Source organism: Ursus arctos, chromosome X, assembly GCF_023065955.2.
Source record: "Ursus arctos isolate Adak ecotype North America chromosome X, UrsArc2.0, whole genome shotgun sequence".
Classification (NCBI taxonomy): domain Eukaryota; kingdom Metazoa; phylum Chordata; class Mammalia; order Carnivora; family Ursidae; genus Ursus; species Ursus arctos.
This window is the reverse complement of record NC_079873.1, coordinates 58,828,539-58,900,627: the sequence shown is the minus strand read 5'-3', so window position 1 is coordinate 58,900,627 and position 72,089 is coordinate 58,828,539. Positions and strand designations below refer to the sequence as shown.

The window sequence follows — 72,089 nt, the reverse complement described above, 5'->3', positions numbered from 1 at the left end:
CCTTCAACCCCTGGCACCTTCCATTCTACTCTCTGCTTCTATGAGTTTGACTATTTTAGATTCCTCATATAAATCGTATTATGTAATGTTTGTCCTTCTGTGTCTGGCTTCTTTCACTTAGCATAATGTCTTCTAGGTTCATGAGAAAGGAGAGCTCTTAATAAACAAATCACTCCTTGTCTCCTCCATTCCCTTTTCTGTCAGCCTCTCTCCACACACACAATTTGTATCCAGATGAAAAAAATTTTTAGGGGCGCCTGGGTGGCGCAGTCGTTAAGCGTCTGCCCTTGGCTCAGGGCGTGATCCCGGCATTCCAGGAACAAGTCCCACATTGGGCTCCTCCGCTGGGAGCCTGCTTCTTCCTCTCCCACTCCCCTGCTGTGTTCCCTCTCTCGCTGGCAGTCTCTTTGTCAAATAAATAAATAAATAAATAAATAAATAAATAAAATCTTTTTAAAAAAATTTTTTTAAATGAAGGTGAAGGGTAGTCTTTAAGAGTTGTGACAGGTAGTCACAAAAAGATATACCTTGAGGTATCTGGATGGGAATTCCTAATGCCTTCTCCCTACCATTTCCTATTTGGTGATAAAGAGATATTGAATTTGACCTAGTCCCTGCCCTCAAATAACTCTAGTTGGCCAATCAAATACTTTCCAGGGGCCAGGGAAGTAACATAAATAAGTTAAGTTAGCAGAGAGAAGACAGTAGGGAGTTGTAGAGACTATGGACAACTAGAGAATGTATGCTCCATATGATGACATTTTTATTTAAAAATCGGGGCAACAGTAAACCTGAACACTAAACCTCAGAAGTCAAAAGACTTACCCAAAAGTTCACCCTAGAAAGTTACTTTGTTGCTCTTCTGTTTCTTTCTTGACCAATTGGCACCCACACAGCCTAATCCCTTTCCAACTCTGCAAATTTTTCACTTAAAGAAAGTGGAGTCCAGCAGTGGCAATGAGGACCATACTGGATAAGAAAACTGGAAACCTGAATTTTAGCCCCAGCTCTGACCCTGACTTTCCACATGCCTATTCCCCAGTACCTCATGTCTATTTCCAAATACCCCATCCTGATTATTCTGCCCAGCAAGTGAGAGTATGTCTTTGAGTCTCAGTTTCCTTAACTATAGAAATAAAGGATTTAGATTTGGATCCCTAATTGCCCTTCAACTGAGACATTCTATATTTAAACTTAGGGTGAGGAAGGTAGAGTACTGACAGTTTATTTTTTTGTTACTCATGCCAGTATTCCCTCCTTTCCCTGGTCTTGGGAACAACCTAACTTAACTTTGGATTGGCTCAGACTTAGAAGAGACAGCTTTCACTGGATAAAAATACTTTTTCCTTGCAACTTTGCCATCAGTCAGAGAAGAGGACGACTGTTGCAGAAGACCAATTGATACCTCCTTGATCCCCTGCTGCTGCAAACAGGGGAGAGGGATTTGATATAGAAGATGAAAGTGAAGAAGTGACACTTGAGGAAGGAAATGGCAGTGGCAGTACGGAGGATCTCTAAGAGATCTTCGCCCCTTGACCCCTTTGCTCTGCAGTCATGGGGCCCTCAGCCATTTCTTAGTTTTCTACCAACTTTCACCTAGTGCCTATTGCAGAGTATCCCATCCTGGTTACCCCACCCAAAAAAAGCATGAAGATTGTGGTGCCAGGGGGAAGCTAGGTAGGGATTGCCCTATGAATATGTGTATTTGGGGTAGGGGGACAAAGGGCAATGGAATCCAAGGGTCACATCTCCTCACCACACAATGAACAACTAAAAGGCCTGGCTGCTGGGGGGGGAAGGGCTCTGGGGAGAAGGCAAAAGAATTTTACTGAGAAGGATGGCACCAATCAGGTTGAAGTTGGTGGTGAGGTCCCAGAGCCTGTGGGTAGGTTATTTGTGCAGGAAACTCACAGGTGGGGGAGTTGGGGCTGAAAGGGGGAGTGTAAGTAGTTGAGCCTGGTCCAGGGGGCAGTAGATCTGAAAGATTAAATAGCAGCGCCTCCCTTCCAAACTCTACAGGTAGTTCAGCTGCCTGGGGCAAACAAGGCTCCAACTCAGTAATGCTCTCCAACTCCAAGCATCGGTTCTCCATGGAGGAGAGATGTATAGCTTTCCCTACTGATTCTGTTCTATCCTGGAGCTTGGCTAAGAACTTATTAGGATAATCACCATTCTCCAAAATTTGCCTGTCTTTAGATTGAACAAAGATCTATTCAGCATCAGACAAGGCAATCCATCAATGCCAGAAACTGACTTCCCTGCAAGGGCTCCTAAAGAGGGAAGTCAAGAGGAGGGCAGGGTAGCATAAAGAGTTGTCTTTACCTTGTTGTACAGCTCTGGTGCTGTTTTCTCACTGATCATTTTATTGGAGAATATGAGGCCAATACTGATGAGTGTAGCTCCTGAGGCTTTTTTCACTGCTACCCTCCTCAAAAAACAGGGAACAGATGCCTTGTGGAGAAGTTTTTATAAACTTCCTTTAGTTCCTCTTCTACCCTCTTCCCCTTCCCATCCTGAAATTCCTCTACTTTATTCCTCTTCTTTCTCTCTAGCCTTTGTGTCTATACTTCACATGAAGCCAAACCATCAAAAGAGGTGAGGCATTCAAGTCTATATCTTCTAATGGAGGGGCAATCTCCCCAGATCTCCATGGGTCTCCCTCCCTAGAAAATCCATCCAATGATGTGAAGTTAGAGGAGAAAATCGCCTGAAAGAGTAAGAATGAGGTAAGGCAAAAGTATACTTTTTTTTATTTTTAGTCAGAAAGGGCTGTCTAAGCATGGTACTGGCACAAAAACAGACACATAGACCAATGGAACAGAATAGAGAACCCAGAAATGGGCCCTCGGCTCTTTGGGCAACTAATCTTTGATAAAGCAGGAAAAAACATCTGGTGGAAAAAAGACAGTCTCTTCAATAAATGGTGCTGGGAAAATGGGACAGCTATATGCAAAAGAATGAAACTTGACCACTCTCTCACACCATACACAAAGATAAACTCCAAATGGATGAAAGACCTCAATGTGAGACAGGAATCCATCAAAATCCTAGAGGAGAATATAGGCTGCAACCTCTTTGACATCAGCCACAGCAAATTTTTTCATGACACATCTCCAAAGGCAAGAGAAACAAAAGAAAATATGAACTTGTGGGACATCATCAAGATAAAAAGCTTCTGCACAGCCAAGGAAACAGTCAAACAAACTAAGAGGCAGCCCACGGAATGGGAGAAGATATTAGCAAATGACACTACAGATAAAAGACTGGTATCCAAGATCTACAAAGAACTTCTCAAACTCAATACACAGGAAACAAATAAACAAATCATAAAATGGGCAGAAGATATGAGCGGACACTTTTCCAATGAAGACATACAAATGGCTAACAGACACATGAAAAAATGTTCAAAATCATTAGCCATCAGGGAAATTCAAATCAAAACCACTTTAAGATACCATCTTACACCAGTTAAAATGGCAAAAATTGACAAGGCAGGAAACAACAAATGTTGGAGAGGATGTGGAGAAAGGGGATCCCTCCTACATTGTTGGTGAGAATGCAAGTTGGTATAGCCACTTTGGAAAGCAGTGTGGAGGTTGCTTAAAAAGTTAAAAAATGAGCTACCCTATGATCCAGCAATTGCACTACTGGGTATTTACCCCAAAGATACAGACGTAGTGAAGAGAAGGGCCATAAGCACCCCAATGTTCATAGCAGCATTGTCCACAATAGCTAAATCGTGGAAGGAGCTGAGATGCCCTTCAACAGATGACTGGATTAAGAAGATGTGGTCCATATATACAATGGAATATTACTCAGCCATCAGAAAGAACGATTACACAACATTTGCAGCAACATGGACCGGACTGGAGGAGATTATGCTAAATGAAATAAGTCAAGCAGAGAAAGACAATTATCATATGGTTTCACTCATTTATGGAACATAAGAAATAGCAGGAAGATTGGTAGGAGAAGGAAGGGAAGAATGAGGGGGGGGGTAAACAGAAGGGAGAATGAACCATGAGAGACTGTGGACTCTGGGAAACAAACTGAGGGCTTCAGAGGGGAGGGGGTGGGGGAATGGGATAGGTTGGTGATGGGTATTAAGGAGGGCACATATTGCATGGTGCACTGGGTGTTATACGCAAATAATGAATCATGGAACATTGCATCAAAAACTGGGGATGTATTGTGTGGTGACTAATATAACAAAATAAAAATTATTTTAAAAAAAGAAAGGGCTATCTAGGAAAGACAGAACACACACACACACACACACACACACACACTTCCCTCCTCTATTTGTGTCTTTATCTGCTGTATGTAAATATGTGTCTAATATGTATATACATGTGTATTAAAAGTATAGTGTATGTGGTTATGGGGAAAAGAATCTTAAATTAAGTTATACATAGCATTGCTTTCTTGGAACTCTATGGGTTATGTCAGTCATTTTTCTAGGAAGTGATTACATTGGCTCCAAGAGTTATTTTTCTCAGGTTTTCTAGGTTGGTACCATAGCAAGCTGCCAGAAGCTGGTAGAAGAAGTGTTGCCAAGAGACAAGAGAGGTGCTGTACTTGAATTCCCAAGGGCAGTGAGCAGTAGACTCACTGCAGCCAGGCTCAGCCAGCCCTCTCGCTTATGAAATTTTCCTCCCTTGGACCTTGACTCTGGGCTGATTACAGCACCAAGATCCACTGAATTTTCTGTGACAGGTCCATGGGGATCCCAATTATCTGGATACATTTTGAAAAGTATCAGCCTGACCTTACATCTTAAGGGATAGCCAGGTGTCCACCCCTAAGACTAGACCAAAAGCAGGGTGCTGGTGGCACTGGGTAGGAAAGGAGAAGTGAGTCTTCAAAAAAATTAGAAAGCAGGTGAAGCTGAATCCTTGCATCTCTCCTTTCCTGAGACATGCATCTCTCTCAGGCACCTGGTCTACCCCAACCCTGATTTATTTACTTGACATCTAAAACCTGACCCATTTCCTGGCTATTAATGAATGGACTATGAGCCATTTTTCCACTTAGCTATTTCATATCTAAAACTCTTAGAGATTATGTGTCCAGTTCCCCCAATTCTGATCTAAGAAACTGAGTTCCAGATTATGGACATGATTTGTCCAAAGTTACACAGCAAGTTTTAGAACTGCAAATGTCTCTTGATTCCTTGATCTATGTTTTCTACTACAATGACAGTGAATCTTGACCTCTGCTCTGTTGATTAGGTGCCTTATATTTCCATTGGCTTTCCATGGGGGAGAACAGATCTATCTCGAGGTTCAGGATACCCCATTTATGCCTTTCAATGTAAGAGCTGTTTTCACCAGTCCCCTTATTCTTTTTTTTTTTTTAACCTGTGTGTATGTCACACTGGTGCCAGCAAGACTCATTTGCCTGTCAAGGCCCCAAGTGCCCAGTATGAAGAAGGAGAGAGGCTTTCTTGTCACAACCTGGGAGGGTGACTCTGCCCTATATAACTCTTCCTATGGCTTGATTCCCAAGGGATTTAGTGGACATGCCCTTGGAAGAACAAGTTCTGAAACTACAGTAAGTATAACAGTGAGTTGAAAGCCACCTATGGAGGCCAAGATACCTCAATATTAAGGTTGAGAACTGCACAGGAAGACCAGAGATTCCAGATGGAGAGCAGGAGATATTTCCTGTTTGAAACCTTCTTGGCATTGCTTATCCCTTATGCCTGCCCCGCAAAATATAAAAATGGTGCACTTCACTTTACAAAAGACAAAATAAGCTCCAAGACTTTCAGTATATTGTTCACAGACATATAAAGAAATTACAATTCCTATTGAATCCCAATTCACTTCATACTTTTCTCCAGGCTTACCTCCTAATTTACCCATTAAAGGCTTTACCCATTACTCATTAATCAAAAAAGTTGAGATGCATGTCTGAGTGTTCAACTGTCCTTGATTTCTGTTTCTTCAGCTATTTCTTCATTTAGCTTGAGTGGGTAGGTCACATTTTTCACCAAAAGACTTGATTGATCCTCAGTGTTTGATGCCACAATGCTGATTTTAGCAAATAATGCCACTTCTTTTTCTTTTTAAGATTTTATGTATTTATTTGAGAGAGAGAGTGAGAGTAAGAGTAAGCATGAGAGGGGGAAGGGCAGAGGGTGAGGGAGAGGCAGGGTCCCCACTGAGCAGTGAGGGGCTCAATCCCAGGACTCTAGGATCACAACCTGAGCTGAAGGCAGATGCTTAACCAACTGAGCCACCCAGGTGCCCTGCAAATAATGCCATTTCTAAATGAAACCTGAAGAAGGAATGGGGAGGAGAGAAAATAGAAGAAGAGGAGAATGAGTTTGGAATATGTTTGTTTTTCTTCTCAGATTAATCTTTTCCTGATGAAGAGAAAAGTTGTTATTCAAGTCAGCTCCCACATAGGGCTAGAGATTTGGGATTTTGAAATGGGGGAAAGTAAGGGATAGAAAAGATAAGGAAGAGAAGAGGAGTGAGTGAAAGTAAGGAGTAAGTGGGTGTGGGTGCAGGTGTGGGAAGTTAGTAGGGTAGAATGATAGGAGAAGTGCTGAAGTAAATGTCCAAGAGTAGGAGGGGAGGTGCAGAGCAAGGAGGGAGAAGTGTTGAGGAAGGAGCTCTAAAGTTTTGGTCCCAGAGCAAGTGCTGTACATTTGAGCCACTGTAGCTCAGAAGTATGTGTGTTCGTGTGTGTGTGTGTGAGAGAGAGAGAGACAGAGACAGAGACAGAGAGACAGAGAGAGAAGACAGACCAGACAGACAGAGACAGAGACAGAAAGAGTTTAAAGGCTGGCATCCCAGAATTCAGAGGTGCCCACTGGCACACTCAGGAATGAATCTCTATTCAGACATTTTCTCAAGAAGTGAAACAAGAGAAAATGAGTTAGATGAGTCTGCAGGATTTTTTTTAAAGATTTGTTTATTTTAGAGAGAGAGAGTGTGTGTGCGAGTGGGGGTAGGAGCAAAGGGAGAGAGAGAATCTCATGCAGACTCCTCGCTGAGCGCAGAGTCTGACGCAGGGCCCAAACCCATGACCCTGAGATCATGACCCTAGCTGAAACCAAGAGCCAGACACCCAACCAAGTGAGCCACCCAGCTGCCCGGAGTCTGCAGTTTTTTGTAGAGATTTCTACTTCGGATTTGTCTCAAAAGCTTCCAAAATGTTATAAACCTTATCAGAGAATTAGTGGTGGAAAATATTCCATTTGTAAATGTAGCCATAACTTTCCAGAGAAGAATTTGTTTAGTGTTTGTTCAGACCAGCAACAACCTCTAAACCCCCTCAGCCAAGGAATTTAGAGGTGGAGAGTAGGTAAGAACATGTAATATGGACCTGTCAGGTATTTCTCTTCTTTAAAGCAGTAAGGATAAACTTGGCTTTGTCTTAGATTTTCTTCCTCCTACTATTCCTATCCAGGATGCCCCTACCTTCAGTTCTAATATTCCAACTCAGGTATCTGGACAACTTTGCCTATAAGAACTCCAGGCCAGAATCATGCTCCTCCAGGGGCATCTCTCTGGAGCCCAACCATATTTCATTTTACTTCTCTCCCTCACGTTCTTTTTATATGCAAGAGAACAGTAATGTTGTCATCTTCCCTGAACAAATCAATTGTTCCTTCTCCTGGGCTGATGGCTTTGTCTGTGTTTACTCTGTCACTGACTATGACAGCTATGACCTCATGTACCCTTGTTCCAGAATAGCCACTCGATCAACTGAGCCCCAACATCCCTGTGGTGCTGGTAGCCAACAGGGGTGACATGCTGTGGAATCCCAGAAGGGATTATGTAGCTTCCCAGTGACCTGGATGGTATTTACTCCAAGCTCTCTGGCAGGGAGTATGTTTGATACTTCCCAGGAGCTATGTCAGGAGGTGCACCACAGGCATATTTAGCCTGGCTGACAGGGCTAACAACAACGCTTGGGTCAGTGGGAGGTGGCAGCACTAACAGTGTGAAACACAACAATGGAGGCGATGGGGGAAAAACACAGGAGGAGGCTCATTTCTCACACCAAGTTCACCAACATACACAAAGGCCCTGACCTCTAAGAGCAGGGCATTTATTATCCATATCTGAAAAGTCAGAAATGGTGAGCTGAGAATTTGAGCATTTTTCTTTCTCTTCCTCTATTACTAAACTTTCCAAGATTGTGGTTTTCTGCTCTTATTGGTTGTTTCTTATGGAAGCAGAAACCCTCTGAGAGGATCCATCCCTTCATACATTCTGATGCCTTTCCATCAGACTACATCTTCCCTTAGCTTGGAAAGGGTAGAATTAGGTCCCCTGAAATTGTCACTATTGCTCAGTACTTTAGGGAACACCCCACTTGTGGTTGCTTTTTAGGTCTTCTTTTCTCTTTTCCAAATTATTCATTTATTTCTAAAGCCAAAGGTATGACCTTACTTCTGAGATTTCATTTGAGTTCATCTCTTCTTTTCCTCAAGACGATCCCAAGGGACTCCTTTCCAAAACTGGTAAACAACTCAGCATCATGGGCTAGTGGTTCTGAAGTCATCTTTTCCCCATTCCCCCAAACCCCTGTTGCATTGTCTTGCTTCTGTTTCTTAGCTGTTTTTCCCCTGCCTACCACTCCTCCCAGTTTAAATTCTCTGGGATATGCATGATAAAATGAAGAGGAAAGCTAGATGCAAGGCAGAATATTGCTATCATTCTTTAGCCTGGTAACAGCTAAGTTTCTGTAAATGTGTGTATATGTGTGCATTTATGAAGGGTAGTATTTGGCTCTTAAATTTTGATATTTTCCCAAATAAGTGGATGGAAAAAGAGGAGCCATTAAATGGCAATTGTATCTTGTTTTTCCATAAAATACATTATAGCTTTACCACTATCTTAGTAAGGCTGTCAGTTTGACTGAAATGCTATTTTTATGGAAAAGTAATTTTCATTACTGGTAAGAAATAACAAGGGAAAGATGTTGAATAAGGTCCATTTGTTTATTTTTTTCCAAGGTTTAATAGACTTTATTGTTACAAGGAGGACCTTACCAGGAGGGCCTTATAAACCGATATATGTAGTCCCAGGATGTCACCATGGAGAAATCAAGAGGTCATGATTGCAGAAGAGGTCACTGTAATTGAAGGACATGATCCAGAGAGGACTGGTCAAGAATGCAGCAGACATGATCAGGACAGGCCAGGGGTGGTCAGGTCGCAGGGTGGGGGACAGGACAGCTCCCTTCACTCCCACTTCTTGTAGCTCTCCAGATGTGACAGGACCCAGCCCAATGGCAGGAGGAAACACAGGAAGCAGGAAGTGAGCCCAATGGCAACATCCATGGTCTTGAGCACCTCCCGTGGTGGCTTGGAATGGATCTAGGCACACAGTACCAGGAGCCTCTAGGCTGGCCTATCAGGCCCCTCAGCAGCAGCGGTGTCAATACAGACAAGACCACGCAGAATGACTGCAGACAGTGGCCACAGGAGCCCAAGATTGGGAACCATTTCTTCACTAAAGAGTTCCTGCTTTGTGCCAGCCACCGGGACTGGAGCCAAGGATACATTCAAATATGAATAAACCATGGCTCCTGCTTTCAAAGATACAGCACTGTAAGCATCCTAGAAATAATGCTATTTAAAAATTTTTAAAGATTTATTTATTTATTTGAGAGGGGACAGAGGCAGAGGGAGAGAGAGAATCCTGAAGCAGACTCCCTGCTGAGCACAGAGCCCAAGGCAGGGCTTGATACCAGGACCCTGAGATCATGACCTGAACCTAAATCAAGAGTTGGCTGCTCAAGTGACTGAGCCACCCAGGTGCCCCAACTAGGAATAATTTTTAAAATGCTAGAAGAGTCAAGAGAAGGAAACAATTACTCATGATGTGATCATCAGAGAATGCTCAAGGAGAAGTAAGACTTGAATTGGACTTTATATTGAAATGAGCACATTTCATGTAAAAGCATAGAACTAGGAAAATGCAAGGTTTGGCTGAAGTAGAAAGCACATATATGTGAAAAGTCGGTGATAAGTGAAAAAGACAGAAAGAGCATAAGCTGGAAACTCAGACCCCCAAGGCCTGTCTTATTCATGGTTTTGGTCCTTGATTGGACAGGCTCTAAAGCTCCTAGGGTCATTACCATAAAACTTTGTCCAGCTCAGGTAGGTGACAAAAAACTGTGGTCTTTGGCACGAGCTGAGTAAGTGGAATATATAAGAGTAAGCAGAGAGTAAGGAAGAAGAGTATTTGCATAGAAGACGGCATCTGATCTGGGGCTAGTTAATAAATGCATTGGAGCCTAGGGTCTTGAAAACTAGAATGAAGGCAGGGGGTTAGAGACAAAAGAAACATGAACTTTCTCAGTACCACACAGAAATGCAAGCAGCAAAGAAGATAGTATAAGGGGAAATAGGAAAACCACTGTTCCAGCTTTGATAGAATTTGCTGCATGACCCTGGGAAGGCCATTGCTCTTGTCTTGGCTTCAGTTTCCCCGTCTGTGAAAGGAAAAAGTGTATTCAGTAACCATTAAAATACTTTCCAGTTTTGACATTGTATGTTGGGTAGTTGGCTACCAGAGTTGTGATGGAGGCTGAGCCTGTCTGTGATGGGAGTATAGGAGTGACACAGAGCAGCCCAGAAAGCCCTGGTGCCTACCTGAAATCCATTTTGTAGAAGACAAAGCCTTCCATTCCATTATCGTATAAAGATAATGTCAGAAAAATCTTTCCTGAAACTCTGCAGACAGGGATAAGTCCAGAACATTGCTGCCTGTGTGGCTCAATGGGCAGGGAGCACCACAGAGAAGCCCAGAAATGAAAGTGTCTGTGCACTTAAGTCAAACATCAAGTTAACAGTCTAGCTTTGGTCCTTTCTGTGATCCAATCAATCCCTCTACTGGTTATAGCAAGCTGATGGAGAGTTACCTGACTTCAACATGATTCCCAGAGCCAGGTGGTTGTGGCATACCATCCTGTATTACACGGTTAGCCCTATATATGGGAAGAATAGGCAGCCACATATACAGTGCCTATACTTGGAATTCCACCTCAATCAGGTTTTGCCAAAATGCAAATATTTTGGGGGCACCTGCCTGGCTCAGTCAGTAGAGTATGCGACTCTTGATCTCGGGGTCATGAGTTCAAGCCCCACATTAGGTGTAGAGCTTAATTTTAAAAAAGTTACAAAATGCAAATATTTTATCTGAGAGTGGTAGACAAACTTATTAACTCATGATTAGTCATCAAAATCTTAGCTCTATTCAAATTCTCTGATTTGGCTGGAGGAAATCGTGGAGAAAGGGTGGATACAATTTAATAGAGGAGTTGGGGCTGAAGAAATGTCTGAAAGGTTCTGGAACATGAGACATTGGCTGGGTTGGATAGTGTGCCAGAGCGCAAAATGGCATGAGGGAAGGGAGGGTTTCCCCCCTAAAAAAAGGGAAGCATTTATTTCTTTTTTGCATAATATTATAGTTAATTTTGTAGACTGTCTTACCAGCTGAGCTGTGAGTAACTTGAGGTTCTAGTATTCTCATGGCTATTTCCACCAAGTGTCTAATCTGTTATCTCAATTTGCTGCTACTGAAATAGGAGATGAGCTTCTAAGATCCAGTCATGAATGCCTTTCATGGGCAAAGAAGCTTGTACTTTACCTTGTAGGCGGCTTAAAAATGGCTACTTCCCTTTCTAAGGGTGCTTATTACCTTCTCCACTCTGTCAGATTTTAACTTCCTGAGCCCTCCTCATTAATCTATGGTCTTAATAAAGACATTAAGAGTAGTACTAGAAAGGAGAGGATGACCACAAGAAAAGTTAGCAGCTTCCTACCTTGTTTACTTCCAATCAGTCCATATTTTAAAAATATATACATATATATTTACTTATTTTTAGAATTCCAGTATAGGGTGTTACATGCAACTATCGAATTATTGAACACTACATCTGAAACTAACGGTGTACTATATGTTAGCTAATTGAATTTAAATAAAAAATTCTGGATAATTAATAGTGTTATATTCAAGTGTACAATATAATGATTTAAAAATTCCACACATTATTCAGTGCTCATCATGATAGTACTGTTAATCCCTTTCACCTATTTCACTCACTGTCCCCCACCCACTTTTCCTCTGGCAACCACTAGTTTGTTCTCTATATTTAAGTCTGTTTTTATGTTTTTATGTTTGTCTCTTTTTTCTTTGTCCATTTGTTTTGTTTCTTAAATTCCACATATGGGTGAAATCCTGTGGCATTTGTCTTTCTCCGACTGACTTATTTCACTTAGCATTATACCCTCTAGGTACAACCATGTTTCTGTAAATTCATTTATTTTTCATGGCTAAGTAATAATCCTCTGTGTGTGTGCACGTGCGTGTGTGCATGCGTGTGTGCTTACCACATCTTCTTTTCCCATTCGTTTATCAATAGACACTTGAGTTGCTTCCATAAATTGACTATTGTAAATAATTCTGCAATAAACATAGGGGTGCATATATCTTTTCAAATTAGTGTTTTTGTTTTCTTTGGGTAAATACACAGTAGTGGAATTGCTGGATCATATGATAATTCTATTTTTAATTTTTTTGAGAAACCTCCACACTGTTTTTCACAGTGGCTGCACCAGTTTGCATTCCCACCAACAGTGTGTGAGGGTTCCTTTTTCTCCACATCCTTCCAACAGTTGTTGTTTCTTGTATTTTTGATTTTAGCTGTTCTGACAGGTGTGAGGTCATATTGCATTGTGGTTTTGATTTGCATGTCCCTGATGGTGAGTGATGTGAGCATCCTTTCATGTGTCTGTTGGTCATCTGTATGTCTTCTTTGCAGGAATGTCTATTCATGTGTTCTTCCCATTCTTAATTGGATTATTTGGGTTTTTTTGGTTTTGAGTTGTATAAGTTCTTTACATATTTTGGATATTGACCCATTATTGGATATAATCAGTCCATCTTGGCAGAAATGCCAGATTATTCACCCCAAGCACTGAAATCTGTTGATAAAAAAAAACCTCTTGGGGCGCCTGGGTGGCACAGCGGTTAAGCGTCTGCCTTTGGCTCAGGGCGTGATCCCGGCGTTCTGGGATCGAGCCCCACATCAGGCTCCTCTGCTATGAGCCTGCTTCTTCCTCTCCCACTCCCCCTGCTTGTGTTCCCTCTCTCGCTGGCTGTCTCTATCTCAGTCAAATAAATAAATAAATAAAATCTTTAAAAAAAAAAACCTGTTCTATACTTTTCTGACGCCTTCAGAATAAAGTCCATCACCAAGTTCCAATAAAAGTTTTCAGAAAATGAAGAATAGAGGGGAACTTTCTCAATGTGATAAAAAAAAAAGCATCTACAAAAGCACCTATAGATGACATACTTAATAGTGAAAGATTTTCCCCTAAGAATGGGAGAAAGGAAATGATGTTTGCTCTTATCACTCCTATTTTATATATTACTGGAAGTTCAAGCCATTGCAGTAGGGCCAGAAAAAGAAATAAAAGGCTTTCTAATTGGAAAGAAAGAAGTAAAATGTCTCTTTTTCCAGAGGACATGATAGTCTATGTGAAAATCCCGAGGAATCTACAAAAAAAACTCATAGAATTAATGAGTTCAACAATGCATCAGACCACAGAGTCAACATACAAGTATCAACTGAATTTCTATATACTGACAATAAATATGTAGAAACTAAATTTAAAACACTCTAGCATTTATAAGCACCCCAAAGAAAATAAATAATATTTAGGTATAAACTTAATTAAACACGTACTGAATCTGTATGCTGAATATTACAAAGTATTGATGAAAAAAAGCAGAGAAGACCTAAATAATTGGAAAGACTTACCATGCCCATGAACTAGAAAATTCAACATAGTAAATATGTCAAGTTTCTCTAACTGATCTATGGGTTTAATAACATTCCTATTAACATCACAGCACATTTTGTAGACATAGAAAGATGATTCTAAAATTCATATGGAAGGACAGAAGCAAACCACATGTTTCACAGAAGACTAGAATATCTAAAATAGACTACGAGTAATTTTTCTACCTGATACATGCCTACTATCTATCTAGAGTAATCAGAACAACATGGTATGGGCAGAGAGATAGCCAGTGGAAGAGAATAGAGAACTCAGAAATAGACACCCACAAATATGTACAACTGGTTTTTGTTGAAGTTGCAAAAGCAATTCAATGGAGTGAGGATAACTTTATAAAAAATTTTTTTTTAAAGATTTCTTTATTTATTTGAGAGAGAGAGAGAGAGCACAAGTGGGAGGGCAGAGGGAGAGCAAGAGAGAATCTCAAGCCAACTCCACGCTGAGCGTGGTGGAGCCCGATGTGGGCCTTGATGTCACGACCCTGAGATCATGACCTGAGCTGAAACCAAGAGTCATCCAACTGTGACACCCAGGCGCCCCAAGGTGGAACAATTGGACATAAATAAGCAAAATGAACCCTTGCCTGAGTCTCATATCTTTTATAAAACTTAACTCAAAATGGATCACAAAATTAATTGTAAAATGCAAAACTATATGACTTTTAGAAAAACATAGGGGAAAACCTTTGGACTTCTAGGATGAAGCAAAGAGTTCATGTATTTGACACCAATAGTATGAACCATAAAAGGAAATACTGATAAGTTACACAGCATCAAATTTTAAAACTTTTGCTCAGCAAAAGGCCCTATAAAGAAGACAAGCTACAGATCAGGAGAAAATATTTGCAAACTACATATCTCACAAAGAACTAGTATCTAGATGCTTGTGAAGGCTCAGGGAAATTGGATCACTTATATATTGCAGTTGGAATGTAAAATAGTAAATCTCTCTGGAAAACACTTCGGCAGCTTATAGACTAAGCATGCACTACCATATGACCTAGCAAATTAATTCTTGGTCATTTATCCCAGAGAAATGAAAACTCTGGTTACATAAAACCCTATAAATGAACGTTCATAACATCCTTATTCTTAATAGCCAAAAATTTTAAACAATTCAGGTCTATTTCCGCAGGTGAATGGCTAAACAAACTGTGACACATCCATAACATGGAATGCTATTAAGCAGTAATAAGAATGAACTATTGAGGGGCGCCTGGGTGGCACAGCGGTTAAGTGTCTGCCTTCGGCTCAGGGCGTGATCCCAGCGTTATGGGATCGAGCCCCACATCGGGCTCTTGCGCTATGAGCCTGCTTCTTCCTCTCCTACTCCCCCTGCTTGTGTTCCCTCTCTCTCTGGCTGTCTCTATCTCTGTCAAATAAATAAATAAAATCTTAAAAAGAAAAAGAATGACTTAAAACAAAAAAGAATGAACTATTAATAGATATGACAACTTAGATGACTTTCCACTGAATTATGCTGAGCAAAAGACCCAATCCCCAAAAGTTACATACTGTATGGTTCCATTTATATAACATTATTGAAATGACAAAATTATAGAAATGGAAAACAGATTAGTGGTTGCCAGAGCTCAGGATGTGTGTGGAGGGGGTAGGGCAAGAAGGTGGCTATGGATAGAAATGGACAACAGGAGCCATTCTTCAGGGGATGGAAATATTTTGTATTTTGACTATGTCAGCATCTTTTTCTGGTTGTAATATTTTACCAAGTTTTGCAAGATATTACCATTGGGTGAAACTTAGTAAATGGCACATGGTCTCTCTGTATTATGTCTCACAACCTCATGCCAATTAATCTATAATAATCTCAAAAAATTTGACATGAGAAACTCATTTAACTCTTTTTAAAAACATATTTATTTATTTGAGAGAGAGGGAGAGAGAAAACGGGAGCAGGGGGAGCGGTCAAGGAGAGGGAGAGAGAGAATCCCAAGCAGACTCCACCCTGTGCAGAGCCTGAACTGGCGCTTGACCTCATGACCCTGAGACCACAACCCTGAGATCACAACCTGAGCCAAAACTAAGAGTCGGACATTCAACTGACTGAGCCACCCAGCCACCTGAAACTCATTTAACTCTTATTTCCACTCAATTCTAAGCAGAAGGGCTACTCTTGCAACTAATGATATGTTTAATGAATGATGCTAAAGAGCAGCAAAAAAGGTGGAGCAGGAAGTAAGTTGTCAAGGAAAGGTGTTTTTAAGGCTTGCAAATGGTTTTGGTTTTGCTTATTTTGAAAATGGAGGGTCGCCTGGGTGGCTCAGTTGGTTAAGCCTCCGACTCTTGCTTTCGGCTCAAGTCATGATCTCATGAGTCGTGAGATGGAGTCCCGCATCAGGCTCTGTGTTCAGCTGGGAGTCTGCTTGAAGATTCTCTCCCTTTGCCCCTCACCTCCTCTCTCAAATAAATAAATAAATAAATAAATAAATAAATAAATAAATCTTTAAAAAAAGAAAATGGAAAAGGATTTCTGCGTGTGAGAGCATAAGTTTATCAAGTTTCCAGGGAATTTATGCTTAAAGCCACTTGACTAATTAGAAAAAACCCTTTTGCAGTACAAGAAGACTTAAGTGAAACTTCATTAAAGTGTTCTTTGGGTTTGCCTACTAGGTCTAGACCTGAGCTAGCGTTCAGGGACTTGGAGTATACTGTGACTAGGAGGCCAATGCTAGAAATATGTTTGTCTAAAGACAGAATTTGAAATGGATAGGAAACTCCGAAATCTGGAGTCCTAGGAGGCAGGAGAGAGGAGCTCCAGTCCACTATAGTGACATAATCACCATGCTGTACATTAGATCCTTGGAACATACCCATCTTATAACTGAAAGTTTGTATCCTTAGACCAGCATCTCCCCATTTCTCCTACCCCAGCCCCTGGCAACTGCCATTCTACTCTCCATTTCAAAGAATCTGACTTTTTTTGGATTCTACGTGTAAGTGATACCATACAGTATTAGTCTTTCTCTGTCTGACTTATTCCAAATAGTGTAATGCTCTATAGGTTCATCCATGTTGTTGCATATGGTAGGATTTCCTTCTTTTTTATGGCTGAATAATGTATGTGTTGTGTGTGTTCACAGATATATACAATCACATTTTCTTTATCTATTGTGTAATAATGCTACAGTGAACATGGGAGTGCAGATATCTCTTTAAGAAGCATATTTTATTTCCTTTGTATATATATATCCAGAAGTGTGATTGCAGGATTGTATAGTAATTCTATTTTTAATTTTAAAAAATATTTTATTTCTTTATTTGAGAGAGAGAGAGAGAGGGAGAGCATGAGCAGGGGGGAGTGGTGGAGGGAGAGGGAGAAGCAGACTCTCCACTGAGCAGGGAGCCCGGCTCAGGGTTTGATCCCAGGACCCCGGGATCATAACCCGAGTTGAAGGAAGATGCTTAACTGAATGCGCCATCCAGGCGCCCCTCTATTTTTAATCTTTATTTTTTTTTATTTTATTTTTATTTTTTAAAGATTTTATTTATTTATTTGACAGAGAGACAGCCAGCGAGAGAGGGAACACAAGCAGGGGGAGCGGGAGAGGAAGAAGCAGGCTCACAGCAAAAGAGCCTGATGTGGGGCTCGATCCCACCACGCCAGGATCATGCCCTGAGCCGAAGGCAGACGCCCAACCGCTGTGCCACCCAGGCGCCCCTCTATTTTTAATCTTTAAAGGACTGTCCATACTGTTTTTCATATGGCTGTACCAATTTACGTTACCACCAACAGTGTGCAAGAGTTCCATTTTTTAGGGAGGTGTTGAGTTTTATCAGTTTTTGACATATTTTGGATACTAACCCCTTATCAGATATGTTATTTGCAAATATTTTCTCCCACTCAATAGGCTTCCCTTCAGTTTTGTTGATTGATTCCTTCACTGTGCAGAAACTTTTTATTTTGATGTAGTCCCAGAAGTTTATTTTTGCTTTTATTTCCCTTGCCCCAGGAGACATATATAGAAAAATGTTGCTATGGCCAATGTCAAAGAGGTGCTGTCCTCTAGGATTTTTAAAAAAATTGTTTATTTTATTTTTTAAATTAAAAAATATTTTTATTTTTTTTAAAGATTTTATTTATTTATTTGACAGAGATAGAGACAGCCAGCGAGAGAGGGAACACAAGCAGGGGGAGTGGGAGAGGAAGAAGCAGGCTCATAGCGGAGGAGCCCGATGTGGGGCTCGATCCCAGAACGCCGGGATCACGCCCTGAGCCGAAGGCAGACGCCCAACTGCTGTGCCACCCAGGCGCCCCAAAAATATTTTTATTTTTTAAATTAAAAAATATTTTTATTTTTATTTTATTTTTTTAGAGAAAGAGCATGAGCACGTGCATGAGTGGGGGGTGGGGAGGGGCAGAGGGAGAGAGAGAGAGAATCTTAAGCAGGCTCCACGTCCAACACAGAGCCTGATGCAGGGCTCAATCTCACTACCCAGAGATCATGACCTGAGCCAAACGCTTAACTGACTGAGCCACCCAGGCACCCTTGGTCCAGGATTTTTATGCTTTCAGGTCTCACATTTAGGTCTTAATCCTTCATGAGTTTATTTTTGTGTATGGTGTAAGAAAGTGGTCCAGTTTTATTCCTTTGCATGCAATTGTCCAGTTTTCCCAATACCATTTGTTGAAGATGAAAGTCATTTTTTAAAGATTTATTTATTTATTTATTTATTTATTGGGGGGGGGGAATGAGCCGGGGGAGGGGCAGAAGGAGAGGGAGAGAGAATCCTCAAGCGGACTCCCCACTGAACCTGGAGCTTGACACCGGGCTCAATTCCAGGACCCTGAGATCATGACCTGAGCTGAAATCAAATCAGCCTATCAACCAACTGAGCCTCCCAGGCACTCCAGTGAAAGCCATTTTTGAAAAAACTTTATGTAACACTTGTTTTCTGTTACACCGAGCTGGCATACAGAGCATACAGCATTAAATCGCAAAAGGCTAGGGGGTTAAGCTAGGATGATTGTGTCACATGTTACAAACTTTGTAAAAGTATGGGAAAATCAAAAATTAATTTTGGTTTGGATCTCCAAGGAAGCATTCTTAGACAAGGCAAGATAGAATTATGTTTTAAAAAGATGGAGTTGGGAGCTCTGATTTTAAGATCTTACTTTGTCTTTTTTTTACTTCCTGACTTTAAGAATCCACAGTAGGGCCTTATGTGGCAGTTTGGTGTGGTTGGCACCCATGGGATAGGATAAGTCTTTAGAGACGATAAGAAGTAGTGCTTATATCATGGACTCTGACATTAAGACAGATCAGGCTCAAATGTCAGTACTTTCCGTTTCCAGTTTGTGTGGTCCTGGGCAGATCACTTCACATCTCTGAGATTGATTTCTGCATCTGTATGATGAAGACTACTTGTAATGCCTTTTGTAAGCATCAAGTGGAATAATATATTTAAAGCTTTTGCATGGGATATGTGTTCAACATATGATGGCAGTTATTATCATTGCAGAGAAAGTAACCCAATGCAAACAACTTGAAATAATTCTGATGCTGCTGGTTTGCTGGACCTACCCACTCTTTGAGAACCACTGACCTAGTCTATTAGCATACTAGATTGGTAGGTATCAACAACAACAACAAAACAATGTGAAACAGTCAAATATCCCAATTTGAATAGAATTAATCTGAGAGGTGATAAGAAAATGTATATGGCTCTGAGTGGCAAGTATGACCATTCTTCTTTCACTACTGATTGCCTATGCTACTCAGAATTGGGACCAGGTCAACTTCTGGTGGATTATTTTATTCAAGTTTATGCTTATTTGTTGAGTTCCTTTTTAAGAGGTGAGCTACAGTCTCTTCCTATCTCGTCCTTTCTGGAGGAGTAAACTTTGATGTGCTGTCAAATCACTTGGGACTACATTATGTTTCTTTTTTTTTTTTTGGCTTAAATATCTACAATTCATTATTTCTCATGATTCTGTGGATTGGCTAGGCTCAACTGGACAGTTCTGATTAATGTGGCATTGTCTGGAGTCACTTATGCAGCTTCTTTCAACCAGGAGCTTGACTAGGGCTGGAAAGTCCAAGATAGTTTTGGTCACTAGTTTGTTACCTTAGCTGGGGTAGCTGGAATGGCTGGAAGCTGCTGGACTTCTCTCTATCAGGGTAATCAAAATATTCAAATGTTAGGTCAGGGCCCCAATATGTCTATGACCTCCCCCATTTTTGTCAACATTTTATTTTTTAAATTGTTATAAAATACATAAACCATAAAATTTACCATTTGAACCATTTTAAAGTGTACAATTCAGTGACATTTAGTACATTTGAATGTTGTGCAATCATGTCCAATATCTAGTTCCAGAACGTTTTCATGACTTTAAAAGGAAACCTCTTCCATTAAGCGGCTCCCCATTCCTCTCACTCCCTTCAGCCCCTGGAAACCATGAATCTCCTTTCGGACTCCATGGACTTGCATTGTCTGGATATTTCATAGAAATAGAATCTTGCAATATGTGGCCTTTTTGTGTGTGGCTTCTTTGAATTAGCATGTTTTTGAGGTTCATCTACCTTGTAGCATATCTCAGTACTTTGTTCTTTTTATTGTTCAATAATATTCCATTTAATGGCTATACCACATTTTGTTTACCCATTCATCGGTTGGTGGACATTTACATTTAGGTTGTTTCCATCTTTTGACTACCATGCATAATATTCTTAATTTCCTTTTCAAATTGCTCATTGCTAATATATAGAAATACAACTGATTTGGTATCCTGTACCATTGCTGAATTCATTTATTAACACTAATAGTATTTTTTATTGCTTTAAGATTATACATATGTATACCATCATGTCATCTAGGAATAGAAATAGATTTACTTCTTTCCCAATTTGGATGTCTTTTATATCTTTTTCTTGGCTAATTGCTTGGGTTAGATCTTCTAGGACAATGTAGAAAGCAGTGGTCAAAGTGGGCATTCTTGCTTGTTCTTGGTTTTAGGAGGAAAACTTTCAGAATTTTACCACCGAGTGTGATATTAGCTGTGTTTTTTTTTAATTAAAAAAAAAAAGCCCTATACCATGTTTAGGAAGTTTCCTTCTATTTATAGCTTGTGACTGTTTTTATGATACAAAATGTTGGATTTTATCAAATGCTTTTTCTATATCAATTAAAATGATCATGATATTCAGGGACACCTGGGTGGCTCAGTTGGTTAAGCATCTGCCTTTGGCTCAGGTCATGATCCCAGGGTCCTGGGATCGAGTCCTGCATCCAAGGAGACTGCTTCTCGAACCTCTGCCTGCCACTCCCCTGCTTGTGCAGGCTCTCTCTGACAAATAAATAAATAAAATCTAAAAAAATAATTTAAAAAAGATGACCATGATATTCAGATGTTGAAATACTCTTGCATTCCTGGGATAAATTTCAGTTGGTTATGGTGTATAAACATTTTATGGTGCTGCATTTGATTTGCCAATATTTTGCTGAGAATTTCTACATCTGTGTACATAAAGAATATTGGTCTGTAGCTTTCCTTTTTTGTGGTATCTTCATCTGGCTCTGCTGTCATAGAATGTGTTGGGAGGTGTTTTCTACTCTTGTTTTTTGAAAAGTTTGAGAATGATTGGTGTTAACTTTTCCTCAAACTTTTAGTAGATTTCCCAGTGAAGCCCTCCGGTCCTGGATTTTTCTTTGTTGGGAGGTTTTTCGTTACTGATTCAACCTCCTTACTTGGTATAGGTTTGTTTAGATTTATTATTTCTTCTTGAGGCAAATTTGGTAATTTGTGTGCTTCTTGGAATTTGCCCATTTCATCTGGGTTATCTAAATTTTTGGCCTTCGATTGATCATAAGAATCGCTTACTACTATGTAATCATAGTGATCACTTATTATGTGATAATAGCAATCACTTATTACAACCTTACAAAAATAAAAAAGGTAAGATCCCATATATAGGATCTTGAGCTAGTTAGAAGATCCTTACAGGGCACGGGGCCCAACTTTTCTACCTGATGATTCTCCTCGCATACCCACAAAATCCATCATTGGCTTTCCTACCTTCAGAGATTGGCATCTCACCAGTTTTGGAGGTAGTTTGTTCCATCTTTGGACAGCTCAGAGTATTCAGACATCCTTATTTATATAAAGCTACACACAACAAAACTCATCATTTTTCTCCCACTGTAGACGGTCCTTATGAATTGTAAAGAGCCCTTCCCCAAGTATTCCCTTGTCTTAGTTTCTTTAACTGTTTTTCACTAATTATGGCTTTCAGGGCCCCCACCAGTCTGCTAATTTGACTCTGAATGTTTTATGAAAGTCCTCTTTAAGTGGCACTGCATTGAGGCCAAGGACAAACTCCCACTCAGGAGGACAGTTCGAATTAGAGGGATGTGAGTATTTTTCTTTCACTCTTTCTTCTGCTACTGAACTTGTATGAATAAGAAGTTTCCCCCTTCAACTCAGACTCAGTTGGGGTTTGTGTAAGATCTTGGCTCCTTTTCTGCAGGCTGGCTCAGTGTTTCTTTGATAATTTCATGCTGCCATCTGCTGGCTAAATCAGGTAGTTTTTGCCTTTTTTTGAACTAGTTGAGCAGGGGAGAGAAAGCACAGGTTAACAAAATGACAAGCCTGGTAGTAGAATAATTGGAGTCTTTTAGAAAGCGGTCTTGATTCTCCCCCCCCCCCATACAACTCCTGTTGTATTCCATGCATTTGGGATCCCAAAGTAGAGGATGTGGACACAGCTAGGGTATAGCCACAGAAAAAAGCCAAGTAGTAGTAAAGGCAAAGGGAAGAATGTGAAGTAAAGGACTGAAGTCTGAGGGTGGGGGGTGGGGGGGGAATAATTAAAGCCCAAAGGTGATAAATGACAGGAGAGAGCAGGGCTTCTCCAAGGCATTCACGATCTTAGGCAAAAATTTGAGGAGACCTTTCTATGTGATTCAATTAAAATATATTATAAAATTCACGGGCCCATGTGAAGTGTAGTAATTAAGCAATGAAGATTTAGAATAATAGGTAGAAAGAGGTAGTTACAGATTTTTTTATTCATCAGTTCGTATGAAAATTCTTCATAATGGCCATGTGTCACCTCTTCCTTTTCAGGTCCAGAAACCATTTCTTCAAGTTCTTTATTGTCAAATGCACCATACCTGGCTGATTTTATACTTCCTATTATGAGAAAAGGTAGCAACACTGTTATAACTTCTAATACAATGACTCTTTGGAACCTTTTGTATCAGAAGATTATAGATTTCTTGCCTCTGCAGTTCTTTTAGCCTGTGTTGGCTGTGGATCTTAGCAGCCTAGAGACTGAAAATGTCCCGTGTGTGATGTGAGTGAGAGTCATCCAGAATCAGCACATCGTCACCATTTTGGTGGCCTAATCTCACCCAATCCCATAAAAGAAATTACTATGAGAGCCAATAGGAGTAATCTGCTAGCTTGGCTGCTCTCCAGGAACCAGAGCCTGGCTGCAGAACTCCAGGACAACCAGTTTATAGCTTGTCTTTTACTTTTTAAGGTGTTTTTGTAAGACAAAACATTTTAATTTCAAAAAGTCAAATTTATCAATCTTTTGAAGTTGATGATCTGAGTCTTGTTTAAGAAAAATTTCTTTAACCCAAGGTCTAAGAAGTATAGAACATTACCACAATTGTAGAAATTCTATTGGACAGAGGCTTATTAGGCAGGCCTAGTTACCCTAACGATTGGTAACCTATGCTAAAGACACAATAAGCCAAAACACATTAAATTCTATGGGGGGGGGGTCAGATTCTTGGTGATACTATTAGTTCATGGCCTATAGAGAAGTAAGATTGGTCAGGTGACCTGATAGTGTTGCTGCTGATGGTAGTTGGCTTGCTTTTTAAGTCCTACTGGTGAGTCCAGGCTGAAAGCCCAGGTGTTAAGGGAATAGTACTCATATAATCATTGTTTTTCAATGATAACTGAGTGATATCAAAGTAGTTGTAGAGACTGACTTTTACAGGTATGGTTGTTATTTTTGAAATACACCATGATCACTACAGTGATTTAGAACTCCACATAAATTCCACAATTCTCATTAGAGAGATCTAACACACAAGGCAATCTTCTCAACAGAATTATTTCACTAAAGTGCAACCAAAACTATGAGTCCAAGGACCTCTACTCAGATCCTCATGCTGTCTAGCATTTAAACTAAATGCAAAGAAATCAATATCCCTCAATCTCAACTTACCAACCTATACAATAAGACTCCTTTTCCCCTATTTCTTTCACTAGAAACTTGTGAAAACTTAAATTAGGGTGAAATCCTAAAGACATTCAGAATTATAAGCCCATTTCTTGCCCCAAATCTGGGAAGCATAGCAGGTCTTGTTTGTAGGCTTTTGCTCTATAGTTAATTTTCGGGTGTTCAGGAAGGCTCCTGTGGAAAATTATCTTTCAGACTGAAATTCTGTTACTAGACTCTCTTTGTATTAAGTATTGTCTTCTTAAGGCTACCACTTGTACAACACAATTTCCCTCATTTGCAGGGACAATTCAGATACTTTCTTTGTGGCTGAACCAAGAGCACTTAGAAGATGGAGTGTATCCTTTAAGGAAGAAAATGTTACATACTTTATTATTTTCTGGAGACTGGAGGGCATGCTTACCTGATAGTATTTGGCTTAATAGTTACACTTTCTAGTTCAGCCGGTGGGAGGGCAATGTATCCTCTGACTTTCTAGGAGTCATTGTGTGATACTTAGTTTTCATTGTCTCCCTCTGGTTCTCCATTGTTTCCTTGATAAACAATATAGGATAGTTTATGAGATTAAATGCTTCTCACTGAAATAGCCAGGTTTCTGGGGGGCAACTTTGGCTTTTATATGAGCTTTTGCCTATCAGTTACTGCCAGTGAGTAAACTTCACTGCTGTGCCTAATGATTGGTTCAGTTGTTGGGGGTCACCAGATTCATAGAGGAAACAGGAAAATACTAAAGATTAAGTATTTAATCTTTAAATACGGTTTAAAAATTAAAAACAGGTCACAAACAGTGCATCTTCTTGATTACTTAGGGGCCAAAATGACATTCTGTGAATTACCTTCTGTTTCTTCCTTTCTCTTGCTCACCATTCGACTTAAAAGCACTTCTAATCTCTATGACCAGGGGCCATACAAAGGTAGAGTGAGTGCTGGAGTAGAATATACACTGACTCAAAATTATGGTGTGTGACCTCATGCATATCACGTAACAGCTTCGTTATCTATAAAACATAGGAATAAACGGGCACTATCTCATTAGATAATGGAAGGGAAAGTCCCTTGGAGAGGGTTCTAACCTTAATGTAGTGCCCTTCCTAGCTTCCTCGATTCAAACGTTTGGTGCGGGAGTTATACATTCTGGCTGAAAGAGGTATTGGGATTCTTTATCAACATATCAAAGCTTTACCTCCCTCTTCTTCCCATTTCAAAACCAAACTAAACTAAAACGCTTTCATTTGCTATGCTGTTTGTGGAGAATTTTAGCATCAGTTACCTAATTTGATTTACTCAACGTCCCTATTTTATAGATAAGAACCCATTGAAAACCCATTGAATTTGTGGTCAAGAAATGAAGCCTACTTCCTGTCTAGTGTTCTTTCTAACATGTTGCTGTTTACTTAAAATGTCCCTTTTTCTTGTTACTGGTTAAATTTTGAACCAGTTAAACCACAAAGATGTCTGGCTTTCAATCTTCTAGGCCACTCCTCTTCTACTCCCTCCCCCTCAGGTCCCCTCCCCCTCACTTCTTAAAGCACTGCAATTTGCTGCTGCCGCCATATTTCTTCCTTTCCCGGGGTGGAAGCTTGCTAACCGTGGATATCTTTGCCCGTGTGGTTCTTTCTGGAACATTTTCCAGCCCCAACCACCTCTTATGGCGTATTTCTTTAAGAAAATTCACCAAAATTCCATAAAATATTTTAATAATTCTAAACTTTCTTCGAGTATTTTCTTGACACCTCCTCCCTATTTTTCAGATATTTGGGATATTTTTAGGCAATTTTCAAATTTAAAGGAATTTTTCATTGGAATGATTTTTGGTTGATGCCTCTTTTTACGTGGTTTAGTTTTCTTTTTCCTTCTATATTCTATATTTTGCCCATCGGGGCTGCGGATACCGGGTTTCACTATTAGTAGTAGTATCATTATTTTTGCCCAACGGGGCTGTGGATACCTGCCTTTTAATTCTTTTCTTTTCTTTTCTTTTCTTTTCTTCTTTTTTTTTAAATTTGCCCATCGGGGCCGCGGATACCTGCTTTTATTTTTTTTTTTTCCCCTTAGCCCATCGGGGCCTCGGATACCTGCTGTGTCCCCCTCTCTCTCCCCAACCCCCTGGCCCATCGGGGCAATGGATACCTGCTTAAAAAAAATTTTTACTTTTTGGCCCATCGGGGCCTCGGATACCTGCTTTTTTTTTTTTTTTCCCCTTGCCCATCGGGGCCTCGGATACCTGCTTTAATTTTTTTTTTCCTTGCCCATCGGGGCTGTGGATACCTGTTTAGATTTTTTTTTTTTCTCATTGCCCATCGGGGCCTTTTATGGATGGAAGTGTTGGTTGTGCTATCTGGAATGTCTACAAATTTATGCTGCTAATCGTTTGGTGTTGTGTGAGTGGACCTACGGCTTTGGCTGGGAGATGACTTTGCAGTTAGGCTAAGGGGTTAGTTAGGCTGGGGAGGAAAGATGGCGGCCACTTTAGCCGGTCGGCTGGGGGCTGGTTGTTTGTGCCAACTATAAATTAGGGAGCTAAGATGGATAGCGGGACAGGCAGAGGCAGTTATATGCGTTGCATTAGCTACATGTTTTGAATGAGCTGATTTGGGGCTTCTTAGGAGCTTTGCATGAATTGTGGTATCATGAGGTAGAAAAACATGGTCTTGTGTCATGTTACAAGAGGCTGGTCGAAAATGATAGGGAGAAGACTTAGGCACAGGGTTCAAAATGGCGATTTTGGGTTTGCGGCATTGCTCAGCATGGCTCTCTGCTTTGTTAGAGTGTCCAAAATGGCGGACCAATTTTACCGCAGTGTTCATGTGGCGGGAAGGCCACATCATGGTGGTGTCTTTGTTCTAGTGCACAGCATGGCGGTGCAAATATTCTGTTACATAGTAAAAGATGGCGGCTGGAGCACTTGCCGCAGTGTAAAACATGGCGGGCTTTTGTCTGCCGTGTGCATTTCCTGACAGGTTTTGCCGCAGGGACAATATGGCAGACCTTGTCATTTGGATATCATGGCAGTTTGTCACGTGGACGTCATGGCGGGGATTTTTGCCCGGTACATTCTTGGCGGGCTTTGTACCAGGTGGGCCTGCCGCATTGTTAAAGATGGCGGGCGTTGTCGTGTTTGCCGCGAAAAGTGAGAGAAAGGTGGGATGGACAATGTTGGATTGCCTCATGACCCACCCAATCAGAAAGGGTGGTAGAATTGGGCATAGCCAATTACTGGAGGATGGAATTAGACTGTGTGAGTTAGCATAGCACCTCACTGCCGTCTTTATTCAGCCAGTCAGGAGGAAGCAGAGGAGCCATGTTTGTACGTCTTCTCCCAGTGGGTGGTACCCAAGGTCTTTCCAAGGACACTTGCCTTTACCACTTCCCTCCCCTCTCACTTGCTCCCTCCCCTCTAATTTGCTCCCTCCCCTCCAGCATTGCCTCTTGCAGTGTTGGATATTTGGCTCTGGGCTGAACCTAACCCCCATTTCTCTGCATTGGTGCCATGGCCTATGGCTAGTCTACTCCCCCTCCCCCCGGGCCTTTGCTCTTCTGCAATGTGGCCAGGGGCAGTGCTCCATGCCTGCCAGGTGTGAACATGGTGGTGAGTCCTGGCGAGAACCAGAATGGATCACAGATGATCGTTGGCCAACAGGTGGCAGAAGAGGAATCCCTGCCTTCCTCAAGAGGAACACCTACCCCGTGGCTAATGCTGGGGTCGGATTTTGATTTATATTTATTTCTTGGATGTCAGTCTTATATAGTTTGATTATATGGTTTGCTAGTTTTAGTTTTAAGCTTTAAGTGACTATTCTGGGAATATGTTTAGGAGCTTATTTGTAGAATTCAATTACATTAAATGAGTTTTCATTTTTGGGTTCCTTAAAATTCCTTAAAGTTTTCAATTTCTTACTTACAAATTGCTCAAACTATTTTTTTGGCTTTAGATATTCAAAGTCAAATCGGCATTTACAAACTTTTTGCTACTTTTATACTTTGAAGTTGACTTAATAAACTACTTCCTTTTGGATTTTTGAAGAGTCATAACCCAGAAATAATTAGAATTTTAACTCTATGATTAAACGTAATAAGGAATATTTGAAGGTCCACTCCAGTCCAGGCCTTGCTTTGTTCCCACCCAGAATGCTGCACTAATTAATAACTTACCTATCAGGAAACTTGACTTGCTGTGGACTTGTTCCTCCAGTCAAACATTATTGAGTGTTAATGCCCACAGTTTCAATTTTCTGTGGTGCCTTGTCTCCACAGCCCCCAGATCCTCCCTAGCCCTGCTCCCAGCAATGCCCACCCCCCTCAATCTAGCACCAGCCCTTCCCCTGCCCTTTGTCCAGCCCTGCCCCAGCCCCAGCCTTAGCCCCAGCTGCCCAGCCCCAACCCCAACCCCAGCCCCAGCCCCAGCCCCAGCCCCAGGTCCAGCCCCAGCCCCAGGTCCAGCCCCGGCCCCGGCCCCGGCCCTGGCCCCAGCCCCCGCCCCCGCCCCCACCCCCGGCCCCAGCCCCCGCCCCAGCCCCAGCCCCAGCCCCAGCCCCAGCCCCAGGCCCAGGCCCAGGCCCTGGCCCAGCCCCAGCTCTAGCTCCAGCCATCACCCCTAAAGTCACTCCCAATTTGCATTGATTTGGTGCTAGAAGTAAGTTGTCCATTGCTAGTCCATAAGACTGGAATACCCTGTCGGCTTCTAGCATTGCTGATTTTCTGAGTTGACTACCTGAGTCCTCATTTTCAATTAATGTACATAATCCCATTTGTCCGCTGTCCCATGTTAGAACAAACAATCCATGTACCTTTGTGTTAATGTTAGAAAATGTTAGTTGAGAGCTTCATATCAGACACCTATTCATAATTTTGGTTATTTATCCTCTCTCCCCTGCCCTTGAGGAAGGAGAAACCATTCCTCTGTCATTGCTGCAGTAGTCACAGTCCCAGTTTTCCGGGCAGTGTTCCTAAATTGTGCCGATCACCTGAACTCTACACTGAGTGAAGTTTTAATTGTCCGTAATCCTGCCCATTGGATTAGATCCCAGTCCAAAACCCTTTTGCTGAATTCAGGAGTGGGTGCAGAAAACATGAGTCTTTAAACAGTTAACATACTCAGTCCCAGTTGTATCAGCCTTGTTCATTAAACAAAGGCACACTACCATTTTTGTCCTGCTTCTGGTATTAAAGTACCAAATCATAATTTTACTTTGTCTTGCCCAGTAATCAATGACCCTCCATCCCCTTTGCATTGCTGCTAGGTAGTGTTGACTACCTGCAACCATGTTCCTTGAATGATTAATGAGTATAATCCCAATTGTCCACACCCGTGTTCATTACACAAGTCCTTTGCAACTTCTTTGCATTATAGCAGAGGTGCTCATCCGTAAAGTCCTTTACTTTGGGATATTAATGAGTACAATCATTATTGTTCATGGTCCTGCCTAAAAGATAACACCCACCCATGCTCTTCATTACTCCTAGGTAGTATGTAATATGTAAAATCCTCATTGCCCATGGCTCCACCAGTTAGTCTAGGATATAACCTTATCTTTATGCCATTGCTTATGAGGAGTTCTGATTACCCAATGTCACTTCTCTTAAACAGTTGATGTGCATAATTGCATATATCCATGGTGCTGTGCGATAAAAAATGAAATCCCACCCCATCTTGACCTCTGTGGGATGTTGCTAGGGAGTGCAGATTATCCAAGAACTCAGTTCTTGGACAGTTAATTTGTACAGTTACAGTTGTGCAGAGTCCTGTCCATTTGAAAGGGCCACTGTATCCCATTTGCATGCTATAATGTGGGCTGATCACTCAAGCATCCTCTTGAATTGATAATTTTCATAATTGCATTGACACGCGTCCTGTGAACTAGACACACCCACTCCCTTTGTATTCTAGCAGGGGACCTTTACTACTCAAGAACTATACACTTAGGACACTTTATGTGTACAATATTAATTGATTAGACTGAGCCTTTTGTATTAGGAACTCTGCACCATCTTTACATCTAAAAGGTGCTAAGGCTCTTCTCGTAAAATTGTTCATGTGCAAAATTGCGATCCCCAGTGTCTCCTGTGGTTAACCTAGAATCCCAATTCCACCTAACTCCCTTTGCATTACTGCAGAGGCTACTTGGGCCCTTTAAGGGGTTTAAGGCAGTTATGGTCCCTTCTGTTAGTCTATGTTCCCATCCCCTCCTACTTCCTTTGCATTACTGCACTGAATACTTGGAAATGTTAATGTTCTTAATTGCAGCTATCATCCCTTCTGTTAGTCTAGGATCCTATCCCTTCCTACTCATTTTGCATTAGCACAAAGTGTACATGGGACTGTTAATGTGCTTAAATGCAGCTCTGTCCCTTATGGTAGTGTGGGATTCCATCCTCTTCAACTCCCTGTGCATTACAGCAGAGGGTAGTTGGGACTTTAAGGTCCTCAGAGGCAGCTATGGTGCCTTATGTTAGTCTAGGATCCCATCCCCTCCCACTTCCTTTGCATTTCTGCAGAGGATACTTGGGACTGTAACGTGGATAATTGCTGCCCGCGTCCTTTCAGTTTGTCTAGGATCCCAGTCCCCTCCCTCTTACTGAGTTTGCATTACACAGAGAACAAGGGACTGCTAATGTGCTTAAATGGCAGCTATGGTCTCCTCTGCTAACCTAGGATCCCTTCCCTATCTAAATTCCTTTGCATTATTGCAGATGGTGCTTGGGACTGTTGATGTGCATAATTGCAGTTATGGTCCCTTCGGTTGGATCCTATCCTCACCTACTCCCTTTGCATTATCATGAAGGGTACAATGGGCCTATTAATGAGCTTAGTTTCCCATCCCCACCTAACTCCCTTTGCATTACAGCAGAGGGTACTTGAGACCTTTAAGGTGTTTAAATGCACCTATGGCCCCTTCTGTTTATGTTCCCATCCCCTCTTACTTTGCATTACTGCAGAGGATACTTGGGACTATTAGTGTGCCTACTTGCCACTATAGTCCCTAATGTTTGTCTGGGATCCCATCCCCTCCTACAGCATTTGCATTACCACAGAAGGTACAAGGAACTATTAATGTGCCTAAAGGCAGCTATGGTTTCTTCTCTTAATCTGGGATCCAGTCCTCCTCTAACTTCCTTTGCATTATTGCCAAGGGTATTTGGGACTGTTAATGTCCTCTAAGGCAGCTGTGGTTCCTTACATCACTGTAAGATTCCATTCTCTGTAACTCCCTATGCATTACTGTACAGTGTACTTGGGCCCTTTAAGATGCTTAAGTGCAGCTATGGCCCTTTCTGTTAGTTTATGTTCCTATCCCCTCCTGTTTCCTTTGCATTGCTGCAGAGGCTACTTGGGACTGTAAATGTGCTTAATTGCAGTTACAACCCCTCATGTAAGTTTAGGATTCCATACCCTTCTATTCATTTTGCATTAGCACAACAGTGTGTATGGGACTGTTAATATGCTTAAATGCAGCTCTGTCCCTTATGTTAATGTAGGATTCCATCCTCTCGAACTCCCTATGCATTATAGCAGAGGGCACTTGGCACCTAAAGGTCATTAAATGTAGCTGTGGTGCCTTCTGTCAGTCTAGGATCCCATTCCCCTTCTACTCCCTTTACATTACATGGCGGGGCATTTGGGACTGTTCATGTGCTTAATTGCAGTTACAGTCCCTTCCATTAATCTAGCTTCCCATGCCCTCCTACTTTGCATCACAGCAGAGGGTACTTGAGACCTTTAAGGTGTTTGATTGCAGCTATGGTCCCTTCTGTTAGTCTAGGATCTCACATCCTTTAACTTCCTTTGTATTCGCTGGGATTGTCTTTGGGACTGTGAAAGTGCTTAGTTGCAGCTGTGCTCCCTTTTCTTAGTCTAGGATCCCTATCCCTTCCTACTCACTTTGTATTACCTGGAAGTGGATTTGGGACTCTTAATGTGCTCATTTGCCACTGTGGTCCCTTTTGTTAGTCTGGGGTCCCATGTGTTCCAACTCCTGCACACAGCAGGGACTACTTGGGACTATTAATATGTTTAATTTTAGCTGTGGTCCCTTCCAGTAGTCTAGGATTCCCTCCACCTTCTCTATTCCCTTTGCATTAGCACACAGTGTACACGGGACTGTTAATGTTCTTAAATGCAGCTCTGTCCCTTATGTTAATGTCGGATTCCATCCTCCCCAACCCTCTGTGCATTATAGAAGAGGGTACTTGACACCTTTAAGGTGCTTGAATGTAGCCGTGGTGCCTTCTGTCAGTCTAGGATCCCATTCCCCTTCTACTCCCTTTACATTACATTGGCAGGGCATTTGGGACTGTTCATGTGCTTAACTGCAGTTACAGTCCCTTGTGTTAGTCTAGGATCCCATGCCCTCCCACTTCCTTTGCATTAGAGTGGATGGTATTTGGGACTGTTAATGAGGTTAATTGCAGCTATGGTCCTTCTGTTAGTCTAGTTTCCCATGCACTCCTACTTTCTTTCATTTCAGCAGAGAGTACTTGAGACCTTTAAGGTGCTTAAGTGCAGATATGGCCTCTTCTATTTCTGTTCCCATCCCCTCCTACTTCCTTTGTATTACTGCAGAGGCTACATGGGACTGTTAATGTGCCTAGTTGCCACTATAGTCCCTTTTGTTTGTTTAGATTCTTATCCTCTCCTGCATAGTTTGCATTACCAAAGAGAGTACAAGGGACTGTTAGGGTGCTTAAATGGAGCTGTCTTTTCTGTAACTTAAGTTCCCATCCCCACCTAATTCTTTTTGCATTATTGCAGAGGGTACTTGAGACCGCCAATGAACTTATTGTAGCAGTGGTGCCTTCTATTAGACCCATTCCCACATACTCCCTTTACATTATCATGGAGGGTATATGGGACTGTTAATGTGCTTAAATGCACCCACAGACCCTTATGTTAGTGTAGGATGCCATCCTGGCCAGCTCCCCAGGCATTACAGCAGAGGGTAGTTTTGACCTTCAAGGTGCTTAAATGCAGCTGTGGCCCTTTCTGTTAGTTTATGTTCCTATCCTCTCCTACTTTGCATTACTGCAGAGGATGCTTGGGACTGTTAGCATGCCTAATTGCTGCTACAATCCCTTCTGTTAGTCTAGGATTGCATCCCATTCCACACCGTTTACATTACCACAGAGGGTACAAGGGATTGTAAATGTGCTTAAATGCAGCTAAGATCTCTTCTGTTAACCTAAGACCTGGTCCCCACCTAACTCTGTTTGCATTATTGCAGAGGGTACTTGGGACTGTTAATGTGCTTTAATGCAGCTGTGGTCACTTCTGTTAGACTAGGATCCCATCCCTACCTACTCCCTTTGCATTATCATGGAGCATACATGAAACTGTTAATGTGCTTAAATGAAGCCATGGTCCCTTAAGTTAGGGTAGGATTCCATCCTCTTCAGCTCCCTGTGCATCACAGCAGAGGGTAATTGGGATCTTTAAGGTCCTCAGGCAGTTATGGTGCCTTCTGTTAGTCTAGGATCCCATCCCCTCCTACTTCTTTTGCATTTCTGCAGAGGATACTTGGGACTGTTAACGTGCCTAATTGCTGCTATAGTCCCTTCTGTTTGTCTAGGATTCCATCCCCTCTTACAGGGTTTGCATTACCATTGAGGGTGTGAGGGACTGTTAATGTGCTCTAATGCAGCTATGGTCCCTTCTTTTAGACTAGGATCCCATCCCTACCTGCTCCCTTTGCATTATCATGGAGCGTGTATGGGACTGTTAATGTGCTTAAATGAATCCCCTTCAACTCTATGCATTATGGCAGAGGGTAGTTGGGATCTTCAAGGTCCTCAAAGGCAGCTATGGTGCCTTCTGTTAGTCTAGGATCCCATTCCCACCTAACTTCCTTTGCATTACAAAGAGGGTACTTGAGACCTTCAAGGCGCTTAAAAGCAGCTGTGTACCCTTCTGTTTATGTTTCCGTCCTCTCCTATTTTGCATTACTGCAGAGGATGCTTGGGACTGTTACTGTGCCTAATTGCTGCTATAGTCCCTTCTGTTTGTCTGTAATCCCACCCCCCCCCCAAACCGTTTGCATGGCTACAGAAGGTGAAAAGGACAATTAAGTGTTGAAATGCAGCTACTGTCTCTTCTGTTAATCTAGGATCCTTTCCTCTTACTGGGTTTCCATTGCCACAGTAAGTACAAGGGACCATTAATGTGCCTAACTGCCGCTATGGTCCCTTCTGTTTTTCTGGGATCCTGTCCCCTCTACAGGGTTTGCAATATCACAAAAAGTACAAGGGACTGTTAATGTGCTTAAAGGCAGCTAAGGTCTCTTCTGTTAACCTAGGATTCCATCCCCACCTAATGCTATTTGCATAATTGCAGAGGGTACTTGGGACTGTTAATGTGCTTAAATGCAGCTATGATCTCTTATGTTAATATAAGATTCCATTCTCTCTAATTTCTATGCATTACAGCAGAGGGTAGTTGGGACCTTTAAGGTTCTTAAACACAGCTGTTGCGCCTTCTGAGAGTCTAAGATCCCATCCCCACCTGACTCCCTTTGCATTACAGCAGAGGGTACTTGAGACCTTTAAGGTGCTTAAGTGCCGCTATGGCCCCTCTGTTTTACATCCTCTCCTACCTTGCATTACTGCAGAGGATACTTGGGACTGTTAATGTGCCTACTTGCCACTGTAGTCCTATTTGTCCAGGATCCTATCCCTTCCTACAGGGTTTGCATTAAACACCAGTGGTGCGAGGAACTGTTAATGTGCTTAAATGTACTTATGGTCCCTTCTGTTAGACTAGGATTCCATCCCCACCTATTCTCTTTGCATTATCATGGAGGGTACGTGGGACTGTTAATGTTGCTTAAATGCAGCTACAGCCCATATGTTAGTGTAGGGATTTCATCCTCTCTAACTCCCTGTGTATTACAGCAGAGGGTGGTTGGGATCTTCAAGGTCCTCAAAGGCAGCTATGGTGCCTTCTGTTAGTCTAGGATCCCATTCCCACTTAACTTCCTTTGCATTACATAGAGGGTACTTGAGACCTTTAAGGTGCTTAAAGGCAGCTGTGTAGCCTTCTGTTTATGTTTCCATCCTCTCCTATTTTGCATTACCGCAGAGGATACTTGGGACTGTTAATGTGCTTGATTGCTGCTATAGTCCCTTCTGTTTGTCTAGGATCCCATCCCCTCTTACAGGGTTTGCATTACCATTGAGGGTGTGAGGGACTGTTAATGTGCTCTAATGCAGCTATGGTCCCTTCTTTTAGACTAGGATCCCATCCCTACCTACTCCCTTTGCATTATCATGGAGCGTATATGGGACTGTTAATGTGCTTAAATGAATCCGCTTCAACTCTATGCATTATGGCAGAGGGTAGTTGGGATCTTCAAGGTCCCCAAAGGCAGCTGTGGTGCCTTCTGTTAGTCTAGGATCCCATCCCCTCCTACTTCCTTTGCAGTACTGCAGAGGGTACTTGGGACTGTTAATTGCCACCAGAGTCCCTTTAGTTTGTCTAGGATCCCATCCATTGCATTACAGAGTTTACATGAGACTGTTAATTGTGCTTAAATGCAGCTATGGTCCCTTATGTTAAGGTAGAATCCTATCCCCACCTAACTCCTTTTGCATCATACATATTGTATATGAGTCTCTTATATGCTTAAATGAAGCTTTGTCCCTTATGTTACTGTTAGATTCCTATGCATTACAGCAGAGGGTAGTTGGCACCTAAAGGTCCTTAAAAGTAGCTGTGGTGCCTTCTGTCAGTCTAGGATCCCATTCCCCTTCTACTCCCTTTACATTACATGGCGGGGCATTTGGGACTGTTCATGTGCTTAATTGCAGTTACAGTCCCTTCCATTAATCTAGCTTCCCATGCCCTCCTACTTTGCATCACAGCAGAGGGTACTTGAGACCTTTAAGGTGTTTGATTGCAGCTATGGTCCCTTCTGTTAGTCTAGGATCTCACATCCTTTAACTTCCTTTGTATTCGCTGGGATTGTCTTTGGGACTGTGAAAGTGCTTAGTTGCAGCTGTGCTCCCTTTTCTTAGTCTAGGATCCCTATCCCTTCCTACTCACTTTGTATTACCTGGAAGTGGATTTGGGACTCTTAATGTGCTCATTTGCCACTGTGGTCCCTTTTGTTAGTCTGGGGTCCCATGTGTTCCAACTCCTGCACACAGCAGAGACTACTTGGGACTATTAATATGTTTAATTTTAGCTGTGGTCCCTTCCAGTAGTCTAGGATCCCATCTCCTCCTACACCTTTGTATTACCTGGTAGTATTTGGGACTAAAAAGTACTTAATTGCACCTGTGGTCCCTTCTGTTGTTATAGGATCCCAGTGTTCTCCAACTCTCTTTGTATTACAGCATAGGGCATTGGCCTGTTAACAGGCTTAACTGTACCCAGTCATGGGTACTAAGGAGGGCCGTATTGCATGGAGCACTGGGTGTTATAAGCAAACAATGACTCATGGAACACCACATCAAAAATTAATGATGTACTGTATGGTGACTAACCTAACATAATAATAATAATAAAAAAGGCTTAACTGTAGCGGTGGTTCCTTCTGTTACTATAGTATAAGCCCTCCAACTGCCTTTGTGTTACCTGGGAGTGTATTTGGGATCGTTAAATTGCTTAATTGCAGCTGTTGTCTCTTCTATTAGTATAGTTTTCCATGTCCTTCTATGCAATTTACATTACAACAAGAGGGTCCTTGGGATTGTTAATTGCTGCTGTTGTACTTTCTCTAATTCCTGGGATCCCATCTTCTCCTACTCTGTTTACATTATCTGGGAGGATTTTTGGGACTGTTAGAAGGCACCACACAACTAAATTGACCAATTTTTGTTAGTATAGTTTCCCATGCCCTCCTATTCTCTTTGCATTACAACAGATGGTACTTGGGACTGTTAAGTACTTAATTGCAGGTGTGGTCCCATTTGTTAGTCTAGGATCTCATTCCCTTCTCCCTTTACATTACTGGGAGCAGATTTGGGAATGTTAACATGCTTAATTACAGTTGTAGTCCCTTCTCTTAGTCTAGTTTCCAGTCCCTTCCAACTCCCCTTGCATTACCTAGGAACAGATTTGGGACTGTAATGTGCTGCAGCTGTGTCCCTTCTGTTAGTCTAGCATCCCATGCCCTCTAACTCTCCGTCCATTAACAGCAGAGAATATTTGGGACTTTTAATGGGCTTAATTGCAGCCCTGGTCTCTTTTGTTAACCTGGGATCCCATGTCCTCCAGCTCACTTGGCACTACCTTGGGATGTATTTGGAACTGTTTAAATGCTCAGTTGGAGCTGTGGTCCCTTTCGTGTGTCTAGTTTCCCATTCCCTCCTACTCTTTTGCATTATAGCAGTGGGTACTTGGGGCTGTTAAAATACTTAATTGCTGGTGTAGTCACTTTTGTTGGTTTAGGATCCCATCCCCTTTCACTCCCTTTACATTACCTGGGAGGATTTGGGGGACCATTAAAGTGCTCATTTGTGCCTGTGATGCCCTCTGTTAGTCTAGGATCCGATGCCCTCTAACTCCCTTTGCTGCATTACGGCAGGTGGTATTTGGGAGTGTAAATGTGCTTAAGTTAAGTACAGGTGTGGTCCATTTTGCTGGCTCATGACCACCTCCTCCCTTTATCTTACCTGGGAGCAGATTTGTTACTGAAAGGTGCTTAATTGCAGCTGTGTTCCCTTCTGTTCGTTTAGGATCCTACACCTCCAACTCTCTTTGCATTACGGCAGAGAGTACTTGGGCCTGTCACATGCTCGCAGCTGTGGTACCTTCTGATTTATAGGCTCCCATGCCCACCTACTCCCTTTACATTATCTGGGAGTGTATTTGGGAAGGATACAGTGCTTAATTTTAGCAGTGGTTCCCTTTGTTAGTATATTTTTCCATGCCCTCCTGCTATCTTTGCATTATAGCGGAGGGTACTTGCGACTGTGAATGTGCTTAAATGCAGTCGTGGTCCCTTTTGTTAGTCTAGGATCCCATGCCCTCTCACTCCTTTTACATTGCCTCAGAAAGTACTTGGGACTATTAAGGTGTATCCCATTCACTCACACCCTGTTAGCGTTATAGTAGGGGGTTGCTGAAAACTAAGGCCCCCCTTTTTTTGCATTGTTAATGTGCATAATTGTATTTGTTCCTTTTTCTCTGTAGTAGATAAGATTTCACTAATTTCCCGTGTATTCAGCAGTGGATGCACTTTATTTAAGACTTTTGTATTAGGATAAAGTGAACTATGGTAATTGACCGCACTGTGTCTTTCATTTAAGTCCCCTGTGCTCTCTTTGAATAATTACCTCAGTTACTTTTTTTCTGGGACTATTTGTGTGCAGAATTCTATGTTTATGGTCCTTCTCTTTAATTTCCCACCTTCTTTGTATTACACCAGGGGATGCTTGTATCTCAAAGTTCTTTTCTTGGGACTTTTAATGTACATGTGTCCTGTTGATAAGCTAATATCCTTACTTCTTAGTATTATACTAGGGGGTACTGACCACCTACAGTCTTTCTGTTGGACGGTTAATGTGCCAAATTGCACTAGGATCCCATCCCCATCACACCTTCTCTGTGTCAGGGGTGCTGACCAACTATGACTGCTTCTCCTGTGTGGTTTAAATGTGCATAATTATAGCAGTCCGTGCTCCCTTATGGTCGTATAAGATCTCATTTCCTTGCCCCATATACATTATTGCAGGGGCTTCTGACTAGCCAAAATACACTCTCTTGGACTGTTAATGTGCATACTTAACATTTGCTCTTATACCTGTATACCAGGTAAGGATCCTCCCCATATTATTTATATCCAGCAGGAGGTGCCTATTACTCAAGATTTTACTCACTAATGCAGTTAATACGCACAACCTTCATTGTTTTGTACACACTCAGTTGTCCACAACTGTGCCTTTTAGTTCAGGACTTTGCACTTAACCGAAACAGAGGTGACTGACCACGTTAAAGCCTTTCTCTTGGGACTGTGGATGTGTGTAGTTTCAGTTGTCCACTGTCCTTTGAGTTAACCTGGGTCTCCCTGACTCTTTTCAGAACCTCTAAGCCTTACTGTATGGGATACTGTCAATTAAAGGCCCCTTTCTCGAACTGTTAATGTGCATAATGACAAATTAGGATTCTTCCTTTTTACACTGCCTTTGAAGTACTACAGGGAATTCTGACCCATAAGGTCCCATTTCTTGGCCTGTTAAGAGGCATGATTGTATTTGTCTGGGTTCCTGTGAAATAGAGAAGAACACCTCTTCCCACTCCCTCTGTCTGTTGTTTATTATGCAGGGAGTGCCCCCTCTACAAGGTTGTTACACTTGAGTAGTCAAGGAACACAATTGTAATTGACCACAGCCATGCACCATGGATACTAATGTGCATAACTGCACATGGCTCATCCCATTTGAATAAGGTACTACCCTCTCAGACCTCTTTTGTAGTACCGCGGGGGTACTGATCACTAAGGCCTTTTTTTTATGGCTTGTGATTATGCGTAATTGCATTTGTACATGTTCCTGTACACTAAATAAAGACACCCCTCTCTCCACTCCCTTAACCTTTTAGCAGGGAGTGCCCATTACTTTAAGATCCTTATATTTGTACAAGGTACATGGTTTTAATTAACCATACCATATCCCTTGGGCATTAAAGTACATAATTGCAGCTTAGTTCATCCTACCCTGTTGTATGTCATTGCAGTATACCAGGGTTGCTGACCCCTAACTTGTCCTGTTAATGTGCATAATTTCATTTGTCCGGGTTCTTATGCACTAGCTGAGGAGACACCACCACCCCTACTTCTAAGCCTTCCAGTAGGTGGTGCCCACTGCTAAGACACTTACATTTGGATGGTTAATGTGCAGAATTGTAGTTTTCTACAACCCTGTCACTTCCAGAACTATTGTACCTCCTTTGCACTGCTGCAGGGGATACTCTTTTCTCCCAAATTCCCTTCTGGCAAACCGCTAACATTCATAATTGAAATTGTCTGTTGTCCTCAGTAGACTAAAGTCCTACACCATCACCTTCCCTTGCAATACAGCAGAGTGTGCTGATGAACTAAGGCCCTCTTTTGGACTGTTATATGTGCAATTGCATTTTTTCCTGTTTTGTGTACTGTAAGGACCCCTCCTACTTCCTAAGCATGTTTAGCAGGTAGGGTCCACTATTTAAGACTCTTTGACTTGGAAAGTTCATGTGTAAAATGCAGTTTGCTAAGCATGCCTTATACTAGAACCCCTGCACCCTCTTCGCTTTGGAGTAGGGAGATGCTATTTACCTAATGCCCTTTCTTTTGGACTTTAATGTGTATAATTGCAGTTGTCCATCTGTTCTGTTGGACTAGGACTGCATCCCCTCAAACCCTCTTTGTGCACCAGGGGCATTTTAACCATAAATGAGCTCTTCTCGAGATTATTAATATACATACTTGCATTTGTTTGTGGATCTGTGCAGTGTGAAAGGATGCTCTATGCCCCTACCACTGCCTTTGGATTGCTGCTGAGGACTGCTATCATGACCTCAGCTCTTGGACAATTAATGTGCACCACTGGCAATGATGGGACCTGTGTACCCCATTTGTATACATCAGGGGTACGGACTAAGGCCCCTTTCTTGGACTGTCAATGAGCAATTATCTATGTTCCCTTCTGTTAGATTTAGGATAACATTCCCTTAAATCTCCTTTGCATTACTATAGGGGTTGCTGACCACACAAAACTTCTCCTGGGACTGTTAATTGGGCACAATGGCAATTAGCAATGAGTTTTTCCTCCCTGGCCTTGTTAGGCAAACACTCCCAGCCTTGTTAGGCAAATAATCCCGCCCCAATTTTGCATGACATAATTAAATATAAACATTGCAGTATGCTGTGAACTTGTCCATCCAATAGCAACCCATACTCCCTCTCCTTTTGTATTGCTCCTATGTATAAAATTCCAAGTAGTCATGGTCTTCCCCTTATCCTCCCTCTTCCCACCCTGTGCTCACCCTCTGACCCTTCCTGTGGACCTTTGTCACAGTTTCAGGTGTTCATGTATTCAGCCATTAAATAAGGTTGCCCCACCCCCCGCCCCTTTTGCATTATTGCTGGGGAATGTTGACTGGGCAAGGCCCTTTCTCTTGGACTTAAAACATTAACAATCCCTGATGTCATTGCCTTGCCCACTTTATACGGCTATAATGCCTCAGTTGCACTTTTCTTAGTTCCACCCATCAGACATGGACCCCTCCACTTCCTTGCATTGCATTGCTGACACCCAGAGTCCCTTCTGTGTTATTAACACAGTACTGATTGTCCCATTTTTCAGCTCATCAGCCCCAAATTTTCCTACCACTTTGATGTTGTGTGCAGTGTTGACTACCAAAAGCAGACCTGAATTAGCTGGATGGGCCTTCACTCCTTTTTCCGCATTTGTTAATGATCCAGTTCCAGTTGTCACATTCTGGGACAGGAACCATCCCTGCCCACCTCTGTTACTGCTTTACTGAGCAAAATGCTCAAGGCAAGTCAGTCTTAGAAAGCTGGATTGCCACCCTTTATTATGGATTTTCAATATAAGTATCAGTTGAAAATTGTCTCCCCAGGAAGAAAGGTTAGCACCATCTGTGCATTCTTCCTTCCAGAGCAGATTGCCTGGCCAAGAATCTCTCTTCCCTCTTTATTGCTTTGTACAGTGCCGGTTGCCAGGATACAATAAAAAAAAAATGCTGTTTGCAAGATGGAATTGTAAACCTGGTCAATTAATTTTTGAAATCCCAAAACCCGTTTATACCATGTACCTGATGACCAGTGTCTCTCATTTTACTATGGGTGGTGGGTCTGTGGATAGACCACTGTGAATCTTGCTATTTTAGTATTCCCAAGAGTTCTAGAGTGGAATTCTAAGACAGATATCTTTGGGCTCTACCACCATTTTAAGACCATTCTTTATTCGGGCTTTACCACCATTCACTTTTAGAAAAACTACCTAAACTCTCTAATCCTTAAATTTCTTCATCTTGGATCATCAACTACCCCCTACTTATTTCAAGAAGATTGCTGTAAACGAATGAACTGAGAGAACATATGCTGAGGCACTTTTGAAAACCATAGTTCACCTTACTTGATTAATCTGTTCCATAAACGAAATGCACCCTGTTTAATTCTGCTAATTTAAAGTAGCCTGAAGCACTACACGGAAATGATGGGAAATTATGGGACCAATTTCCCCGTTTTATATTAAAGGAAAAATAAGCCAAGATCTAATCATTCTTCTGGACATAAATTTCATCAGTGAGATAGCTTCCTGGTAAAATGAATAATATCCTAGCCTCTAGTGTGCAGGGTGTGGCAGAGAAGTGTCTAACATGGAACTGCTGAAGCAAATAACTAGGCATCACAGCAGCAGTTCTTTGTAATCACTGAAAAAGGATACTATTCCTCTGACAAGGATGTCAAAAGAACGGCCCAGCTCAGGGTGCAGTATGCACTACTAGTTCCTTGGACAGCTGTAAGAAGAGTCTCTGGCTCTTTAGAATACTGTAAGTACTACTTTGTAGCTGTTAAGTAATCTTTTCCCTGTTCTTTTTCTTTCTCTTAAATGCTACCTGTAGAAAAGTCAGAGGGTCCTGTAAGTCTCTTTCCGTGTTCCTACCTCATCTGCATTTATATATGCATATATATTTATCACTATATGAGTTAACCAACAGAAATATTGTATACCCTGCCCTATGCTAGGTTACCCTGAAGTGAGGGGTAGAAATGATGTGGTCCTATATAACCTCATTCCTGTGATGTATTGCCGAGGAGCTAATAATAAGCACACTTGAAATACCTTTAGGAAATGATAATCAAGTGCTGCATTGTGTGAATTATAAATTACGGAGTTTTAAAAAGGGAGCCCACTAGGGTTTGAAGTTAGTTGGATAAACTTGGAGGTGGGTTTACTTTTTCTCTTTGGTCCAGGATATGATTAATATTGCAGCCATATGTGTAGTCCAGTTGGTTTATTTTAATGTAATTTGGTTTTTACTTCTTTTGGAAGTATGAAAAGTGATTAAAGATATAAGGCCTAGCTGTTGTGTTTGGCTATATGCCAAGGCTGGGAAGTTCATTGTTAAATCTCATTATAAGCTTGAGCTTTTCAAGGTTCAGGGATTGGGGATCTAAATATGATATGTTGGCGTTTCGTACCTTTTTATTCTATCTCTGCCACGAAACATGAAAGTAGTGATGCCTTTTTAGTTTGAGATATTTGTGGAACCTGTTTGGCAAGAAGGCAATGGAGAAGTGTAAGTTTTATAAGAAAACTATGACATTGCCCACTTTATGAAGATAATTGTGTCCTTTCCCCTTCACCTTTTTCAGCAGATACATTGGTAAGCCAAAAAGCTTAGTCTCCCTGATGTAAAACACAGAGGTCCCGCTGAAAAATATATTAATATCAAATTTGAGACTTTTTTTGTGCCCATCCATGCATCCTGGCAGGAGCAAGAAGAACCACGTTGAGTGGGCATCGCTTACTGCCCATTTTAATTCACATCCATATTTCCTCATGGCTCGTTTCCCACCAATGCCTGAAGACGTCCCCCAGTCTAACTGATTGGGGGTAGTATATAAATGGTCCTGAGCCTTCTTGGAAATGTGGTCTATGCCATTGTTTCTCAAACTTAAGTAATTTGTCAGGATAAAATGCCTTTTAAAGGAACAAAATTTTTTGAGATCCTAAAGAATATGTTTTGAGGAACACTGACTTAAAGTTATTTGAAATGTAAACATGTTTTCCAGTTTTAAGATATCTTTATTAAAGATATACAATGTTTTATATAATTTATGTAGGATTTAAGGATCCATGAAGATATATCCACAAACCCCCAGGGTTCTTATCACCCCAATTTGAGAAACACTGGTCTATGCTTATGAGATCTTTTATTGTTACTAATCAAATTATTCTGTATTAATATACAAGTATAACTTTATTGAAATTTGTTTTAAAGGGATGAATTCTGAGCTGGTTCTGTACCCCCAGTCAAGAGGAAGGATGGATCAACTTTAAGTGGATTGAAGCCTGCATTAGACAACATCCAAAGGTGAATCTTAGAGTTGTATTTCAATTAATTGCTTGAAATAAAGTCTCTAGAATTTGTAAAATGGGATACCCTGGAAATGTGGGCATCTTCAAAATTGAGATAATCCTTGTGTTAACTCAGCAAACTTTATTGGGTCACACACTGGAATAAATAATGAAACCGAAGACATGATTCTTGTTAAGGAGGCTGCCAAAATGAACAAATCATTATGGTGTTGGGCAATTTGATGTGTACCATAAAACATATTGGGAAGTTCTGTGGGGCACAGAGGAAGAAGAGTGGTGGAAACATACCTACTAAGCAAAGTGATTGCAAGGGGGAAATGAAAAGTGTGACTAGGGAACACCTTGGTCAGTTTACTCAGGGGATATGTAAGGTGAGGGTTTACAGACAGTACGCCAGTATTTCTTACTTTTTGTAAATGCATTTTAATGAAGCACATATTTTCTAGAGTGAATCACTTTTTAAAAAAGATTTACTTATTCCAGAGAGAAAGGGGAGGGGCGGAGAGAGAGAGAATGTGAGGAGGGAGGGGCAAAGGGAGAAGGAGAGAGAAACTCAAGCCGACTCCACTCTGAGCATAGAGTGTGGGGCTCTATCCCACCACCATGAGATCACCACCTGAGCTGAAACCAAGAGTCAGATGCTTAACCTGACTGTGCCACCCAGGAACCCCTAGAGTGAATCACTGTTTTTTTCACGGGTTTGGGGGCAGAAGGAATGAGATGCTGGCAAAATTAGGAAAAAGTTCTGAACTGGCAATAAGAACACCTAGCCTTTGGTTCTGACTCTAACCTTGGGTCAAATCACCATCCATCTGAACTTCAGTGTCTAGGGATGGCTGATGGATTAAGACAGAGACTTGAACTGAATATCTCAATCCCTGAAAATGACATTTTGTCATTTGGAAAATTGAAGGCACTTAAGTTTTGTTTTTTGTTTTGTTTCGTTTTGTTTTTGGTTTTTTTGGCATTTCTCTAAGTGGTTATTGTGTGTTCATTTCTGACTTTCTTCCTTATAGAACCTTGATATACAGGATTGGAGGAAGTTTTCTGACCCTGGTTTTGTGCATCTTTTCCCATATCCCCCTTTAGTTTTTCTACCTGTCTTTCTGTAACTTATCTATACATTTCTCTAACCACCTCCCTAAATTGTGGAAAATCATAAAACCTAGGGCTGCTATGATTAAGCATTCATAATTTTTCAGGATATCTGGGCCCTGGTTAGCAAATGTATACCTGCATGGGAGTTTTTGACTTAAGTGAAGAATTTTAAAAGTTGATCTGTGGTGGCTCCTGAAATATTCTTATTTGTGAAAGCATCCTGGGAGAATTTATTACCAGCTTAAAGAAAGAAGAAAACTGATACCTGAACTGAGCTAACTGGTCCCCCAAACCTTATAAGTTTGGATGGTGAAGAGTACGATTTGTGTGATTAAACAGAGCTAATGCCTTTTTCTGTGTGAAGTCTTACAGATTGGATTGGATGAAAACTTGATTTTCTCACTTCCATAGTTTTGGCTATAGACAAATAGCAGTCAACACTTGTATCCCTCAAAATCCAACTCAGGTTGGATCTCAAGTATTTGTTTGAGACTTAGCTGATCCACTGAATTTAACAAGTTAAACTTAAATGGCCGTGCACAGTTACATGTCATTGTATTGATGGCATTGAGTTGGCTATTTTTATTGGCGATTTAGGCTTTCCTTGATCTTCCTTGACCTCTCCAAATTAGAGCACTGAGTCATGGAATGTTAGGCTCCTTGTGCACCCTGTACAAATGAATTTGATGAAGAACTCTTTCCTTTACTATTTTGATGACTAAATTGGAAATGAGCTTTTGATTTCTTCATGTTAGGGTGAGAGATTGACACAAAATTTAAATTTTATCCATGCTAGATTTCTTAGATGATGGGTAGACTTAAAGAATTATTTTGTTTGACCAACTAGAATGCTATTCTTCTAGTTTCCACAGAAATATTAGAAGCTATGCAGCAGACCCAGTACCTTCTTATGCATAAAATATGTAATTGAATGCTTGTTAACAGTTTCAAAATAGGGATATGGCTGGGAGATCAGTGTACATTACTGGGTTTCATTATAAAGGTTACCTTATCTATAGCTTTGAAAACCTTTGGCATACTGTGTTTTTATGTTACTGGGTCTCATAAAATATCTAGGTTGCTTTAATCCATAGCTTTGAAAACTTTTGGCATACTATATTTTATATTTGGTAGTGTGCTTGCCATTTTATAATGTAATTGGTATGCAGTTTCTTATGATCATTAGAGTTTTCTAGCCTTACATGTCTCCCTTGACTGAAAACTGCAATAACTACTGCCTTCATTTTATATAATGGATTGAGTAGATCCTTCCATATGATCTGTTGATGAACAAGAACAAGAGTTTAAGCTGCTAATTTTAATAGCTTTTTGATATTATGGGTTCATGATATTTGGGCCTCATATGTTTCAACTTTAAAACTGACTATAATTAAATCCCTATAAAACGAAAAGAAAAGGCAGGCCTTTAGGCCCGATTTGCCAACAGTGATCGTACCTACTGTAGTAAAATCTGGAAAACAGAATTACCAGTTCTCGGGTTCCATTTTGTTTGCTTTAAAAAAAACCCTGCAATTTTTAAGCCTTCAGCATCTAGTTGGCAAATTTAAAAGAAAAAAAACCTTTCTTATTTTGGAGTATTACAGAATGGTTTTGAAAATAGTACAGAGAGAGTTCCTGTATACCCCATACCCATTTTACCTTATTATTAACATTTTATAGTACTATGATACATTTGTCACAATTAGTGAACTAACACTGATGCATTCTTAATAACTAAAGTCCATACTTTATTTACATTTCCTCAGTTTTTCTCTAATGCTCTTCTTATGTTCCAAGACCCCATCCAAGATACCACCTTGTGTCTAGTAGTCATGTCTTCCTTAGGCTCTTCCTACTTATGATAGTTTCTCAGACTTTCCTTGTTTTTGATGGCCTTGACAATTTTGAGGACTAATGGTCAAGTATTCCGTAGAATGTCCCTCTATTGGGATTTGTCTGATGTTCTTCTCATGACTAGACCACGCTTGAGTTTTTGGGAAGAAGACCATAGCAGTATACTGCCATTCTTCTTTCTCGAGTACATACTATCAACGTGACATATCACTTATGATGTTGACTGTTATCACTTGGCTAAGGTACTGTTTGCCAAGTTTCTCCACATAACATTTAAAATTATTTTTTTCCCAGGGCGCCTGGGTGGCGCAGTCGTTAAGCGTCTGCCTTCGGCTCAGGGCGTGATCCCAGCGTTCTGGGATCGAGCCCCACATCAGGCTCCTCTGCTAGGAGCCTGCTTCTTCCTCTCCCACTCCCCCTGCTTGTGTTCCCTCTCTCGCTGGCTGTCCTCTCTGTCAAATAAATAAATAAAATCTTTTTAAAAAATTATTTTTTTTCCCTTCCCGTACTGTTTTTGAAGGGCAGCTACTATGTACTTAAAGAATGGGGAGTTATTGGGCCGCCTGGGTGGCTCAGTAGTTAAGTGTCTGCCTTTGGCTCAGGGCGTGATCCCAGAGTCCTGGCATCCAGCCCCATATCGGGCTCCCTGCTCCGCTGGGAGCCTGCTTCTTTCTCTCCCACTCCCCCTGCTTGTGTTCCCTCTCTCGCTGTCTCTCTCTCTCTCTCTGTCAAATAAATAAATAAAATCTTTAAAAAAAAAGAATGGGGAGTTATGTTCCACCTTTTTGATGGTTGAGTGTCTACATAAGAATATATTACTACTAATTTTTGTTCAGGTTGTTCTAACTTTGGCCTTTGGGAGTTCTTTCAGTTAGCTTGTTGGACATAACCCCATCCTTGTGGGTTTCGGTTTTTTGTTTGAGCACTTTCTTACTTTCTGGCACTACCAGGATGCTCTGGGCTCATTTGTATGTTTCTTATCCTAGTCGTAGGATCTACCATTTCTTCAAGGAGTCCTGATTCTTTCTGTTGGAGAACAGTATTAGAAATCAAGATGTGGGTGTTCTGTGTGCTCATTGCTACTGGGGTATCATTGCTGCAGCACATTCTGAGTTGATCAGAATGAGGAGATATACACATGCATATTGACTCACATGCATGTATTTATTTATATTTGTATATGTAATAATCTATATCTATTTTAAGCTAAACATGGATTTGTACAGATGTTTCCAACTCTGATCTATTACCCGTGAATCATTATAGTCTCCTCTGCTTATCTGTTACTTCCCACTCCCAACAACCTGGCTTGGTTGGGAGATTTTTTTATGTTCATGTTAGGGTAGGTGAGAACATTGACAGTTGTCTCTATGGTTGAGTTTAGGGAGAGTTTAGCTATAGGTTGATTAAAAGTTCCTGAAACTAAAAATGACTAGAAGTTCCTGAAACTAAAAACTAAAAATGCTAAATGTTTCTCTTAGTTTTAAAACTTATCAGAAACAAGCCTTTGTTAAGAACTAGGATCTATCCCAATTTCCACATTTTGCACCTCATTGTCAGATTAAATAACTCTGATACAGTTAGGTAGTCTGTTCCTTGGTTATGCATTTATTTTCTCAGGTTTTTTTTTTTCCTGATAGTTACAATACCTTGAGAACACTGGTGGTGGGGGGCGGAAGGAGAAAGACCTGTTCTATGTGAGGTGGGGAAAATCCATTTAGTGATCTCCAGCTAGTTGTCCGAAGTACCTATATAAGACTCAAAGAGTAGATTTATTTCTTGGCAATATGTAATCCAAATGTGATTGTTAACATTTTAATTTTATTTGATTTTATTCAGGCTAATGTATGCTAATTTTAAAGTGTTCTGATTAATGTTGCAAGTATTGCATATAGAGTGGTAACCAAATACTATAAATTTGTGTTGGGCACAATTTTAATATTTTATTTTAAATATTTGAGATACTTTCTGAAGTCTGTGTAACAAGTTTGACGGTAGGGAGCTGTCATCTCAAATTTTTCCTTTTTGCCCTCCAAAATTTATTATGAACATCTTCAGAAAAGATGAAAAATGTGTTCGGTGAACACCAGCATGCTCACCTCTTAGATTCTACAATTACCATTTTGCCTCAATTTGATTAAACTTTTTTTTGTAATTTTGATTAAACTTTTCCTTAAAAAAATTCTTATGTCTCTTCAAGTTCATGGAAATAATTTTTAAGCCAAGGGTACGAACAAAATAAAAATAAAGTCTTTCTGCTTACATCTACAATAAAACTGTAAAACACAGCAAATGTACAGAATCATAGTAAATAAATGGCTACTAAAATGGGTAAATGGTACTGTTATCATATTGCTTCTTTGCAGCATGGCATGTCTCCTCTCTCATGTGCTTTGTTAATGCCCTTACCCAAATTACTTTTTTCAAGCTGCTGCAAGATCTTGTTATAGCACATACCAATGCTTTTTTTTTTTCATTTGGTACAAACCGCATTTATATATTGTTTTCCTCTGTTCTTTGAGCTCCAGGCAACAAAAGTCGTACCACTTGCTGCCAATCTGGCACTGGAATTCTCCATTATAAGGTAGTCCTCTAGATGATCTAGACTGGTTTTTATGGTGAAATATAAATATGGTAAAAAATTTTATAGAAACTTCCTATACCCCTGAGTGTCCTTGCCCATATCCCAGAGGCAAAAAACCTGAATTGAGAGACGGCATGTGTTTAAGTACCACTTGGCCACCTACTTACTAGTTGTATAATGTTGATGGAGTCTCATCTTCAGGGCTCCCAGTTTCCTTACGTAGAGAATGAAAATGTCTGATTCCATGATCATTAATACCCTTTTTTTTTTTTTTAGCTGTGATGCTTCTGTGACTTGGCTAGTGTTGGAGTACTTGAACTGGCTGGCCAGCTATGCCACTTGGTTTTTATGTCTAAAGTATGTTGACATTTTGTTGAACTATGAGATGACAGATCAGGAGTCTCAAAATTCTTGTCAGTGAATATGGAACCCTTATATATGGTTCTGTACCAGTTCCAAAATGTGACCACTTTCTCTGGCCTTAGATTCCCTTTAAGGGAAAGGGAATCTTCTTGAGTATTTCATCACTATAGCAACACACAAAACTAGAAGGCTTTGATCTAAAGCAGCCATACTCAGTAAATATGGTTCAGAGTGGCTCAAAGATCTGGGGAGACTGGAATAGTCATTTCCTTTTAGGTATCTTAACTAGGGTGTGTATAAATGAATTTGTACTTCAATCCATTAATTTAAAAATTCTTTGGGTAAATTTGCTTGTACATGGAGTGTCCGTTTACTGTCATTAATGGGGTTTGAGGAAGGGGCAGAATAAATATGTATAAATATGTGTGAACTGCCATATTTAACTTGGAAGCCCATATTTGGGGATAAAGTATCTAATCTTAAATTAGATAGCAGTGGTGAAGGATGTTGTTAAGAGATTTTGAAGCCTGTTCTACTCATATTGAGAACATCATAGAACACTGGTTTGGTTTCACTGGACATCTTGTCTAGAGAGTAGAGTTGAATAAGTGATTTTTCATATACTACTGTTAGAACTTGTTTGATATTGATATAAAGGTCCTTATAATACGGGAATTCCTGATTAGGAATCTGGAAACCATACCTGGTGCTTTCCATACTGTACAAAGTGCTTTCAGGATTGCAACCCTGGCTTAGACCTGCTTCAGTAAGCCGCTGTCCTATGGTAAAGTTGACTAGCAAATTAGTAAAAAAAGGTCAAGGCAGTTGTATTTTAAGGTAGTAGTAGTAGTTGGTCTGCTACCTTGCATCTTGTATTTTCAGCAAAAGGATGACCTTTAGGCCACAGATTTGTTTAGCCCTTAAGGTGGGTATTGGTTTGACCCATATTTTCGTTTCATTTTTCTGCACTTGCCTAATCCTTCTGTGATACTGCTAGTGCTTGCTCTTATAAGACCTTAGGGAGACCAGATAAGCTAAAGAGGAGGGATAGGAGATGCCTATATCTCATTCTTCAGGTTAATGCTTCCTAGTTTTTTGTTGTTGAGGATTTCTCAGCAGTTCTGTTATCCTCATGAGCCCTGTCTTTCTTCTCAAGGACATTCAGAGTATGTGAAACCTGAGGACTGCAAGTAGCTGTAAGCAGCTTCACATTCAGCATATCTTTCTTTTTGAGAATATGGATAAGCTCCAAATAATCTTTAAAATGATGGCTTTCAGGCCACCTGGAAAAAAAAAAGGTAGTTTGGGGAGCTCATGATTGTGGGAATTCTGTCTTTAACTTTATGGACTTTAACTTCCTGCACCTCTACTTTTTAAAAAAGAACATGAGCCAGTTTTTATCAATTCCTACAGTGGTGGTTTTTTTTTTTTTTTTTGCATATACATATATATTTTAACATTACAGATGAGTTTGGCCTATTATTTCATTTATCCCTCAGAGTTAGGCTCCAGTGAGGTCTGTAAGGGCAAGCATATTTAATCCTCATTTCATAAAGAATGAGAGACACAAGACAATAAGTTACTTCCGTTCACATCTCAAAGATACTTAGCAGGAAAGATTGAACAAACCTATACCTTCTGATAAGCCGCCCTTGAAATTATTTCCACCTTCCTTCGGCAGACTGGTAGTTAAGTGTTGAAGATTCGTTGATGCATAGTACCAACTCAGTATGTGTCATAGCCCTGTTTTGGCAGGCCCAATTCTATTGTCACTGTCATTTCCTTGTTTTAAAAAGTTGAGGGTTGAGGCACATGGGTGGCTCAGTTGCTTAAGCCTCCGACTCTTGGTTTTGGTTCAGATCATGATCTCAGGGTCGTGAGAATGATCGAGCCCTGCATTGGGCTCCACACTGGGCGTGGAGTTTGCTGAAGATTGTCTCTCTCCTCTCCCTCTGTCCCTTCCCGCCCCGCCCCCCTCCCCCTGTTTGTGCACTCTCTCTCTCTTAAAAAAAAAATAAAGTTGAGGGTTTTTTAATTTGAAGAATCATAAATTTGTTGAAAGGTAGAAAAACAGAGACCCATGGGTCTGCGTAAGCAATTTACTGGTTTCCTAGCTTTCTGTGTCTCGTTTTTCCTTTTGCGTAGATTTGCTTAGCTGTTGTAGTAGCTGGTGTTTTATATGCCTGTAACCATTCTTGATTTCTCTGAATATCCTGAGACTCTGGTGGTGCCCCATTTATATAAGCTGTTCAAGAAATACCATGTGGATTGAATAGAAAACAGTTTTGTTTACCTTGGCAATGCTCTGGCAACTTACTGCTTGACATACAAGTTAAAAGAGGGGTATGCTATAAAACTAGAATGAGAGGCACTCTGATTGAGGTAGGTCACTCAGTTCTTAAAATGTGCTTTATAAAAGAAGCCTGAGGCAATGTGAAGAATTCTTTTTTTAATAATAATTTTTTTATGTTATGTTAGTCACCATACAGTATATCCCAAGTTTTTGATGTAAAGTTCCATGATTCATTACTTGCGTATAACACCCAGTGCACCATGCAATACATGAAGAATTCTTTTTTTTTTTTTTTTTTTTTTTTTACATGAAGAATTCTTAACCCATAGGGTCAGATCACATGGGAGCTTTTCTAAGTAACTTGATGGCTAACTTGGTTGAGAGAACTGTATTTCTACTATTTTCAACTCCTTGATTTCTTGAACCCCACTATATTTTATGATGAAAATACCAGGATATTAATAATACACTCTAGAGAAATGCTCATCAGTGGAGACTGAAGAATAAAGCAGAGTATGGGAATTTTGGTAATGATTCAGCTCTAAATTGCTCTTGGAGATGAGGAGAGGTGCAAGGAATGGAGCTGGAATGAAAAGAATTTGCATGTTGCTAGCCTCATAGCTAGGATATAGAGCACTAAATCTTTACCCCTCAATCTTCACCCCTCAATCCATCTGAAGAAAAGGGTAGATATGGTTTAATTTAACTACTAGTTGCTAATTTGGGACAGACTTTCCCAGTGTTCTGCATTTCAGTAACTTATTTTTCTTTGATCTCTTTTCCAGATCTTCCTCAGAGGAATAGGCTTGTTGCTCTGCGGTGTTAGTGACCCGTTCCCTTTGACGATCCCTAGGTGGAGATGGGGCATGAGGATCCTCCAGGGGAAAAGCTCACTACCACTGGGCAACAACCCTAGGCCAGGAGTTCTATCAAGATTCTTCCCTGGGCCCAGGGAGGAAGATGAAGTCTCAAAACAACCACCACCCATCAGAGGTGTGTAAGTTGTCTCTAAAAGCATAATTAATAGCTATTAATTTTGATCTTGTTTTATGTTGCACATAACTTTCCACTGAGATTGTTTCCATCATTATCAACCGTGTCTGCTTTGGTAAAAATAGCTTCCTAACTAACCTGGGAAGTAACTGGGTGTGAAATGGGTGAAAATGATGTGAAGAGAGTAGCAGTCTGCATGAGTTAGGATGTTTAGGGTGGGACTAGTGTGTGGTAGAGACTTACAGTTAAATTGTTCTTTCTTTTAGGAGAACATGGGCAACAACTGCCACATCTGTGACATTGATCATGGGCAGATCATCATTTTGGACCCTCTGGTCCCCAAAGTCAGTCTTGAGGCCTTGTTGGGGAATTTTGACAATCATTTCCATACTTCAAGATGGCTTAGGATGTCTTTGGGATAAAACACAAAACAAGCTGTTTGAGAAGATAAATAGGAGTTGTATCTTTTAATGCTGTCCTTGCTGATTAATGGAACCTGACCAGAAATAGCACAAAGTTTCTGTTGTCAGGTAAGATCTAAAGAACCAGGACCTTGTATATTCTAGGTTGGTGATAAGAGAAGCTGATTAGGGGGATGCAGGTTGGGAGATGGAGGTAACCATTCAGTGAGTAGTAAACCCCGATTATACAGATTTTGTAGAGATTATTTCACCAAAAGACTGAGTGTGATGGATGGTGTTTCCAGTGACTCACTGAGTGTTATTAGGCAAGACATTTTCCTGTGTTTGCCATAGTTTCCTATTCTTCTGAACAAAGAACTTGTATTAGTTTTATCTCTAAGGACTTAAAAACTTCAACTTTATATGTTTCTAAGCTTTGTACGGATAGTTTCTATAGCTCATTAATTTGAATCTTCCTATAACTCTTGCACAGTACTCAGTTAATACTTCTATATGGCATTTACATGGTTTTCTCTCATTTTTTATAGCTCCTGATTGTTCCCTTCTTATCTGCCAAATCACTGTCTCCTAAAAGCAGTGCAGAGCACAAGAAAGTGGAACATACATAACAAAGGAAGATCAACATGCCTGGCATGCTAGCATTTTAGAACAGCGGAATGCAGTAAGTTGTTGTTGGTGTAATCCTGTGAGGGTCACTTTAGAGCTCATAGCTGTTTGTTGTAGGTTTGTGTAGGATGAGGCATGATGGTCTAACATGGAGGGGGTACCCAGTGTGAGATCTGAGGATAACCAGTAACCTGTATTACCAGCTGGGTTCACTGAAGCAATTCAAAGATTTTACAGTCTGCATACCAGTTGTGTCCCAGTAATTGAGTCTCACCTTGTCTCTTCTTTATCTTCACTGTATAAATGCTTTGCCACTCGTAGAGGCCTAAACTGTAGAAGCCTAAAACAAAAAGAGTTGTTTGGGTTTTTTGTTTTTGTTTTTGTTTTGCTGAAAGGGTGGCTCTTTCTCACCTTCTCTTGTGAAAGAATCAGTCTGCAGTTAAGATTTAGTGTTAAAGGAAGCCCAGTCCATGAAGCTGCCATTATAGTTGTGAAGCATGTGAAAATGAAATTTTTTAAGGAATGGGAAAAAGTAAAGATATAAACTGAGGGGATTGACTAGGTGCTCTGTAAGGGCCCTTTATTATAATATTCATACATCTGTGGCATCTTGTTTGGCTCTATTGGAAATCCTTGTAAACAGTTGAAGCAGAATATTAAAGAGTACACATTCTGTGTTTAAATCTTCTGCCACCCATTAGGTGTATGGCCTTTGTCAGTCTCGAGTTTTTGGTTAGACTTGTAGGTGACGGTTAAATGAAATCATGTAAGTGTTTAGTACAGTGTTTGGCCCGTGGTAAGTAAAAGGTAACCCAAGAAGTTTTATAAGCTCATTTGACACAATACAGGTGACCACTAATACCATCTAGTGGCAGGCAGAATTGGCATGTTTTGGTTCTATGTAAGAAATTTGTAAGGTAAAAGTTTATTAATAGAAAACCTCTATATTGTTGGTGGTTGTTGTTACAATAATTATTATTGTTAGTAATATAAATAGTATTGGTACTAATAATAACTTATTGTAATTATTAATGCACTTTTTGGTTTTCTTTTGTTGTCCTTTTTTGTGACGCTTCTCATATGCCTTTTGTGCCCATTACTGTATCTTGTCTTTACTTCTTACCCTCTTCCTCTGAATGTCTGCCTTTGCTAGTCTCTTTCACTCATAAGTGTGTATTTCTTTGCTTGTCTATTTCTTTCTTGAATCTCTTTGATTGTCTTTCTCTATCTAAAGTGTGTCTTAGCCATCCATGATTCTCTTGCTAGTTTCTTCTCTGTGTATCTTTGTCTCATTTTGCTTTTTGTTCCTAAGAGTGGTCTGTGCCTTGTCTTAGATGTCTTTCTAGTTTTTTCTTCATTTTGTTACTGATTCTCTTTGCTCTCCTAGATCTGGCTCTTCTTTCAGTGTTCTTCCCTTTGTGTCTCTGTGTCACATGCTGTGTGCTTTTTGTTCATTTCTTGTTCTGCCTATACCTCTCTTCTTTTACTGTTGTGTGAACTCTGATTGTTCGTCTTCCCTTCCCCTTCTTGTTGGTTTGACATTTCACTTTTTTCTCATTCTGGATTCCCTTCTGCTTTTTCTACTCAATATCTCACATTTCTCTTTTCTATATGCTTTTTCTGCCTCTGTTGGGCCGTTTTCTCTCTCTTTTTTTCCTGCTAAGTGTCTCTTTGTTCGTTGTGGTTTTCTGTCTCAACATTCACCTCTGTTCTTTGTGATCTTCCATTTTCAGCATTCATCTCTGTTCTCTTGTTTCTTCTCTGCTTTTCCCCTTCTGCTTACCTTTGAGTATTTCAGCTTTTTTATGTGTCTGTGTTCCCCCTCTTTGACTTTCTGCAGTCCTCTCTCCTTGCATATTTTTGTGCATCTGTGTGGTCATGTGTGTGTGTTTGTGACAGAGGGGTTTCTTAACCCCTTCCTAATAGGTACAGAGCGCCAGCTATCAAAATAAGCATTGCAGAGCTGTTCATTATGCCAGGACACCCTGTGAGATGATCCAAGACCTATGATGGACAGAAGGTGGAAGGCCCATAATGAATAGAGGGCCCAAAGTAAAAGACAGATGATTTGAGACTTGAGACCTGAAGGCAAACATGGAAAACCTGTGTTTCAAGATTGATGGAATCCTCAGGCTTGAGACCATCAAAGCCGTGACAGCTATGATATAAAAAGGTGGCCCCTGTTGGATAGAAGACCTGACTGAGTTGGATGGAAAGTTGAAATCTTGAGTTAGATAGAAGTCCAAAGACCCACAGTGGGAAGGCCCCAGACACGCATAAAGACCCAGGACTCCTGCCTGTCTAGGTGGACGGAAGGCTGAAGAGAGAAAGGTGTCTTAAGACTAAATTAGATGGGAAGCTGGAAGCCCATGACACAGAATCCAGGAAGGATAGAAGCCCCAAGACCAAAGATGAGAACACTAAACCCCAGCTTTTTTCTCTTGCCATCCTCCCTACCCTTGGATATGTTCAGTTCTCCCTTTCCACTTCTTATGTTTTTATTTAAGCCCACTTCTTTTGAGGAGCCCTTTTTGATGTTGCTATTACTTTAAGAAACGTATCTTTAGGTTGACAGTATTATGCTTGGGCCAGTCTTAAGCCAATTTTTATCACGGTTTTAATCCATTTATTAAGTGTTTATTTTTTAAATTTCCATTTCTCTTCACCTCCACTCCTTGAGAGACACATATAGGTAACATTATATATCAGTCCTCCCTTTTCTTTAGAAGCTCTAGCCTGATGAGCAAAGGCAAGCATCAGGCTGTTGGGGGGAAAAGGTGCCAGGCTATCTAGAGGAAATGTGAAGAGATGTTCCAGGCCAGTGAGAAGAATTAGACAAGAAATACCCAGATGTACCAGCCTGTTGAGAAGCACCAGCCTGCAACACCTTCTTCTTTGAGCTTGGGTGAGCAGGATTCTTGGGGTTTGGGATTCCTAGTGATGGTTACAATGAAATGATTGGGCCTGGGATGGAGTGAGGCCCCAAGGAGACAGTTTGAACTCCCTGCTTATAGTAGTGGCCTAATAATTTGGTAGATTGTGACAACACTGCTCCTGGGTTTAATACCCACCTCTAGGCTTAAAGGTGAGAAAACTTGGGAATATTTAGCAGGATTAATCCTTTCCTTGATTTTTCCCCCTTACCACGTGGGAAGATAATTTAAATAACAGAATATATGTGAAAGCACTGTAAAGCACAGAAAAAACAAGGCATTCTCATTAATAGTATATCGGCAGCCATGCACAGCTAACATTTAAAGTGCACTGTCAATAGTGAGGAATTATGTAACTTAGGAGTCATCACGCCCTTTCCATAAAGGGTCAGATGGTAAATATTTTAGGTTTTGTGGGCCGTGTGGTCTCTGACATATTTTTTTCTTTTACAACCCTTTAAAAAGGAAAAACTATTCTTAGCTTGTGAACTGAGTAAATTTGGTCTGGGGGCCATAGTTATCACCCCTGATGTAAATACCAGGGACTGTGTGCTGAATTATATTATTTCTGCGTACCTGTCCCTGTGCACTAAGGATGCAGTATTTATTTATGATCACATCCAGGTGACTTGAAGAAAAATAAGTGAATGTGCTTTGTAAACTATAAAGCACTTAAAGGTTTATGAGTTTCAGAGTTGATGAATGAATATTGATTACATATTATCTACATTCTGCTGTACTAGACACTGTAGATACAAAGATGAAAAGGAGCCTGAATAAAGTACATTGTCAAAAGTATTTAATATTATGCAGATATTAACAATTGTTTGATAAATGAATAACTCCTGTATTTGTGGCTATCGTGTTTCTGCTGCTCTGGTAATTTTAAGTAAAAATACAGTATTCCAGGTAGCAGAGAAGCAAACACATGGAAACTGCTTTGAAACCATAAAATATACTGCAAACACAGGGGATTAAGCTATTGTGAGCACTTAAAATGTGCCGGATACCATACTAGGTGCTACAAATGTCAATGGGAAAAGACATGTTCTCGTTATGGAATTAAAAATTTCAGATGATAAGGTGCGTATTAAAGTGCCTTATAAACTAGAGTACTATATAGATACCAGGGGGTTACATGTTTATGAATGGATGAATATTAATTGCCTTTTATGGGCCATGTACTGTTTGGGTACTGTGAAATCTAAGATAATTCTCCCATGTAATAAGAGGGAGGATTATGTCCTAAACTATTTAGATGTAAGGAATTAGCTATTGCTTGTTTTAATCAAGACTTTACTGGTCATGTCAAATTAGATGATCACCAGTATATTTTCCCAGGTGACAGGAAAATGTAATGATTGAGATTGCCCTTGCACTTTCTAAAGTGCTATATAAATATATTAGCTGTTTTCTGTGTGAATAAAACTTTCTGTGAGGTAGGCATTTTCTCTACAACATTCTCATTGTGTGCTTGACATCCACTATGGTGAAGGTAGTATAAATAGTTATACAAACTGAGGGTTTAAATACTTGTTGAATGAATGAATATCATCAGTTGCTCACTAGGTAAACTCACTATTATAGGCACTAAAGAGATACACAGACTTATCATTTCATTGTGCTTATAGCTGAGAATAAGGCAATACATGTGTAGTATTTTGGGAACTCTAAAGCACCATGTAAATGTAACTACTTATTTTCTAATTTGCTGCTGAGTACCAGGCTTATAAAATTATATCACAGTCATTATATTATATCATTATATCAAATTATATCACTGTTGAACACTCTGAATATAATATATAAAGGATTAAATATCTGATAAATGTAAAACTGGATAATAATTGTCTCTTATATGCCAATCTCCTTGCTAGGCATTGGGGATGTGAAGCTAAACCATCTTTATTGTGTCCTGGGTAACAGCAGATAATGTATAAAATCAGTTTATAAGTTTTACGCTGCCATACATGTAAAAACAATATCTGCTGAGCGAACATTGATTATTTACGCTCTTTTATCCCCAGAGATAGCAAGTGGGGATGCAAAAATTCATTATCAGAAGTCTGTGCAAATTTAAGGAAATAACTTGGCTTAATGAATGATTACTGGCTACTTTCTATGAGGCTCTGAACTGTGCATGCCCTAGGATATGAAAATGATTTTATCCTTATGCGGTGTTCATTGAAGGAAATAAGGAAGATCCAGACTAAAAGTTACTTAAGCACTGCAAAGCTTATTTAATAAAAACGTGGGGGAAAATGAAATTCTGCCAGGCAGTATGCTAAATGCTGACCTCTGTGGAAATATAAAATCCGAATCAGAGGTGTACTTGCTCCCTGGCCTGGCTGAAGAGATGGCAAATATTTTTAAGAATCAAGGTGTTAGAGTTCTCTATCAGTCTTTAAAATGCTGAATGCTGAAGGTGGAGGTGAATTTGATCCACCCTGGCCTGGCTTGAGTCATTAAAAGAGTAAAAATAAATGGCTCTTGTTTGCTTTTAGATTCATTTGATAAATAGAACATCTTTTATGTGGAATACATCATTCTAGGTCCTAAGAGAAGTGAAATGGGCCATGTCTAAAGGGCATTAGAATACAGATTATAGATGAAGATAAGAAAATACCATTGAGTTTTGAGCAAATATTTGAGTGCCCATTCTCTGGAAGGTATTATGCTAGATAAATTAGTTGAGTGGGTCTGGTCCAGAAAACGCACATTTACATGCCTTGGAGATTAAAAAAATAGAAAAGGCATGGTTCTTTTAATATTAAATGAAGACATTATTCCTGGTTCTAGAAAGTCCCAGTGTCACTTGCTCATTGACTAGTTTGAAGCCTGATACAAGGGCGCTTAGGGCTTGTCCTTTAATTCATTACTTTAATACTCTGTTTTTATTATAGATGAATGATTTAAGATGAGATGAAATAACTGGTTTTAAAAATACTTGCTCATTGTCCTGGCTTAGAGTCAGGAAGCCACTTGAGCAACAGATTTTTTTTCTGTTTTCCGTATTTTGTAAAAATTTATAAAAATTTATTTACCCTGAATAAAGTACTGTTCTCAAATGCTGAGAATTTAAAAGTCCTAGAGCAAAATGTAATTTAATCTCTCTAGTTTATGGTGGAAACACAAGAACAAATTTAATAAGCGTTCTTTTATTAGTTGAAAAAACATTACTGAGCAGCTGTGATATTAAGACACTGAGAACAAGTGACCATCTTCTCTTCAGCATGTTTCGTAGAGTGGGAATAAGAGAAGGCTTTCTATTCATTCGTACTAACATTGAAGATGATGTTAAATTGGAACAGATCTGGTGTAAAATGCACTTAGTTTACCTTGGAGATGCAATAAAACAAAACAAAAAAATGGAATGAAATTCTACCTTAAATGGAAGTGTCTGTATCAAGGTATTCTGCTAATTGCTAGACAGAAAACAAAAAAGATCATGACTGAAAGAAACTTGCTTTTTTATTAGCTTGGAGACTAGAATATAAGAAGTTACTGTTCATTTCTTTTTTTTTTTTTTTTAAAGATTTTATTTATTTATTTGACAGAGATAGAGACAGCCAGTGAGAGAGGGAACACAAGCAGGGGGAGCGGGAGAGAAAGAAGCAGGCTCATAGTGGAGGAGCCTGATGTGGGGCTCGATCCCGTAACGCCGGGATCACGCCCTGAGCCGAAGGCAGACGCTTAACTGCTGTGCCACCCAGGCGCCCCTGCTGTTCATTTCTTGACTTACGCATTCTACAAGTACATTTTAGTGCCTATTGCATAAGGCTTTTTGCTATGTTCCCAGTTTGCCCCAGAGACATGGAAAGTGAATGCTTTCCTAGAGAACTTCTAAAACTTTCCTTTTGGCTTGTTTTCTGATTAGGGGCATGGCTTAGTCCCTTAATAATGTTGTGGGTTTTAATTCCTGTTCTTTTACCACTCTGGCCACTACAATAAGCAGGGTTTTCTACTGAGCTAGCTCTTTAAGTGTGAGGAAGTTTCCTTAGAGCAGACAATTTATTTTTCCCGGCCCATCTCTCAGGAAAAATGGCTGTGACCACTGCTGGGCAGAAGGAGGGATGACAACTAATTTCCAAACCCCAGTCTCATTGGTACCAGCCTTGGGGAAACACTCCTACTCAAGCCACAGTTGGTTTTGAAACGCATTTATCAGTTTTATCTGCTTTTAATTCTTTATTTTATATTCTGATGAATATACACTGCCTAAATAGATCTCTTTGAAGAACAATCTTCAGATGGTACATAACATAATGGGAGAGACATGATTTCTCTTGCAACAGCTTTTCAACTTAACCTTTAAAAATCTCACCATCAAAACATGTCAAGAAAGGATCTCTTATAGTGGAATTATGTCAGTGACTAAAAATAGCTTAATTTTACCATGTTTAAATTTTAAAAATAATAGAAATTGGAAGTAATTGGCAAAAACTGGAGGTAAACAATAAAAAAAAAAATCCTCAATCCAGGGCCCAACTGGGTTTGACCTTTTCTATTTTTAAATCACTCACAGAGGGTGGGATTAGGAGGAAGAGTGAAAGAGAAGGTCAAACCAGTTTCTAAGGGCAGCCTGCTTGTGTTTTGGATTGGTTTTAAGAGCATTACTACCTCCAAATCTAACTAAGGGATTGCTTTTTTTAGTTTAATGCAATTCCAATAACTGGTCATTGTTGAGATGAAGACACAGTAGTTTGTCTCCACTCTCTTCTATACGTTTTTGAGAAAAATTTTGGACTAAATGTCAACTAAATACTAACGTTTGGCTTTTAATATGTGGTATCAGCTGGATTCTGTAACACTCCTGTTTTCAGATTGGGGTCGGGGAGTACCTTATTGGAAATTGGAAAGGAGAAAGTAACTAAAAGCCTTCCTTTCACAGTTTCTGGCATCCTAAGACAACCGCTACTGATAAGAATAAGAACATGCTGTCATCTGATTTTTATGGCATAAGTGAAATTGTGAACAAATCCATTCTTAAAGAAAATGGCTTCGTCTCTACCTTTCTACCTAAAGGGGAATCTCTGCCAAATACTTGATAAATGGGAAGATATATTTGGACTTGTGAACTGATGTGAAATGCAGAATTTTTGAGCTTTGAAGATTGAAAAATCTTGCTCAGCATGGATGACCACAAAAACAGTCTAAAGCCATCTACATGTCACAACTGAGACAATTTGGGGAATGTTGTCTAATGTCAAATAAAATGTACTGTTTTGAAAGTTTTGTATTTTGATGTGACAAGTTCTACCTCAGTGTTCCTAGGTACACTATTAATCTTTCTCTCTCTCTCTCTCTCTCTCTTTTTTTTTTTTTTACTGCCTTCACCCACCTTGGATAAATGGTTTGAGGTCTCATTTCTTTATTCCTTCAGTTGTTTTGGCCAGGGATACTGAGAAGTACAAACCCAATAGAAAAAAGTGAGAAGCAAAAAACTATTGAGGTATGGGGGTGGTATAGGAGTAAGACATAACAAAAGTTTTTGTAAGGAGGTGGGAAGTAGAACGTATTCAGGCAGGAAATCACTGTAATTAAAAAATCCTGACTAGGTGAATGGATCTTTGGTGTTCTAGAATTCTGAATGGTTAAATACCTGAATACTAGATTGGTGACTTCATGGGTATATGACTCCTTGCAGTGCTTATAGGGAGGAGTTTCTACTCCTTTTTTGACAATTAAACCAACAGTGTCTTTGAAGAAAGTCTTAAGTCATTATGGGCTATGTGACTTCAGGACATGTACTTATAATACTGATGCTTGGGGAACTCATAATAACCTTGTTAATAAAGGGTAGGGTGTCAGGTGATAAAATTGACCCATATCATGGTGTGTTGCTTTTGAAAGGGAATGGAACTAAGTAGCCCTTACTGTTTATTTTCATTTCTCTGCAACACTATGTTGCGTGGGACAGGGAAAATTTGGTGGGGGGAAAAGTGGAGAGGGTACCAAACAGTTCTTGCTGAGGTTATTCTTGGCTGTCTAATGAGGCTCTGTCTCCGTTGGCAGCTCTGATTCCCTCATGGGCTGATTTACCAGTCTCCTTGTCATTTTGTTCTGCTTACTCCTGGGTTTGTGGTATCACTGGTGCTCAAAATTCTCAGTTACAGTCCTCTGATGGAGAGGAAGTGAAAAGCACCATGTCCTCTGCTTTAATGAGGAAGGGTTGGATATGGCAGTTTTAAAGGGGCAGCAGGAATATTTAGAAAATATGAAAACATATTGTAGTATTTTCCAGCTTTTGTATATTCTATGGAATAAGGATGAGGTGGTCACTGTGTGCTCCTCGTCATGTTTTGTTCTAGGCCAAAGCCACACCACAGATTAATTTGTGCCTCCTGTCCGGTTACTCTTACCCTTGGTTATGAGAAGTTTTCTTCAGTCATTTCTTTGGAAAAGGTAATGTTACTGGGACTAGTAGACATCGGTAACCTACCATTTCAAATAGAGAATTTTATAATTTAAGTTGGGTCTAAAATTGAGCCAGCCGTTCTGTTCACAATGATTAGGCATAACAATTGCTAGTTAATAGGTGCAACTTTTATAAAAAAAAAAAAAACATGAAGGGGGGCCAGGAATAGCAACTGAAGGATCTTGAGACCATTCCTAGGGATTATGCCAAATGATGGAGCATCATGACAGTTATATGGTAAATGGGGAAACCTATGAACAGGTCCCATATCTTTATTTTTTATTTTTATTTTTTCAAAAAGATTTTTATTTATTTATGTGACAGAGACAGCCAGCGAGAGAGGGAACACAAGCAGGGGGAGTGGGAGAGGAAGAAGCAGGCTCCCAGAGGAGAAGCCCGATGTGGGGCTCGATCCCATAACGCTGGGGTCACGCCTTGAGCCGAAGGCAGATGCTCAACGACTGCACCACCCGGGCGCCCCAGGTCCCATATCTTTAATCTCTTAACTATATTGCTTCCCTTGACTTGATAAAGGTGATCTCTTTTTAGAAGAATAATATGAGTGGGGTGCCTGGGCAGCTCAGTTGGGCGTCTGCCTTTGGCTCAGGTTGTGATCGCACAGTCCTGGGATCAAGCCCCGCATCGGGCTCCCTCCTCAGCAGGGAGTCTGCTTCTCCCCCTCCTTACTGTTTGTGCTCTATCTCTGTCTCAAATAAGTAAATAAAATGTTAAAAAAATAATACGAGTATAGTTGACCCACAATGTTACATTAGTTCCTGGTGTACAACATAGTGATTCAACTTCTCTATACATTATGTTATGATCATCACAAGTGTAACTACCATCTAACACCATACAATGTCATTAACAATACTATTAACTTCCTTACTCCTCTGATCTACTTCCATAATGAACCCTGTATCTCCCACTTCCTTTAACCTGTTTTGCCCAACCTCCTACCCCCCACCCTATGGCCACCATCACTTTGTTCTCTGTAGGTCTGGTCCTGCTTTTTGTTTATTCATTTGTGTTTTGTTTTTTTAGATTCCACATGACTGAATCCATATGGTATTTGTCTTTCTCTGCTTGACTTAATTCACTTGGATAATACCCTCTAGGTCCATCCGTGTTGTCACAAATAGCAAGATCTCATCATTTTTATTGCTGCTCAATATTCCATTGTATACGTATGCCACATCTTCCTTACCCATTTGTCTATTGATAGGTACTTAGGTTGCTTCCATATCTTGGATAAAGGTAATTTTAAAAATTTTATTTAAATTCAGTTTAATTAGCATACACTGTATTACTAGTTTCAGAGGTAGAATTTAGTGATTCATCAGTTGCATACAACACCCAGTGCTCATTACTTCATGTGCCCTCCTTAATGCCCATCACCCAATTGCCCCATTACCCCACCCACCACCTCCCCTCCAGCAACCCTCAGTTTGTTTCCTATTGTCTTGTGATATCCCTCCCCTCTGTTTTCATCTTAATTTTCCTTCCCTTCCCCTATGTTCATCTGTTTTGTTTCTTAAATTACACATATGAATGAAACCATATGATAATTGTCTTTCTCTGATTGACTTACTTTACTCAGCATAATACCCTCCAGTTCCATCCACATCGTTGCAAATGGCAAGATTTCATTGTTTTTGATGGCTGACTAAAACTTCATTGTGTGTGTGTGTGTGTGTGTGTGTGTGTGTGTATAATCCATCTATCGATGGACATCTGGGCTCTTTCCATATTTTGGCTATTGTGGACATTGCTGCTATAAACATTGGGGTGAATGTGCCCCTTTGAATCACTGTGTCCTTTGGATAAATACCTAGTAGTACAATTGCTGGGTCATAGAGTAGTTCTATTTTTAACTTTTTGAGGAACTTCCATACTGTTTTCCAGAGTGGCTGCACCTGTTTGCATTCCTACCAATAGTGTAAGAGGATTCCCCTTTCTCCACACCCTAGCCAACATCTGTTGTTTCCTGGGTTTTTAATGTTAGCCATGCTGAGGTGTTATCTTACCGTGGATTTGATTTGTATTTCTCTGCTGATGAGTGATGTTCAGCATTTTTTTAATGTGTCTGTTGGCTATTTGTATGTCTTTGGAGACATGAAAGTCTTCTGCCCATTACTTGACTGTTTGTTGTTGTTTGTTTCTTTTGTTTTTTGGGGTGTTGAGCTTGGTAAGTTCTTTAAGGTTTTGGATACTAGCCATTTATCTGATAAGACATTTGTAAGTATCTTCTCCTATTCTGTAGGTTGCCTTTTAATAATAAAGATAATTTTTAAGGGGTTTTATTGCCACCAGTTCTTGGGTTTGCTACAGTTTTTCTCCCAGTACCAGCATTCCTAATGGTGATGTTCCATTTACCCACTCTGATTTCTTTTCCACTTGTACTCTAGATCAAAATCATAACTTCTCTAGAGTGACAGAGTGATGAAAGTTTTCATCACTTGAATGCACAAGGAAAGATCAAAGGAATAGGGGAATATAGAATAGGGTAGGAAAGAAGTTGAATTTAGGCAGACTTGCAGATAGCTAATTACTTAATTAGAACCTGTAATTTCTGTGGGGAACTCAGTGATGAGGAAGCAAATTTGCAGATAGAATGAAAAAACCTTATTTCTCTGGAAGAAAAATAAATGGAAGAGGAATGTTAAAGGTAGGATGGATTTTGAGGGCCTCACTTTTTAATTATACAAGAAACAATTGGATCTATCTCCCCAGACCTGGAATAAATCCCATCCCCTTTTCCTTTTAGAGTCTTTAAACAGTCAGTGATTCAGAAAATATCCCTGGGGATGCCATCCACGTTTTGAGAATAGAGGAAGAGATGTGGAATCCATTTATGATGGTGAGCTATTGTGCCCTCCCATTCCCATGGGACATTTGGCAATAATGCTGGAGGTTAAGAAACTGCTGTTTTATGACTGCAGTTAGAATCATTTTCATAGTGTGGTGGTTTTATTCCCTCACTCCAATTAAATTCCTTTGGATTTTGTGCAGGAGGGTGTTAGCCATGTAATTCTCAGAGTAATCAGCATTGTGTATATAAATGCACATAATAAAGATGAGGCACCTGAAGCCCAGAGAACATGACTTGCTCAATGTCATAAACATAGCTGATGTGAACCAACCCAGATCTAAGATCACTTGATGTCTAAATTAGTCCTTTTCTCACCTATATTCCCTATAGCCTCTTTTATGAGAAGGGAAACATTTTTTATGAGAAGAGTTTGGATTGTGAATAGTTGGGAATAGCTCTCCCTAATTATAACTAACCTTCAGCAGAGTACTTCATGTCATTATGTTCATGGAGAAAGTCTTACACACTACCTAAAGGCAGGATTATAGTAATTGTACATCATTCTTGGGAATCATTGCCTGAGTTTATATTTTGCTGTTGCCGCGTACTATGATATCATTAAATCTCTGCTTTTGTTTCCTCAATAAGATTGAGATGATGACAGTACCTATCTCATAGAATGTAGTCAGTTTTAAATTCGAAAATGCATGTAAGTACAGCAGTGTTTGTCACATAGTAAGCAAACAAATGCTAAGTATAATAATAATTTAACTATATGGTTGAAGTGGGTATGACCACTTTTTGATAATTCACAAGGATTCATTATAAGTGAATTCTTATTGGGATTGGGGGTTGAAAGACATGCCGAGGATTTTCCAAAGAATGGGCCAAAAAGCCTTCAAGAAACCACAGTTTGCCCATGATCTTAGCTATTTTTATGCACATGGTCATCTTGGACCTGTGAGGAAGAGCTTGCCATTTTTTACTGTGTGTAAAAACATTGTTCCAAGGGGACAGATACTAAGAGAATTGTGAGAAATGTGTTTCTGTAAAGGACAGGATTTGAAACTCAATTTTTAACTTTTGAAGGGACCTCCACGCTGTTTTCCAAAGTGGCTGTACCAACTTGTATTCCCACCAACAGTGTAAGAGGGATCCCCTTTCTCCACATCCTCTCCAACATTTGTTGTTTCCTGCCTTGTCAATTTTTGCATAAGGTGGTATCTCAAGGTGGTTTTGACTTGAATTTCCCTGATGGCTAATGATTTTGAACATTTTTTCATGTGTCTGTTAGCCATTTGTATGGCTTCATTGGAAAAGTGTCTGTTCATATCTTCTGCCCATTTTATGATTTGTTTATTTGTTTCTCGTGTATTGCGTTTGAGAAGTTCTTTGTAGATCTTGGATACCAGTCCTTTATCTGTAGTGTCATTTGCAAATATATTCTCCCATTCCGTGGGCTGCCTCTTAGTTTTTCTGACTGTTTCCTTGGCTGAGCAGAAACTTTTTATCTTGATGAAGTCCCACAAGTTCATTTTTGCTTTTTTTTTTTCTCTTGCCTTTGGAGATGTGTCATGAAAAAAGTTGCTGTGGCCGATGTCAAAGAGGTTGCAGCCTATGTTCTCCTCTATGATTTTGATGGATTCCTGTCTCACATTGAGGTCTTTCATCCATTTGGAGTTTATCTTTGTGTATGATGTGAGAGAGTGGTCAAGTTTCATTCTTTTGCATGTAGCTGTCCAATTTTCCCACACCCTTTATTGAAAAGACTGTCTTTTTTTCCACTGGATGTGTTTTCCTGCTTTGTCAAAGATTAGTTGACCATAGAGTCGAGGGTCCATTTCTGGAGTCTGTATTCTGTTCCATTGGTCTATGTGTCTGTTTTTGTGCCAGTACCATGCTATCCTGGTGATCACAGCTTTGTAATGTAGCTTGAAATCCGGCAACGTGATGCCCCCAGCTTTGTTTTTCTTTTTCAACAATTCCTTGGTGAGTCAGGGTCTTTTCTGGTTCCACACAAATTTTAGGATTGTTTGTTTCAGCTCTTTGAAAAATGTCATTGGTATTTTGATTGGGATGGCGTTGAAAGTGTAGATTGCTCTGGGTAGCATAGACATTTTAACTATTTTTATTCTTCCAATCCTTGGGCATGGAATGTTTTCCCATCTTTTTGTGTCTTCTTCAATGTCTTTCATCAGTGCTCTGTAGTTTCTAGAGTATAGATCCTTTACCTCTCTGGTTAAGTTTGAGAATTAAGTTATTCTGGAACTCCAAGATGTGGTGAAAGGTATAGAAGTGGTTTTAGCTATCTTGTCTAAACTAAACTAAGCTATTGCCTTCAAAGGGAAGAGAATAAAGAATATAGCTGCCACTGACTAATATTGCCTGAACCACACTATGATGGAGGAGACCTTCTTTAAAAGGTACTACCTATTTCTTGATACAGCAACTGACATTATTTTTGAGTTAGAACCCAAAACACCCATAAGGACAAGGGCTCTGGCCATGGGCACCTAAGGGTTGAGAAACAAGACATGAGATAAGGGACTTAATTGAACTATTGCCAAATAGAAATTACCACTGATTATGATAGATGGCAAGTTGGCTTTGGAGAAAACTCAGGATAAATAGTAAATCCTGCCATTTTTAGCAAAAGAGAGTGTGCTGGAATTCTACAATGTTGACAGAAAATAGCTCTAGTAACAACAACCCCATTAGGCACTCGATTGATTACCAGCATCCAAAGGTACAATAGTCATAACATTAGCTATTCTGAAAAGACTAAGAAGAAGTCAAAGCAAAGTTCTAACCATGATTTCCCTTCCATATCTAATCTGGAATCAGAGGTCCCTTTATTTCTTCCCTTCTATTTCTTGTCCTTTCCCTGCATTGCTAAGGAGAGGATAATGGCCAGAAGAAAGTCTGGATGATCTATAAATAGACCCTAGATTAAGCAGTGAATAAATACACCATGTGGAAATAAGAAATAGAATAGCCAATATGATTATGTTTCCAGTCAATATCATGATTATGCTAAGTCAGGCACTTGTCCCATTTTATGCCATTCTTAATTGAGCCAGAAAAACAGTGCTCAGTTCCTTCTTTTGAATGCCAATCCCTGAGTATTTTTTCCTCCATCAGGTTACTTTTTGATTGATCGTTTTTGTTTTTTGTCTTTACCTTCCCATCTTTGGAATAAGGCATGCTGGAGGAATGGCCAGTGTTAGAGGAAATAAGCCTGTAAAGGGAGTTACAGAAGTGACAGCAGGCTTTAGGATAGCAAGCCACAGAAGGACCCTGTTATCAAGCAAGGACTCCCATATTCTAGAAGCCCAAAACATTTTAATTTGGTGGGGGAGGAGAGTGCACAGTTATCTGATAGGCTGATTAACCAGATACCAATGCCATTTAGTTGCCTCTATAACCCTTGCTTATATTCTGATCCTTTCTCACCTTAGTATTTACAGATTTACCTTGCCAAGTTCTGCCTGTTCATTTCCTAATATCTCTGGAACACCATAATCTCACTTTTATAGAGCTAGCCTTGCGTACAGATAGAGATATATAGTGCCTATGTGGTGTGACTTCAAGGTACAAGAAGGCCTCATTTCTCAAGCCTATATTTCCCCTTCTTGGTAGCTGATGTCTGAAATCCCATTATTTACAGATGAGTCTTTGATTCTTTAATATGTGACAAAACAAGGACTATGTTTATTTTGTTTTTGTACCTGCATACAATCTAACAACAGTGTCTTGTGCATAGGTGATGCTCAACAAATATCTGTTGAATTTGACCTAAACTTCAGAATACACTAGGAGAGAAAACATTTTCATACATAAGGCAAGCTCAGTGTATAATAAATACATCACAGTTTCTTTCTCCCAACCCATAAAGATAGTATTAAACAATTTTGGCACTTATTCCTGCTAAGCTTAGTCCCTAGAGACTGCCCACAAATATACAATCGTCCCTTCTTGCTTGAAATGTGGCTGCCTAGCTAGACTACATTTCCCAGCCTCCTTTGCGCTTACATGTATGCAGATGATTGTTACAACCCCTGAAATGTGAGTGGAAGTAATGTGTGCCATTTCTGGGCCTGGATCTTAAGACTTAGTGTATTATTACCTCTCCACTCTCTCACTTCTTCCCACCACCTGCAACATAGACATAATAGATACCTACCTTCAAGCATACAGATGACAATCATTCCCTGTGAGATGGAAGTACTATTACTTGGTGAGAAAGCAAGTCCCTGAGTGACTAAAAAATAGAGTTGCCCCTCTAACCTGAATTTTCTACATTGGGAGTGTCATGTAGGAAAGATAATATTTGTTTAAGCCATTAAATTGTTGCTTTTCATCCTTACAATAGCCCGCTCTTCTTCCCATAACTCAAAACAACTGGATGCAGCCCCATAATCCTTTACATAGCATTTCAGGTAGCTACTATTAATAATTTAAAGTTGGCATGCAAGATAAAATTTATTTACCATCCTAACACTAAAGGATAAAATTTTAAGAGCAGATCATATTTTGAAAGAAGATGGTGGAGAAGCTGGAGAACAGAAGGCCTTTTGTCTCTGAGAGGACAGGAAAAGGGATTAGGAGAAACTGGAACAATACCAACCTTACCTTTAAAACCTCTTAGGCCTTCTCTGGTTCACAGTATAAGTTGGAAAGATGTGCTCTGACAAACAAGGCCTTCAGTTTTAGCCAAGTGGTCAGGGGGAAAAGAGAATGTCTTACTTGAAATAGACCACTTTGATGGCAATGCTAAGGAGAAAGAACATAGCAAATGAAATAAACGAAACAAACCAAAAACCCAGAAGTATCATGTAGCCCCAGCTCAGAAAGAAAGAATAGATGTGTCTCGCAAGAAAGTCAAAGTGAGTTCTAATATTCTGCCATGTTAATTTTTAAACAACATTGGAAAATAATAATTGGCATTAGTTCATGCACTGCAGTACCAGATATACATAACCTATGGGGAAACCTCATGGAAACAAGATAATGGGCTTAAAATGAGTGGAGTATACTGTTTGTTTTGTTTAGTACCTCTGTGTTTAGTTTTCACAGTACTCCAGAGAGGATATTATCCAGGGTGACAATAATTTGAGGATCACTTTGTTCTGTTGTAGAATTTAGCTAGGAAACAGTTGAAGCCACATCACCATGTACTTTGTATCCATGAAAATGGAAAGTAGGAAATGTTAAACATTCTCAGGGCCAGGGGCTCCACTGGGAAATGTGGATAAAGATGAATGTAAATTTTATACTTTATATCCACAGATCGTTTCACTATTTGCGGTGATATTTAGTACTAAAAGCAGTAATCACAGTCACCAATAACCTCAGAAACTAAAAGTCAACATGGGGATGTGTTATAATTTAAACAGTTTTAACACTCACTATTCTGGATTGCTGACAGTCCCTAATGTAGATGCAAGCCATCAACCTTAAACAGTGGTTGGTCATCACTACCAGATTCCTAATTTATGTGCTGTCTTCATACATCAAACCTCTCCAACCAGTGGCAGTGTCACCAGGTCCAAGGTCGACTATTTCTTCTATGACCCCACTTACCTTTTACTTTTTTCCTTTCAATTTTTTTTACTAG

The 72,089-nt window shown here is 40.2% G+C and overlaps 1 long non-coding RNA gene and 1 pseudogene across 6 annotated transcripts; one reads left to right on the top strand and one right to left on the bottom strand.

The window, feature by feature from the left end:
* Window positions 1-9,193: 9,193 nt before the first annotated feature.
* LOC113246586 (cytochrome c oxidase subunit 8A, mitochondrial-like) lies at window positions 9,194-9,528 on the bottom strand (annotated as a pseudogene).
* A 16,074-nt stretch (window positions 9,529-25,602) lies between these two features.
* On the top strand, window positions 25,603-62,473 carry LOC113246583 (uncharacterized). Of its 6 annotated transcripts, none has more exons than XR_008959375.1 (7): window positions 25,603-27,755; window positions 43,999-44,091; window positions 49,909-49,989; window positions 53,074-53,281; window positions 53,548-53,811; window positions 54,231-54,364; window positions 55,463-62,473. It is a non-coding gene; the product is annotated as an uncharacterized LOC113246583 (long non-coding RNA). The 6 variants fall into 6 exon arrangements; XR_006408353.3 differs by lacking the exon at window positions 25,603-27,755 and adding an exon at window positions 28,586-42,543 and having other exon boundaries at window positions 55,480-62,473; XR_006408354.3 differs by lacking the exon at window positions 25,603-27,755 and adding an exon at window positions 28,586-42,543.
* Window positions 62,474-72,089: the final 9,616 nt, after the last annotated feature.